Below are 72,089 nucleotides of genomic sequence, written 5' to 3' on the forward strand. Positions count from 1 at the left end.
CAAACAACAAAAGAAATTAAAGTATCTTTATTTGAAGATATTCTATACATAAAAGACTTTAAAGACTGCTCTAAAAAACTCTTAGAACAGATAAATATCTTCTGTAAAGTGCCAGGATACAAACTAAGCATCACAAAAGCCAGTAGCCTTGCTATAGCCAAATAGCAACCATACTAAGGAATAATGATGACAATAATACAAATTCACAATTGTCACCAAAAATAATACATTAGAAGTAACCTAACAAAGGGTGCTTTTAAGGCCTGTTCTTCAAATTATGAGTCCTTTCTGCTTTCCTGACTTATATTGGTTGTTAAGGTTATGTGTTCAAACTGAAATATTCAGAGCCAGGATCTACAAATAAGAAAAAATAGGTAGCATTTGTTCTTCTGGGTCTTGGGTAACAACACTGTAATATTTTCCAGTTCCATCCATTTATCTACATCACATCCTTTCCAGAGATTCATACATGCCCATGTTTATTGATGCTCTGTCTCTCATAGCAAAGAAATTGAATCATCTTAGATGTGTATAGCTGATGAATAAAAAGTGAGAAATGGACCAATATACAGTGAAATTTTATTCATGTATAGAGTTGTATTGTAGATGTATTTGTGGTGTCAACTACCCAGGGCATGTGAAGTCATAGATCTTGGAGAAGAACCTGTAACCACCATTTTTCTAAGCCAGTATAGTTCAAATTACTGGTTCAAAAAAGATTTTAGTTTTATTTCATGCATGCAAGTGGTTTGGTCTAAATATATGTAAACAGTGCAGCACACACATGCCTGGTGCACACAGAGGTAAGAAGGGAGTATGGATCTCTGGAATTGGAATTATAAATGGTTGTGAGCTGCCCCATTGGTGCTGGGAAAGGAATCTGTATTCTCTGCAGGGACAGGAAGTACTTTTAACAACTGAGCCATCTCTCCAGCCCCATTAATAATTTTTAAAAAGATTATTTATTTATTATGTGCACAGTATTCTGCCTTTTTGTATGCCTATAGGCCAGAAGAAGGCATAAGATCTCATTACAGATGGTTGTGAGTTACCATGTGGTTGTTGGGAATTGAACTCAAGACCTTTGGAAGAGCAGTCAGTGCTCTTAACCACTGAGCCATTTCTCCAGTCCCATTAATAATTTTTATACATTTACATTTGTATAGGATTATGTATAAATAACAGAACACTAAAAACATGAGACGGGGGAAATGGAGGCCTTAGGGGAGAGATGTAGAAGGAAAACAGAATACATGTAATATGAAAATGCATGAGAGAATACTGAATTGTAGTAAGCTTAAAGCAGAGATGGAGGGCAGAAAGATGGGATAAAGAAGGCACTGAGTGGATAATTAACAAAACTACATACAATGAAAATGCCACAAGGAATCCAATTACCTTGTCAGTTAACTCAAATAACAATAGTTGTTAATTTAAAATAAGCTAAAAGTTAAAAGGGCATAAAATCTTTTAATGTAGAATTATTATATAATAAAGTATATAACCAAATGATTGTACACTAACATTCACATAAGTGTTATTTATCATTGTTCCAAAGCAGAAAGACCTGTTAACCAATGATTAAGTAAATAACCTATACATATCTGTACAATGATGTATTATTTGTCAACTAAAAATCAATTATTGGCACATACAACTACACAAACATACCTTGAGAAAATGATAATAGGAAGAATCCAACCATGGAGAGCTTATATTCACATGAAATATGAAAAATAGGGCATCTGTAAGAACATAAAGTGGAGTGGAAGTGCATGTGGCTGGTTGAAGGTGAAGAGTTTGTGTGAATGGGCACAGCACTTCTTTGGGTTATTATGGGTTCTAAAATATATTGTAGATTGCTTTAAATGAATTGAAAAGACTAATGCTATTTAATTATACTTATATAAGTGAACATCACAGTCCTTAGGGATGATCAGATTAGAACTTGAGCTCATCATCCAACCAATTTGACTTCTCAGGTCAACCAAAATACAGAGAGTAGACACATCATTCTTCTTGGAGTAACTGAAGCCAACTGATTAGCAAGCAAAATGTGATTGCTACCAGAGTAGGTAGGATTGTATTTAAAATCCTAGATATGTGTTTCTATCTCAGGCACTATTTCCACATTCTAAACAAAAGTTTATAATCTCTAAGAACCCAGCAAATATTAGACTAATAAGGATCAAGATTCTCTGTGGTAGAAAGTTTGTGTTTCATGATTATGTACAGAACTTCATTCAACCAATGATTGCCAAGTTTAAGGCTATCCTGAAGGAAGGAATTATAAATGCCACCTATGTCCTCATGATCAATGGTGAATTCAGAGAACATGGCATTAGGAAAGTGATCTCAGATATATGGAGCAGGATTGGGGTAATGGTGGTAATAGGCACAATTAAGGTTTTCATAGAGAGGTAAAATCTAAAATGAGTGAACATTCGTATGAATGTAGATTGCTTTTTTATTGGCTTAAGGAAGCATTAAGCATGCCATCTGCCTGCCTTAGGCCCACCCTTTCACATATTGGCTCATATAAAAGTTGACTGATGAAATTTAAATTTACCTAGAAGATTTTGTATATAAGTCTTTTATACAAGTACTCAGTCATGTTGAATTGTGGTGCTGTTCTTGAAGCCTTCCCAGTATGCATGGTCTTATATAGTCTTATTCTGCTTAAAATATACTATTGGGTAGGTTAGAGAGATGGCTTTGCCAGTAAAGCCTAGGACATAACCAACAACATAAAAACTATTGATAGTTTCTTCTGTAAATTTTTTTATTTTTTGAGGCACTTTAAGTCATTAGCAATCAGAATACTTCACGATAATTTGGAGTGGTTTTCAGGTCACCATTCCTCACTTTCTGCACTAACAAAGTTGTCTTACCATTACGTAGAAGCCCCTGTTCATTACCTGAGAGGGCAATGAGTATGTATCTTTACATGCTTTTTGGCTCTGTTGTTGCTATGTCTTTGTGTTATTTGTTGTTCTTTAAATTCTACCTTCCCCTATGTGTAGAAGAGAGTATGACTATAATTTGTCTCCACTAGAGGGACCTGAGGTAAATTGGTCTTAGAAAGGTTCTAGGTAATTATTATGTCTTTAATGAGTTATACAGGATCTGGACTCCTCTGGGGTACTGAGCCCCTAAGGCTCAGGGATGGTAGCAGAGGGATATGAATACGGATGGTGAAGGTAGATGGTGAGTAGAGAGCTAAATAGATAGTTCTTGTGCCTGCAAACAAAATAAAAGTGGGAAGAATTTTGGACCAGAAACTTTGACTCAGCCTTAGTAGAACTGGGTATGTTCAGAAAAAATAAGTTGATTTCTTGTTGTCATTTTAAGTGAATTTCTGATGTTATGTAGGATAACTTTCAAGGTATTATAACCTTTTTATTTTCTCTTTTCTACAAGACTTTACCACACTATGCAAGTATTTGCTTCATGATCATAATATAAATATTTTCATTCTGACAAGCTAATTACAATTGTTCATTATATAATTTTCTCTCAATTTCACACCATTTCAACACAAGAACAGCACAGTAAGATAGAGTTCACTGCTGTAGTGTTGAACAGTTGTTTTCTATACTTTCCCCTGTGGGGTCTTAGTGAACTATGAATAATGCCCTACCCAAGATGATGATCAATTTTATTTATACAAATTCACAAATCTGTGTTTTCGTGGTAACATCTGTGATTGCTTCTAAGTTCAGCCTATCAAGGAAAACATTAATATCATATAGGTATTCATGTAAAATGTGCAATAAAAGCTACTCAATCAAAATTATTACTTCTAAGAATCCAATGTGATATGCAGGTGTACCAAATGCTAGAAACATATCTCTTGGTATTTCTATGAACAATTTAATTTGAGAACTGTGAACTTAACATCTAAAGAAGGTATGAAGTCCATTGGTGAATCAGTGGTAATAGTTGATGATGGTTTCTCTGGATTCTGATCTTTGTACACATGCTTATATAACACTAAGGTTTTGTTCATTTCATTTACAGAAGAAGAGAATCATGGTAGCACATGCCTGTAATCCCAGTGCTCTGGAAGCAAAGCCGGGAGTGTCACATGTTTGAGGCTGGACTTGAGATTTTTTTGTACTATTAAAGCTGAAGAAATCTGTATCAGTTTGAGCAGCAGGTAACAAATCTTTTCTGACACAATTTGTGCATATGACAGTTTCTCTACCTGGATATTAAGAGAGATTGCAAACAACCACACAGAACAAAAGCATATATGATATTTTTGCATGTAATTTACAATTGATGGAAGATAGCTTAAAGCAGTGATCAAAGAAGTAAGTGTTTGGGATATGTATAGGATGCTAGAGAACAAGGCCGAATGTCTGACTTAATATACAGAGGTAGAGTAAGTTGAGCTGTGTATGTGATAAGCAATATCCCTTACATAAAGGATGAACCAGAAGAAGAGGAAACAGAAGGGAGGAAGTGATAGGAAAGTGAAAGAGAAACACTAAAATGTGGGAGGCGAAGAGTTTTAACCATGGCATTGTTGAAGAGAGAGTGCAAGTGGCACACGTGAGATAACAAAACAACTTTTGTGTCCCTAATATGATCTGTGTCCTTATCCTCACAGAAACAGTGATAATATGAAAAATAAATTAGACAAGAGATAATGGAATAACTCTGTTATGAAGCATGTTGGAGAAGAGAAGCGTCAGGAGACGTGAGAGCATAGACATGAACTGAATCTGCTTCTGTATTCCAGTAAAGACAAGATGTGATCCTGATACCTGGATATATTCTCACAGAAAGGGATAGATAAAATAAGACAATAAAGGGGATATTATATATAATTTATGACAGCATTTCAAGGTAAGAAAAAGGTGAATAGATCAGCATTCACTGATATCTGACTCAAACCTGAATTCCATTTAATATACTATGGGATACTGGAGAAGTAAGAGAATGAGGAATGCTTTGGGAGAAAACAAAGTGAAGACATGGATTTCATTTGGGGGTGTTTGAGCTTTTGATGCCTGTTGCACATGCAATGGAGGGAAGATGATTAGTGAATAGTGGAGCAGAAACATGTTTGTTAAAGAAACTTCCATGTCTGTGTTTGAAATGGTAATGTAGGCTTTGGAGTGTATGAGGTTTCCCTGAAATTTATGTAAAATTATGATGAGAAAGCTTATCCAAACTCTTCAAGAATATCAACATACAAAATAACAAAGAGAAAATCACAAATGAACAAACAACAGTTGAGCAGGCAACAGGAGAAAGAAGTAATGCATTTTTAAAAATCTCTGGAGAAATGCGTAGATCTCTCTATGTTAGGATGGGAGATAAAAATCTGTTAAGGAGAAGTTGAGAGAAATCATAAATTTCTGTAATGATTACAGACACTTGGAGTTTGAGATTAAAACTACTATGATGACGGTAAGATTCATTGTGGTAGGTCATATGTATCTTTAATTCTACAGGGTCCTTATATTTTCTCATTAGGATACTGGAGAAGAAAAATGATAACGAGCAACCAAACTGCTGTCTCCAAGTTCTTCCTCCTGGGCCTGCCCATTTCTGCAGAGTACCAGAACCTGTTCTATGCCCTGTTTCTGACCATGTACCTCATCACCATCCTGGGAAACTTCATCATTATCATCCTCATTCTACTGGACTCCCATCTGCACACACCCATGTACTTTTTTCTTAGCAACTTGTCCTTCTCTGACCTCTGCTATTCCTCTGTCACAATGCCCAAATTGCTACAAAACATGCAGGGCCAGGACCCATCCATCACCTATGCAGGTTGTCTGGCACAAATGTACTTTTTAATGGTTTTTGCAGACATGGAGAACTTCCTTCTTCTGGTCATGGCTTATGACCGCTATGTAGCCATCTGCTTCCCCCTTCATTATACCAACATCATGAGCCCTAAGCTCTGTGTGTGTCTGGTAGTGCTGTCCTGGGTATTTACCATGCTGTATTCCATGCTACACACTGTACTCTTTGCTAGATTGTCATTTTGTGGGGAAAACATGATCCCTCAGTTTTTCTGTGACATATCTGCCTTGTTCAAGTTGGCCTGCTCTGACACTTATATTAATGAACTATTGATAATTATCTTGGGAGGGCTCATTATTGGCATCCCATTCTCACTCATCATTGTGTCCTATGTACAAATTGTCTGCTCCATCCTCAAGATTTCATCTGTTCGAGTTATCCACAAGATCTTCTCAACTTGTGGCTCCCACCTTTCTGTGGTCTCACTGTTCTATGGAACAATTATTGGTCTATACATATGTCCATCAGGTAATAACTCCACTGTGAAGGAGACTGCCATGGCCATGATGTATACAGTGGTGACTCCCATGCTGAATCCCTTTATCTACAGCCTGAGAAACAGAGATATGAAAGATGCCCTGAGGAGGGTTATTTACAAAAAGAAAACCTCTTTATAAGGCAATGCTGGGATTTTTACTTAAATTTATCTGGTAAATATATTGATATTAATATTAAAAATGTATCCCTACAATGGAACACACATTCATGAACATACTATATAGTATTTCCTTTTGCAAAGTGCAGTTTTGCAAAGTAGTTCAGTTAGAGAAAGGGAACTTATGTACTCAGTTATGCCATCCACTGCCTTGTAAGTGTGATTCTAGTAAAGCATTAGGTAAAAGCCACTTTTTAAAAATCAAATGTCCACTCCTACATTCCTCTTTAAAATTGAAAATAGATTCTTCTCTCATTCAATAAATCCTAATCATCATTTCCCCTCCCTCCACTTCTCATAGCTTTTAGATCCCTCTGATCCATTCCCCCTCCATTTCTTCTTCAGAAAAGAGCAGGCCTCTGAGAGAAAATAGTGAAACATTACAAAACAAGATACAATAATACAAGTCAAAAACTCTCATATCAAGGCAATCCAATAAGAGCAATGGAGTCTCAAGAGCAGTCTAAACGGTTAGAGATAGGCTTGTTCTCAAGGCAGCAACCCTAATGTATAATTAGAGGACTTGGTACAGACCAAAGCAGCCACTGTACTTGCTATTTCAATCCCTGTGATCCCATATGAGCCCTGCTTAGCTGATTCAATAGACCTTGTTTTTTTGGGAGTCCTCCATCCCCTCTGATGCTTACAATCTTCCCTCCTGTTCTTCCTCAGCATTTCCAGATCTCCAAAAGAAGGGACTTGATAGAGACCTTCAGTTTAGACTCTCTCTCTCTGTCTAATATCTGACTATGAACCTTTGCACCTGTTCATATCAGCTGCCAGAGGAACCCTATCTGATGACAAATAGACAAGGCACTGATCTATGAGTATAGCAGAATTTCAATAGGAATCATTGATTTGTTTTTGACCAGTCATGCTTGGTTCTACCCTTGGTTTCTGGGATATGCTCTCTCGCATTCCTGGCCACCCAGGCAGTGTAGCGTATGGGCTCCCTTTCATGGAGTGAGCCTCAAGTTAAGCCAAATTATGATTGGTTACTCCCACAAGTTCTACACCACCATTGACCCAGCACATTTTGCAGGCAGGACAGATGGTAGGTGGAAGTTTCTGTGACTGGGTTGATGTTCAGGTTTCTCTATTTGCAGCTGGCAGAGTACTTTCCCATGTAAAAGAGCCCAGAATGTAGGGGTGAAGGTTCCAAGCACACGCCTGTTCGACCTCTGTAATTTCAATGAGAGGTATGAATGTTGTCCTCAGCAATGGTACCCCACTGTCAGTTGTCAGAGAGATTACTTCTGTCCCGGTGTCAGCCTGGATTGTTCAGGGATTGTCAAGATGTCCTTGGCCAAATGCCCAACCAAATATAACCCAGTTCCACCACTAAAAACCTTACCTGGCTACAAATGATGACCTTTTAAGACTCTGTATCTTCCAGTACTAGGAGTCATCATTAGGGTCACCCTCATAGATTACAGGATGTCTCCACTCTACTAGGTTCCCACACTGCACCCAATTTCCAACTGTCTATCCCAGTACTCTTTCCCTCCATTCTTCCCTGCACTCGCCTGCTCCCATCTCACCAAACACAGTATACCTGCAGAATCTATTTTATTCCCTCTTCCAAGGGAGATCTTCCACCCTCAGAACACTCCTCTTTACCTACCTCATCTGGGCTTTTGTATTGTAGCTTGATTATCACTTACATAACAGTTAATATCCACTTATAGGTAAATAATGCTATATTTGTCTTTCTGGTTCTGGATTATCTCACCTGGGATGACAGTTTCTAGTTGCATCCATTTACATGCAAATTTCATGTAATTTTTTTAACAGCTGAGTAATACTCTACTGTGTAAAGGTAGCTTATTTTCTTTTTACAGTCTTCAGTTTAGGGACATCTATGTTGTTTCTACTTCCTGTTGAATAAAACCATAATAAACATAGTTGAACAAGTGTCCTTGTGGTAGAGTGGAACATTCTTTGGGTATTTGCCCCAGAGTGGTATATCTGGGTCCTGAGGTTGATTGATTTCCCCATTTCCCAAGATATTACTACTTTATTGAATTTAGATATTGACAGAAGTATAATATTTAAATATGAATAAATGATATATCATGATCCAAGACAAATGCTCCATAGGATTCAAATATCTCAGACACAACCTTTGTCTGATATCTTCTGTTCTTTCTACTGCTGCTGCTGAGTCAACTAGGGTACTTGGAGGGGGCCTTGAGGATTGAGGAAAGTTCAGAGGAAAGAAACTGAGACAGAGACACAGCAAAGATTCAGGAGGTCTGTTGGCCAATGCCAAACAACCCAGAGTTTATTTCAGGGATACTTATATACAAAAGTAGAACAAAGCAGAACATAGACAGTCAGACAGTATCTAAAACTACAAGACTATTTCTGTTCTTGATCTAGCAGTTTTCTTTCTATCGTGTTCCTGTAGCTCCCATGCAGTTTCAGTTTTCATCTTAATGTCCCTAAGGCTTGGTGTCAGCAGTTTGCAGACTCCTAGATAATATGTTCTTTCTCATGGACAAAGTGATCTTTCCCATGAACTTCAGCAGAACATTCTCACAGCCCTCAATGAGACTGAAGCAAGCAAGGTTGAACTCAAATGGCTTATAAGTCAGAATGGACTCCAGATAGAAACAGAGGGCTTCCACATTTCCCTTTTTTCATTTTAGTTTTTTAAGACTTCACAGAGTCCCTCATGACTGTGCCTGACTGAAGTTCTTCTTTATCACACTCTAAACTTACCTGTCATGGGAACATGAATTCCATCATTCATGTTCTCTCTTAGATTGAAAGGTGGTAAAGAAAACTTACTCATCTTTGACTACCAGTCTCTGGTATAAGTTTGTGGAACTGTGCAAAGTTTTATTCTATGTTGTTCCAAGCCCACTTTCCATTACAATTTCATAGTCAATATGAAAACTATAGGTAAACAAATTATGCCCAATAGAACAAAAGCTCAATAACTGCAATGCTACTAAGAAGTGAAGGAAATGCTTACTATGATGGGACAGCCTTTTTATTTATTTATTTATTTATTTATTTTTATTTATTTATTAAAAATTTCCACCTCTTCCCCGCCTCCCTTCCCCTCCTTACCTCCCCCTCCCTCTCTAGTCCTAAGAGCAATCAGGATTCCCTGCCCTGTGGGAAGTCCAGGGTCCTCCCCACTCCATCCAGGTATATAAAGGTGAGCATCTAAACAAACCAGGCTTCCACAAAGTCAGTCCATGCAGTAGAATCAAAACCCAGTGCCATTGTCCTTGGATTCTCAGTCAGTGCTCATTGCCAGCCACATTCAGAGTGTCCAGTTTGATCACAAGCTCCATCACTCCCAGTCCAGCTGGCCTTGGTGAGCTCCCATTAGATCAATCCCACCGTCTCAGTGGGTAGACGCACCACTTGTGGTCCTGACTTCCTTGCTCATGTCCCTGGAGTTGTCCCCAAATTGTTCCTTGGGCAGCAGAGGAGAGGGTGCCTGAACTGGCCTTGTCCCATAGCCACACTGATGAAGATCTTGCATATCACCGTAGAACCTTCATCTGTCGATGGATGGAGATAGAGACAGAGACCCACATTGGAGCACTGGACTGAGCCCCCAAGGTCCAAATGAGGAGCAGAAGGAGGGAGAACATGGGACAGCCTTTTAAAATTGTTTTGGAATAACTTTAACTGGTTTTGCTACATTAAAATATAATTTTGCCTTTTTTATTTCCATAATCCCTTCATATAATTTAGCCAAATTTAAGGCTTTATTGGAATCATACCAAATTCCTTTAATGTGTGCTTTAACTTTTTTCCATCCAACAGTGCTTTCATTATACACACAATGTATACACAAATCAGTTTAGAGTTAGCATGACATTTCAATTGTATTTCTGTTTTTAGGTTCTGTGACCCATTTCCCAAAGATTTTGCTACATCAAGCAGGGCATTCAATTTATGTTTCATTTTTACATATATATCTTCTTGTGTCTTTAATGACATAGAAACATTCTTAGATAATTGATTAACAAACCCTATATTTTGAATAGATTGAGACAAAGCCACTGACACAACCACAGTAGAAGTAAGCATAAAGAGAAGAGCTGAAATTTCTGCTATAACTAATCCAACACAACATTTCTGTCTATTTAAAGTTTTACTAATTTCTCCAGTTACTTGCAACCCTTTGCCATCAAACCATGGGTTATTTACATGTACTGGAAACATTACAAAAGAAGGTTGTTGTAATACCAATATATGGGTATGGTCATCCACTTGAGAAATACAAATAGTCATAATGCAATTAAGACATGATACATTAAACACAAAACCATTTATTGCTGTAAGGAGACTGCTTTTTGGTTCCCAGCTGCTCAGCCCTGAAATAATCTCACAGAAACCATATTATTTAAATCATTGCTTGGCCCATTAGCTCTAGCTTCTTATTGGCTCTTACACCTTAATTTAACTCATCTCCCTTAATCTGTGTATCACCACAGTTCTTGGCCTACCAACAAAGTTTTAGCATGTCTGTCTCCAGTGGGAGCTTCAGGGCTTCTCACTTTGACTCCATCTCCTTTCTCCCAGCATTCAGTTTAGTTTTCCCCACCTAGCTCTCCTTTACCCTATCAACAGGCCAAGGCAGTTTCTTTATTTACCAATGGTATTCACAGCATACAGAGGGAAATCCCACATTCATTTATAGAAATTTTTATCTTTCCCACCAAAAGAACAAAAGGCACTTTTACACAAGTTAAGACAGTTCTTTTTAGGGAGCAGACAGGTTTTGAAGAACTGGGTTGTCCTGTCAATGTTCCCATGGCAGCAGTAAATTTCCAAACATGTCTATCAAAATCTCATACTCGAGTATCAAATTCCAGTTGATAGTCCTTGGTTCCAAGATTTTGTAGTAGACAAAAGATAAGAGTCACAAATGATCTTGGTTTCCAGACCAGTCAAGCATGCCCTGTGATGTCCCTAGGATGTTGTACTTTAATGAGACAATGCCCGTACATTATCTCCATAACAAAATTCTGTTAGGCTCTCACAATTCTTTCATGTATGGAGGAAATCATTGAGGGGGTGAAGTATTATTTACCCAATTACCTTGAGGACGCAACAACTTGGTATGAGTTGTACACTGTTTATCAAGTCCCAGTATTTGTTTTGGAAACACTCTAAGACATCCCTCCAAACCAATGTTCTTTGCAAATCATACAGGAATTCTTTGCCATACCCAATATAAGAAAAATTTTCAAGCAATTAGGAACCATTGAGTGACAGGCCAATCTAAAAGTTGTGTATCATTGACTGTGACCACAAATTCTTTCCCTTCTCAAACAGTAAGATGTTAAATTGATGGATCAGGAATATATGCCCAATAGGTCTCACTCTGACGTTTTTGGATTATCATCAGCAACAACAGGGTCAGCATATTTCTGCTCCACATATTGTACCAATCATTCAGGCAACCAATGATCTTCATTTTCATCATGTGAAAAAATACAAACATGCCCTTGTCCCCATACTAAATCAGTGTAGGGATCCTACCATATATCAGTAGATGGATCTTTCCATTTAACTTAAGCAAATTTCGTAGAAGTACCTTCATGCCAAAATTGGTAAGTTGCAGATTTTTCATCAGCACACACTTTTAAAAATTTAAACAAATAAGGCATGCTTTAAGGTATTATGTGGTGACTGAAGGTATAAGCTCCCAATTTTTAACTTTTTAAATTGCACTTTGAAACTGTCATGAACTCTTTCAATAATGCCTTGTCCTTGAGGATTATAAGAAATGCATGTTTTATGTTCATTCTTCCATTGAGTACAAATTGTTGAAATGAATTACTAATATATCTGGAACCATTATTATTTTTCAATATCTATGGTATCCCATATAAGAGAAACATTTTAAGCAGTGAGTTTGACAATGAGAAACTGTATGTTTGGTAGCTTCTCCAGGTTGCACACTAGCCATTAAGAAGCCTGAATAAGTATCAATTGTTATGTGCACATATTTTAATTTTCCAAATTGTACAGTATGAATAACAGCCATTTGTCATAAATTATTAGGAAGAAGGCCTTGGGGATTTATTACAAAATGAGATATGAGCAAATATTGTGTACATACAGGACCATGCTTGACAATTTGATGAACAGTTTCTCTTGCTAATCCAAATTGTTTGATTAAACTTTTACTATTTTGATGATGTAAAGCATGTGATTATTAAGCAAGCTCAACTTGAGATAAAGCAATCAACTGAGCAAATTTATCAGCTAAGGCATTTACTCTCCAACAATGGACAAGAAAGATTTAAATGTGCTCTCATGTGACCCACAAAGCATGACAATTTTCTTTAAAGAATTGCATCTTGGATTTGTTGAAACAAAATTCTAACAGGGAACATTTGCTAAAACTTGAAGAAATCTAAAAATACAATGACCACCAGTATACAAATTAAATGAGTTATTTACAAAAAGCTGAAAAACTATAGCAACAGTTTGTAACTCAACTATTTGAGTCAAAGCTGTGGTTTTTTGAATTACATATCCTTTACCATTAATAACATAAGCTGCTTTCCATTAGAAAAACTATCAGTAAAAATTAACATAGCATTTTCTACAGAATTTTTCATAATAATTTTAGGAAAAATAAAGAAATACATTGTGCAAATTGTTGTAATATATCATTAGGAAAATGATTATTAATCAGTCCTGTAAACTACATGCAAGCAATTGCCCCAGAATCTTTATTTTGAAATAACCTATTGACTTGTTTCTTAGTAAAAGGTGCCTTAATAGTACAGGGTTCTTTACCAAATTATTTCTGACATTCTACCCTGCAAAGCAGCAGCTGCAGCCAGTCCTTGATTATAAAAAGGACTGGCATCTGAACACAGTCAAATATAACCAGAAATGTTACCCTTCTTCCTAAATGACCTTACCGCAGCTTGTCAAGCAGAGTTAACATTCTCATATGCCAACTGATTTACAAGTAAAGGTCCAGCTTCAGAGTCCCCTAATGCCTTCCTGCTGTTGTCATTAGTTGGAAAACAAAATCTTGGAATAACTTATCAGGTTCCTGAACTATTTTGTATAATTCTTCTATTTTCTTTCCAGGGCCAGGCAATTTAATCCAGGTCTTCTTTGATGCAAAACTAAGTTGAGTATACACTACCACATTAAATTTTAACTGATTTTCTGTATCTTTATAATCACTCTCTCCTGATAACATGTTCAAAGTAATAGGAATATGTTGAGATCTATTAGTATTAGCTGTAGTTTCACATTGCCCATGGAATTCTGTTTTTCTTTTTTTCTTTTTTTTTTTTTTTGGTTTTTTGAGACAGGGTTTCTCTGTGGTTTTGGAGTCCGACCTGGAACTAGCTCTTGTAGACCAGGTTGGCCTTGAACTCACCTAGATCCGCCTGCCTCTGCCTCCCGAGTGCTGGGATTAAAAGCGTGCACCACCACCGCCCGGCTCTGTTTTTCATAATAAATTATCTCCTCCAGATAAACAAGCTCTAGCCAGTTGTTTCCAATCTCCAAAAGGCAAAGTTTCAATTTCCATTGTTTCTAAAACTGCTTGAGTAAAACGAACCATTGGCTCTTATTGGGAACAGGCAGATTTTAATTCTTTAAGTTGTTTAAAAGGCATAGTTTTATGAACTCTGACTACATTTCCTTGAGTATCCTGCTGTTCTCTTACTGGGAATACCTTAAATCTTCTTCTCTACTGCTGTGCAGGAAGCAGAGGTGGATCAATCACACTAGGAGAATTCTGGGAAGAGAAAAGGCAGAGAGTCAATCACCCAGCAGGAGTAGAGGAAGCAAGATGAGAATTTCTTAATGAAAAAAGTCATACGGCTAAGCACAGATTAAGAATTATGGATTAATTTAAGTTGTAAGACCTAGTTAGCAATAAGCCTGAAAAATAGGCAAACAGTACATAATTAATATTAGCCTCTGTGTGCTTATTTGGGACTGAATGGCTGTGGGTATGGGTTGGACAGAAACTTCTGTCTACATATTTGAAGAAAATATTTGTGTGGTAACTGTATACCTGAACACACAAAACTGCAATTATACATTTCATAGCAGTGAATAATAGAATTCTCAGGGATTGTTCCATCATGAAATATAATACAAAGTTTTATTAAATTGGACGTTGAAATAACTACCAGTAATTTTGGGTTTTTTCTTAAATCAGTATACAGAGATGTCATTGTTCCTGGGGTTCTTGATGCTTATGGCCAAGGAAAGACTTTGCTGCTATGCAAAACTAAAACATATAAGATTATATTTTTTACCTAGGACATTCTTTAGGAAATAGCATTTTTATGTCCAAAAGTAAATGTGATTATTGTCTATATTGGTTCACTTAACATAAAAATAATGGAGATGCAGATGCCCTCAGAATGAAAAATAGATTAAAATTCAACATCATGAATTTTATTCAACTAAAGTTTGCCATGTACAATAAAGTATTAGTGAAAAATGTAAAATGTGACTATGGATCTCAGATATTTCCTCAAAGAACAGGGACATAGATGTTGGCATTAGGCTGTAATATAACATAGGGAGAATGGCTAGGAAGATGGTGGTGATAGGTGACATTAAGATTTTTTCTTAAAGCTAATGAGTCAAAAGTAATCCATTGAATGGAAATGTGCACTTTATTTTCTTTCTTAGCAATTAAACATAATGTGGGGAAGTGTAATTTTCACACATTCCTATCCTTAACATATATTAGTAGGTGTAGTAATTTGGGTCATAGAATTCTGATTTATGCCAGTAACACACCCATTCCTCAAAGGTTTGTTTACAGGGAATTGTAAAGTATTCACAGACTGTCAGGTGGCAATCTTTCCACATAGTGTGCATTTAAAAACTACTTACTAAAAAATTTATGTTCTAAAAAATATTATTTTTTGGCATGTATTTTCTGGTTATTTTTAGAAACTGTTCAAACTCTTCTCTTCGCCCCGCAATGGACATGAGCATTCACAGGCAACATGAAGCAAACAAGGTACCCACCTATGAGATTATCTCTAACTCACCTACCCCCAAAGTGTAGTCACAAGTTATCAGTGACTACTATCAGTTACCTCTCCTACAGTGGTCCCAGAATTACTGCCTGTAATGAGTTACTGCATCACCCGGACTCCTCTGGAACACAGAGTCTCTTTTGTATGGATGCATAGCAGGGGAGGTGTGTGAAATATAGTGTAGACACTGGAGAGCACTCAGATCTGGTGACATCCAGTGCCCATAGTGAATAAGAAAAATAGGATCTCTTATCAGGATTTAGGAGTCACCCTTGCCCATCCAAGACCAATTATCAGAATGAGCTATTCCCTTGTTCTTCCATGCACAGAAGATAGCAAATGCATCTCCCACCTCCAGCCTCTTCTCTCCTTTTACAATCTCCTTTGGTTTCTCATATCAGAAAGGGAATCCATGATCAAAGCAAAAATCTAAGCTTTTGTTTTTCATTCATTCATTTTCCGGTCTCACAACACCCCATTTCTATCTATACCCAATTTATTAATTCCTAAGTACCCTAAACTTCATTTTTCCTTTAATCCGTATACATCCTAGCTATTAATACCCTGATGGGTATCATGGGTATCATCCCACTTGGGCTAGGTGGATTGGAGTTCTTTTTCTGCATGTGGAGATTTTTTGAACACTTTAATAGAAGACTGTGCATTTGTACTATATGTTTTTAGAAATCTATAACCTTGTCTTGACAATGGCCTGGGTTGTTTGTGTGTTTTCTTGTATTTTGTGCCTATTACTTTGGCCTATTACTCAGTTAGATGTAACTCATTTTAGGCACTGAGGTTACACAACAACCTGATAGTAAGACCCTATTGCTAAAGCTGACATGTACATGTATCATTAAATATGAAGAATGGAGCTGGTACCTAATTAGTGTCTAATAAAAGCAAACTTCCTCTCACCTCTAAACCCTTTATCTACAATGGTGACCTGCCCACATGATACTCTGATGCAAGAGTGGTGCAAAATTTTGGGAGTAAGGAACTGTTATTCGATTGGTTTTAAGGTCCACTTTGTGGTGTGGTTCCCATTCCTGAAACTCTTTGGGTGACCAAGAACCTGGGACTAGATAGGCCAGAGGCCCATGGGAAAATCAGATACTATTGTTTTGCTAGTGAAATGTAGCAATATAATGGTTCTTCATTCCATTATATTATATCCATAGATTAGTGTCTTTCTCAGCCATCATCATATAATCCTCCTCCTGCAGTCAATGGAAACAAACACAGAAGCCCAAAACTGGGCAGAGAGATCTTGAATCACCTAGTCCTAAATGGAATGATTCCACCAAACCCCTCTTCTCATGACTCAGGGAAATTTTTGGAAGAGGAGGAGGAAAGATTGTAAGAGTCAGTGAGGTTGGAAGACACCAAGGAAACAATGCTTTCTAGACACAACAGGGCTGTTATGAATATGTGCACATATGAATTCCCAGAGACTGTGACTGCTTGCACAGAGCCTACATAAGTCCATACTTTGGTCCAAGCACTGAGTTGGGGAAGTGGACATGAAATTCCATTCACAACATAGACCAATTGACCACTCACAAAAAAATATTCATTTTATTCAATAGAGTCTTACCGAGTATACAAACACTTAAGAGCAGTCCCCATTTCCAGCAGTAAATAGCCAACTCAAACTCTAATATTTATTGCAGATTTTTTTTGCATAATGATTTGTCTGGCTTTTTAAAAGCCTGATTTGTCTTTTGCTTTATGGCTAATGTTGGGTATTATGTATGTGCTTGGGTATGTGATTCTTGTACTTTTTCTTTGGTTTTCTTTCTAAAACTTTTTTCGTTGTTTTCTAAAGAAATGGAGAAAGAAGCATGGAGTTGAATATATGAGGAGGATCTGAAAAAGATGGAGGAGAAATCATCATAATAAGAATATATTGTATGAAAGACTTTTTTACAATAAAAGAATAAAAAAAACCTGAAAAGTTACATTTTTAGTTGCTGTATGTGTGAATTTTAGAATCACACAATCAATTTGTATACAATAATTCTTGTTTCAGTTATAAAGGTAATTTAATTGACTATTGAAATCAGTGTTTGAAGAGATGAAATCTTGACAAATTTTAAAATTAACACAAAGGAAAATGGTATATCAAAATATGTCTTAAGTATTTTATGTCTTTAATTTGTATATTACAGTTTTGAAATATTGATTTTTACACACACAGTACTAGATTTTTACACACACAGCATTCACCACTGTCCACTGTGTTTCCTTGCTGTGGATACAATGTGACCATTGTCTGATATTTCTGCTGTCATGCCATAATGCTGTGGTGAACCTAAACCCTCTAATCATAATGCAAAGCAAACTCTTTCCTTGACAGTTTCAGATATGTATTTATTCCATTTAACAGAGTTCCACATCTGATTCTTCTTTAATAAAGACTTACAGTTTCAGCTCCCTCCACTCAGTAGCAGTCTGACTGTATTAAATGTTAAATGCCAGAGATTAACAGCCACAATTTTAAAAGATATGCTGCCCTATGTAGTGTGATGAAAACTGAATACACTAAGTCTCCATCCACTAAGAGATCTGAATAATCCCTTTGTCTAGCATTTCCATATTGTAGGAGATCTGAGTAATCCCTTTGCTAGCATTTCCATATTGTATCTGCTGCCCTCCTTGTGAGGGGCTCTTCAACCATCTTTATTACCGATTCAGCTCTCATGCTTTGATGCCTTATACAGGGGCGTTCAGGTAAATCTTCCAGTGAGGTTTACAGAGCAGCCTAAAGCTAAATCACATTGCCTGTGTCATTCAACTTACTTGCTGTTACATAGGCACTGTAATAGTTCACATAATCAAAAGTAGAAGGGAAGTGTAATCTGTATCACCATGGGATACTTTTGAGATAAACATAGAACCACCAGACATATTCAATTATTGCAACTAAATTCTTGTTATAGTTACTGTTAGCCTTTTTTGTGCCTAATATGGAGATGAAACTTTACCATACACAAACATTTGTAGAAGAAAATCTGACAACACAGAATTTCTGTACTCCAGTGATTTTCAATCATTTTTTTGAGGTATTGGACTGTATTCAGTCCCCTGTGAGACGAAGAGGCTGATGTACTTTTAAAAGTTAATAGCAAACTATTTTGGGCAATATTTTAATATGTACTTTAGGTTTCTATCCTGTGATGTGCAATTGATAGTTCTAGAACCCTTTTCAGGTTCTCTGGAATTTTTTATGAACTACTATGTTATTGAATGGTTTAATTACTTATTCCCCAATATATAAATAGTTTAGTTCTTTTAGTTTTTTTCTTGCTCTTCTTTGTTACACTATGATAAAAGTGTTCAATTTTCAAGACTTAGGTATACTTTGAACTTGGTATAGAAAAATATACAACTATCATAATAGTTGGGAAAACAGTATATGTACTATTTAGATGGAGATTCATGACACAGAACACAATCATTGGGAAAGAAAAAAAAACTAAAGTTAGTTGTGTTAGGAACTCAAAGGAATCAGAGAATAAGAAAACACACACACACACACACACACACACACACACACACACACAGTCAATTGAAAGTGAAAACCAAATATCAAAAGGAGTCAATTAAGTCAACAACCAGTCATTTTAGGAGAGTTATTTTTTGGAGTAACTCTAACCAAACAAGTTTAAGATTTTTATGAGAAAAACTTTAAACTTTGAAGAAAGAAATTGAAGAAGACACCAGAAAGTGGAAAGACCTTCCATGTTCATGGGTAGGCAGAATTAACATAGTAAAAATGACAATCTTACCAAAAGCAATATACAGATTCAATGCAACACCCATCAAAAACCCAGCAAAATTCTTCACAGACCTCGAAAGAACAATACTCAACGTCTATGGAAAACAAAAAAATCCTGTACAATAAAAGAACTTTTGGAGGCATCACAATCCCTGACTTCAAACTCTACTACAGAGCTACAGTACTGATTGTACTTATTGTACTTATTGTCATAAGAATAGACAGGAGGACCAACAGAACCGAATCGAAAACTGGGATATTAATCTACCGTCGAACACCTGATATTTGACTAAGAACCAAAAAATATCAAATGGAAAAAAAAGCATATTTAACAAATGGTTCTGGTATAACTAGATATCAACATGTAGAAGAATGAAAACAGACCCATATCTATCACCATGCATAAAATTCTAGTCCAAATGGATCAAAGACCTCAACATAAAGCCAGCCACACTGAAGAGAAATTGGGAAGTACACTTGAATGCATTGGCACAGGAGACCACTTCCTAAATATAACCCTAGCAACACAGATACTGAGAGAAAAAAATTAATAAATGGGACCTCCTGAAACTGAAAAGCATCTTTAAAGCAAAGGATATGGTTGACAAGACAAAATGACAGCCTACAGAATGAGAAAATATCTTCACAAACCCCACAGCAGACAGAGGTCTGATCGCCAAAATATACAAATAACTCAAGAAACTGGTCATAAAAAGAACAAATAATCCAATAAAAATGGAATACAGACCTAAACAGAGAACTCTCAACAGAGGAATCTAAAATGACTGAAAGACACTTAAGGAAATCTTCAACATCCTTAGTCATCAGTGAAATGCAAGTGAAAAACAACTCTTAGATTTCATCTTAAACCTGTAAGAATGGTCAAGATCAAAAACACTGATGACAATTTATGCTGGAGAGATTGTGGGAAAAGAGAACACTTCTGCATTGCTGGTGGGAAGGCAAACTGGTACAGCCCCTTCGGATGTCAGTGTGCCTATTTCTCAGAAAATTAGGAAACAACCTTCCTCAATAACCAGTAATAGCACTTTTGGGTATACATCCAAAGGATGCTCAATCGTACCACAGAACATGTGCTCACTTATGTTCATAGCAGCACTGTTTGTCATAGTCAGAACCTGGAAACAACCTAAATGCCCCTCTACTGAAGAATGGATAATGAAAATGTGGTACACTTACACAATGGAGTACTACACAGCAAATAAATATAATGACATCTTGAATTTTGCAGGAAAATGGATGGAGCTAGAAAACCTTATTTTGAGTATGGTAACCCAGACACAAAAAGAGAATTATCACATGTACTCACTCATAGGTGGTTTTTAAACATAAAGCAAAGAAAACCAGCCTACAAAACACAACCCCTGAGAACTTAGACAACAATGAGGACCCTAAGAGAGATTTACATAGATCTAATCTACATGGGAAGTAGAAAAAGATAAGATATCCTCAGTAAATTGGGAACATGGGGAGCTTGGGGGAGGGCTGAAGGGGCGAGGGGACAAGTAGGGAGGGGAGGAGAGAAAAATGTAGAGCTCAATAAAACTCAATAAAAAATTAAAAGAACAAAACAACAAAAAACCACAAAAATTAATTTCTTCCCAAAAAATGGAGAGTGATTATTTAAAAAAGGCATTAGCCAAGCTCAAAAATGAAGAAAGGGAGCACAAATCACAAGGATGAGAAAGGAAAGGGAGGTATGCTTTATGTTTCAATAAAATTTAGAGTAACAAAAGCACAACTTAATCCCCACACATTGATAGTCTCAATCAAAGCAGCAAGTTTCTTTAAACTCAAAGAATTTACAATTACTTCAATGGTTTTCACATAGTCTACCCTCAGCTGACTCACAAAAATATAAGCTGAGGTTACATATAAATCCTGAACATTCCATGAAGAGGCAAAATGCAGGTGTCCTTCTGACTTTCTCTTCATTTCCTCCTTCCCCTTAAGTGAATTCAGGAGTGATCAATGACTATGATAAACCCCTATCTCGGGGTTCTGAAAGAATTGATTCTAGAATGATCCTTGGCAATTAACTGTATCATTAATGAGTGAAGCAGTATCTGACCACCTCTGGGATGCTGAGTCCCTTGGGTCCAGAGATGGTAGAAGGGGACATGTTAGAAGTGTTGATTACAGAAACTATTCTTTCCTGTGCTTTTATGGAATAAATGTGACCAGATTCTGAAACCGGGCCCTAAATATACTTTTAGTCATCCTAGAAAAATTGTCAGGAGTTGCCTTACTGTCTTCCAACCTATGGATCTTGCATTTTCTATTTTATGAAAGTGTTTGTGGCAGTTTTTAGGTATGATAACATTCTTTGTCATTTCCATACTTTGCAATGCTTTGTAATACTGTAAGAATACCTTGTTACACAGTTGCATTGATAATCATTTTGGTAATGATGGGGTTTATTACAATTGCACACTAGAAAAGTCTCTTTTCATTTCAACCTAATTAAAGCTCCTTAGAGTAGGGGAAATGCTGGTGTTCTTAAGTTTTATTTTAGTACATCTTTAGATTTTAAACATTAATACACTTTGACCATATCTTCTATCCCAAACAACTTGATCTTTACTGTAGTCCATCCACCGGAGTATTGACATAACCTGTGTGTCCATTTATTAAGTTGAATATCAACTTCAAAGAAGAACCAGTGTTTTCAGAAAAATACAGGTGAGTTGCATATATATTACATGAGGAAACCATTTTACTGGGAGATTCTCATCTGTTATTCAGGTCAGGAATTGTGAGTTTTAAAATTGAAGAAGTGAAGTTAATTAGGTCATTAGCAGCAAGCTTCACAGGTGACCTCTGCTCTTCAATCTCTGCACGTAAATCTCCATACGATACGGACTCCACTTATTAACAGATTATGAGTATTCTGAGAAATTAGGTGCATTATTTCACCTATATTTCTCTTCCATGTGTAAACAAACAGCATCCAAGTGTAAAACTGTTAGTGCAGTGGCAATAATAACCGTTTTCAGGATGGGGTCCCCAACAGCTGTATTCAAGCAGACAATGTCATTGGAAGGAATTCACAACTCTCTGTATGTGTCTTTCATTTTCTTTTACTATTTTTGTTTTTAGTTACAGGTGGAACTCTGGGATATGGTCATGCCAGATAGCTACAGTACCACTAGGACAAATGCCCAGGCCCTGTCACCACATGTCTTTGTGCTTCTCAGGACTTTTTTTTTGCCAGTTTGATATGGACTAGTATTCATTAGACAGAGTTATCTGGAAAAACCCTAACAGGAGAAGGAACTGTGTTAAGATACAATCCACACAATTGAGAATTGATGAGGCCAATAGGAGTAGACTGGAGCAGAGTGGAGGTTACAGTCTCAAATCCAAGGCAGTCTGAATGCAGTTTCTCAAGAGCCTGTACTTTTTCTGTTTCTTCTGCCAACTGCTCACATGAGGCTCATCATATTATGAATAGTTATAATTACTTTGTTCTAATAATATTACTTTCTAATTTAAATGTTAGTAATATTGTAAAACACCTTCATATAAATATCTAAAACTATATTTTGATCACAGTTACTACCAAGACATATACCTACAATGATTATCATTGCTAGGTATGGATATCTAAAGCTGAATTTATGTGAAGGATTAAATATACCTATTGGTTCTTATTTGTTTCTCTGGAAGTTCATGAAATATTTATCATAATTGCTTCCCTTCATCACTATCAGTGGAATTATGTGTATTGAGGAATAAAAGTTTTGAGTCATTAATTTTATTTAGAAAAGCCAAACATATTCCCCACCCTAATACTTTCTATGAATACAATCACACCCCTGAAGCTAATCTCAGAGTACCAAATTTTTATGCTAAAATGTCAAGTTTAGTCATTTAATATACAAGGTGGATTGAAAAAAAGCAATTATTTTAATTTAATGTGACTTTTTGCCTTAAATTTGAATGTATTTTTGTCTCATACTACTGCACATTCTGGAAATCTTCATGAACACTGGGTTACTTCTAGGAAGGCTGGCCTTGTCATAGTATGTGTGAAAGGCATGGTCTTTCATGCATGAAGTTACATTTTTCCACAATATCTGTAAACCAGTAATCAAGGCCATTATTAGCTGTGAGATGAGTATAAGATGCTGTGTGCTCATGGGAGAAGGTCTTACTGTGTGTTGGAACACAAGGAAGGTTTGACTTAGTATATGGCATGCCTTATTGTGGAAAAATAAGTGGGGCAATCCAGACCACAGAGGAGAGTATGTGATTGGCAAGGGAAGTATCAAATCAGAAATGATAAAGGCACAAACTCAATTTGGAGTAGGGAATAGTTGAAAAACAATATCGGCTCTCTGTTGAATTTGACACAGTCAGATAAGAGGTATTTATTGTGCACATGTTAGGAATTTTGTCTTTTTGAACAAGATGGTCATCTGAGCAATGAATCAGGAATGGGAGGTTTGTATTTCCATCTCTGAATGCCAGTGTATCTTAAACATAACATACTGAAGTAATAGCATTGAGACATAGGACATGAATTGGAATTGAATTTTCAGGAGTATTTCAGATAAGGAATGATAGTATCCATTTTAAGAACGTGATTACATGGTTTTACAGCGTGGAGAAAGGAAGATAAAGATGGCACTCTGTATAATGTGCTTGGTTTGAGTTTAAGGGAAGAAAAGAAAAGCAAAAATGCAATGAAACATATATAGTGTCTTAAATTCTATTTTCATGTTATGAGAAAGCAAAGATTTAAGAAAAAGAAGTTGGGAGAGATAACTGAATTTCTCTTGGGATCCATGGAGCCTCTCATGCTTGCTGAGGCAGGGGTCGGGGAGATCAGGAAGGTAGTTAGCAGTGAAGTACTGAATAATCTAGGTTATAGAGACAACTACATCTGACTTTTAAATGGTATTACTATACACCATAGTGTACATGTTTTTGGGGGGCTCATATAAGAATTATGAATATCTGGTTGCAAAAATACTTAGAGCTCACAGAAATAAACTGTAGAATGAGGTGAACTACAATTGCCTAGAATAAGTAGGCAGACAGAAAGAGATACGCCAATACAGTCTGCATACCAGAAGCAATGAAGTGTGATTAGGCAGTCCTAGTACATGCTAAAGCAACATTAAGAAAACTCAATCATTGACTATAATGACTGAATACACTTGAATGTAAAGAGACAATTACTTTCATGATAGTATGATTAATTACTGTAGAGCATACAACATGCCACGTGTGTCACAAACCACATCTGTTTTACACTGGGATATGGAGATGGATGTGTGGGAATAGTTGTTGAGAGAGTGAAGGGACTGATATGGAATCCAGTAACTTACCAAGGACATCTTAGGGAATAAATGGACTGAGATTATTCCATGTCAAAGAATATAAAAATTAAAAACTATGAAAAATAAAGTTCTTTTTTTCTAATGTAAACAAATGAGACAAAATAGTCAAATTGATCTATGATCTCATACAGGCTCAACCATTGGGAGTTTAAACTGCTCAGTCTACATGTAGTAGGGAGGGCCTTGGGCTTGCCACAGTACAGGGTGCCTTGTCCTCTCTTAGGATTGGAGGGCAGAGTGTTGCAAGGGTATGTGGAAGGAGTGGAAAGAGGGAAGGGAGTGGGAAGAGAGGAGGGAGTGGGAATTTGGATTGGTACTTTTTAAAGTAATAAAATAATAATAAAAAGAAAGTATTTATTTTTTCTAAGAGCCATGGTAGGCATATCATGACTAGAAACAACGAAACTTTCTTCTCAGAGTTCCTACTACTGGGCCTGTCCATCCCCCCAGCGTACCAGCACCTGTTCTATGCACTGTTCCTGGCCATGTACCTCACCACCATCCTGGGGAACCTGCTAATCATTGTCCTTGTTCTACTGGACCCCCATCTCCACACACCCATGTACTTGTTCCTCAGCAATTTGTCCTTTACTGACCTGTGCTTTTCCTCTGTCACAACGCCCAAATTGCTGCAGAACATGCAGAGTCAAATACCATCCATCACCTTTGGAGGCTGCCTGACACAGCTATACTTCTATATGTTTTTTGGAAACATGGAGATCTTCCTTCTTGTGGTCATGGCCTATGACCGCTATGTGGCCATCTGCTTCCCCCTTCATTACACCAGCATCATGAGCCCCAAGCTTTGTGTTTGTCTGTTGCTGCCTCTGTTGATGGTGACTACATTCCATGCAATGGTGCACACCCTGCTCATGGCTAGATTGTCTTTTTGTGAGAACAATGTGATTCTCCACTTTTTCTGTGACATATCTGCACTGCTGAAGCTGGCTTGCTCAGACACTTCTGTTAATGAATTGATGATATTTATCACAGGAGGGTCCTTCACTATTGTACCATTCCTACTCATTGTTATATCCTATGCAAGGATTGTCTCCTCCATATTCAAGCTTTCTTCAACCCAGGGTATCTACAAGGTCTTCTCCACCTGTGGTTCCCATTTGTCTGTGGTGTCTCTGTTCTATGGGACAATTTTTGGTCTCTATTTGTGTCCATCTGCTAATTATTCTCCTGTGAAAGAAACTACCATGACCATGATGTACACTGTGGTGACTCCCATGCTAAATCCGTTTATCTACAGCCTGAGGAACAGAGATATGAAGAGGGCCCTGCAAATAGTTATCTGCAATAAGAAAATCTCCTTGTAATGGTAGTACTTGAGATTTTTACCTGATTTTATATAATAAATGTGTTGATGTTAATGTATTTTCTACATTCTTTATACCCCTCTTCTATTTTTATTGAGGACTAGATTTTTCTCTACTCCCCTCCCTGCCTCTCCCCTGCCCTTCATCCCTCCCCCAAGATCCTTATGTTCAAAGTTTACTCAGGAGATCTTGTCTTTTTCTACTTCCCATGTATGTCTCTCTTAGTGTCCTCATTATTTTATGTCATATGTTAGTCATCATCACAGGACATACTTGAAAGTGAAAAGATATAGTCAAAGTTGGAAAGATTGTCTTTGAGATCCGGCTACATCTCCTTCATTACTTTGCATAAATATTTCTTTACATGCATAGTGGAGAATGTTTTGTCTAATATGTCTCTGTTCTTTACATTATTAATTCACTGAAACATTTTATCATTTACCCTGAGTTCCGCATTCATTGATACATCAGTCAAATAGTGTAAATAAGAGATTCAAGACACTCAATTACAATGAAAACTCTCCACCACACAAGTTTCTTCTAATACATCATATAGGTTCTCCCACATGGTTTTGAATTTTTTTCTCCTATTTTCCCCTTTTCTTTCCATAACCGTGTTTCCTGTCTGACGCTTATTGATTCTGAAACAATTTGGGATAACCATTTTGTACAACCATGCCAGTTATGCAATTTTTCTCTTAATTTGACATAGACTAATAACGATAATCCATTTAATTTACTTACCCAAGATGAGAAAAAGAAGAAAGAAATGTAGAAGCTGGTAGAGTCTCTTCTATGTTTCATATTTTACTTTGTCAATCTTCTGTTTATAGTGGATTGATTTATTTTACCCATATGACAGTATCAAATAGATACAGAAGGTTCTGTTTCATAGACTGAAGTATATGAGTCTCAGTGACTTCCCATCTCACATGGAGTGGTAATGATAGAGCATGCACTAAATCACAGGTCAATTTGACCCTTTTGTATCATTTATTTACTTTACAAAGAACTTTATTTTTTATAGTCTTTGCCTCACTATGGCATTCAACTATGGCATAAAATAACATTGGTTCATATTATTTCCTCAGCAGTCCTTGTTAGGTGATGACATGCAAACCCAGTTCTTCATACTTTGTTGACCTCCATGAATCCAACTCCAGATGAAACATATCCTGCTGTTAGAGCTTCTCACTCACTCAGCATCTCCACTTGAGCCTCTGTATAAACTTCAATAAGAACATGCAGACTTTGAAGTCTTTTGTTCCCACATAGGCTTCTCTTTGTTCTTTAGCTTGTTTCTTGCATTATGATGTCATCTCCTACACAGTGATCTGCATAACCACTTATTTTTACATACATTTATTTATGAAAGTACATAGTTGCTCATAGAATTTTGAATTGTTCCTTTTCTTGAATATTGTTCAAAGATATTTATTAGTGTTTACCCATATGATGTAGGTATCACCCAGCTGTTGTAGTTAAACTCTGAATCCCATTGTCATTGTATCACAAAATTAACAGGGACAAGACAGACAATATATACATTAACTCCTTTTCTTCCACATGTGAAAAACAGAGTTTAAAAGACATAAGTGGATTTTATATTCAATAGCAACGACATTAGGTGTAAATGTTGTAGGAAAGAAACAGAAGCTCTACTGAGCAATATAAAAGACACAGCCTAGAATGCATATCTAGTAAAACATATTTAAAAATTTTTAAGTGTGGGGGTTGGTGAGATGGATCAGAAGTTAAGAGCATCGGCTGTTCTTCCAGAGGTCCTGATTTCAATTCCCAGCAACCACATGGTGGCTCACAACCATCTGTAATGAGCTCTGGTGCCTGCGTCTGAGCTTCTGGCCTATAGGCATATACGCAGTGAGAACACTGTATATATAATAAATAATTTTTAAAAAAGGGACTGGAGATATGGCTCAGTGGTTAAGAGCATTGCCTGCTCATCCAAAGGTCCTGAGCTCAATTCCCGGCAACCACATGGTGGCTCACAACCATCTGTAATGAGGTCTGGTGTCCTCTTCTGGCCTGCAGAATGCACACAGACATAATACTGTATACATAATAAATAAATAAATATTAAAAATTTAATTGTTACATGCAATTATATAATTATTTTACCATAATACTATGTGTAGAATACAATATACAATGTAGAAGATGATTTGTGTCAGAGTGCAAGTGGTCTAAAGAGAGAGTTGCATAACAAGAGAGGTTAACTGAACAACTGAACATAAAAAAAATCCATCCTTGTGTGATGGATCATGCCAGTGATACCAGTACTGCTGAGGTTTAGGTAAAAACATCAGGTAAATGTAAGATCGGGCTTGCTACATAGTGAGACCTTGTGAGGTCAACGCAGGCTAAAGTGTGAACCTGTGAGGTCAGCCCATGCACAGTGTGATCCTGTGAGGTCAGCACATGCTTCACAGTGAGACCCTGTGAGATCAGCCTCACTGCACAGTGGCACCTGTGGGCTCAGCCTAGCTGAACAGTATGGCCCTGTGCTGTCAGCTGGCTGCACAATGAGACCACATAAAGGAAATGGAACTCCCACACATCAGTGATGGGCCTTTGAAATATTGTAGCTGCTCTAGTAAAAAAGATATTAGACATTTCCTCAAAAATCTTGATCATAGAGTTACAATATGAAAGGGAAATTGTGCACCTGAGCACATAGCTACTGCAGTTATGGGATTCCATCAAATGGTATGACTATATTCCTCATGCAAGTACATTTTATTTATTTATTTTTATTCTCTCGTACATTACATCCCAACCACAGTTTCCCTCCCTCATATCCTCAAACCCTCTCCTACTCCCCTCTCCCCAAGATTCACTCCTTCTTTGTTTCCCTAAAATGAGCAGGTCCCCTAGGAATATTAACTGAACATGGCACAAGTTACAATAAGACTAGGCACAAACCCTCATAGCAAGACAACCCAGTAGGAGGAAAATGGTTCCAAGCTCAGGTAGGAATCAAAGACATCCACACTCTCACAGCTAGGAATCCCTTAAGAACACCAAGCTGCATACCATAATGTATAACCAGAAGATCTATTTCGGAGCAGTCTAGACTCTGTGATTGCTGCTTCAATCTTTGTGAGTCTCTATGAGCCCAGCTTAGTTAATTCTGTGGATCATGTTCTTGAAGTGTCCTTGACACCGCTGCCTTTTATAATCCTTTATGCCAGTCTTCTTCTGGGATCCTCTGGCTCTGTCTATTGTGTCTGGCTGTCGGTCTCTGCATTTGCTTCCATCATTAGCTGTATGATCCCTGTCTGATGACAATTGGTATAGCCACCAATCTATGAGTATAGTAGAATATCATTAGGAAACAATTCATTGACCTTTCCGGGGGGTATAAGGATCCTTGCTTGCTTGTAGAAGATGGTCAGTTTGGGCCCTGTTTCTCCCATTACTAGGAGACTTTGCTAGGATCTCTTTCGTGATTCTAGGAATTTCCACTGCACCAGGTTTCTACATCATCACACAGAAGTCCCCAATTTCAGTCATCTCTCCCAGTATGGTTCTTCCTCTGCCCCTTACACACTTGGTCTTATCTCTCCTGTTCTGATCCCTACAGGCCCCCAGTACACCTGAAAAATCCATAGTATTTTCCCTTTCCAATGAGATCTATGGATCGTTCCTTGAGACTACCTTATTACTTAACCTCTCTGGATCTTTGGATTTTCTCATGATTATACTTTATTTAACAGCTAATATCCAATTATAAGTGAGTACATACCTTGCTTGTCTTTCTGGATCTGTGTTGCCTCATTTAGCATGATTTTTTTCTAGTTCTTACTATTTGCCTGCAAATTTCATGATGTTATGTTTTTTGACAGCTGAGTAGATACTCCATTGTATGGATATACCACATTTTAAAAATCCATTCTTTGGGTAAGGGACATCTAGGTTATTTCCAGTTTCTCACTATTATTAATAAATCTGCTATCAACATAGTTGAACAATTTCCCTTATGGTAGGATGGAGCATTGTTGGGGATATGCCCAAGAGGCTCCAAAGTGAAGAGGAAGAAAAAAAGATTTCTTGATTGAGGGAGCCCTTATGGGGCTAGCAAGAAAATTGGTATTAAAGAAATTCCAAGAAATCCACAAGAATGACCCCAACTAAGACCCTAAGCTATTTTGGAGAGCGTGCCCGAATTGGTCTATCCTTGTAACCTGATTGATGACTACCTTAGGTGTCATCACTGAGCCTTCATCCAGCAACTGATGGAATCAGATGCAGAGTTCCACAGTGGAGCACTGGTCTAAGCTTCCAAAGTATAGTTTTAGAGAAAGAGTAGCAATAGCATGAGCACTGGGGTCAAGACCATTATGGGGATACCCACTGAGACAGCTTACCTGAATTAATGGGAACTGACAAACTCTGGCCTGACAGGAGAGGAACCAGCATAGTACCTAATTAGGCCCTGTGAATGTGGGTGACAGTTGTATGACTGGGGCAGACTGTGGGACCACCAGCAGTGGACCCGGGATTTATCCCTATTGCTTCAACTGGCTTTTTGGAGCTCATTCTCTTTGGAGGGATACCTTGATCAGCATAGATTAAGTGTGGAGTGCCTTGTTCCTGCCTCAAAGCAATGTGCTAGGATTTGTTGACTCCCCATGTTAAGCTTTACCCTCTCTGAGGAGGGATGTGGTTGGGTGGTAGACAAGGTGAAGGGAGTAGGAGGAGGAGAGGGAGTTAGAACTGGAATTGGTATGTAAAATGAGAAAAGACTGATTTTTAAAAAATAAATATATAAATTTTAAAAAAGTTTTCACAGCTGCTAACAATCAAAGAATCCTTCCTTCGCTGCATATCCTCACTAGCATGAGTTGTCAGTTGTGTTTTCCATCTTTGTCATTTTGGAAGGTCTAAGATGGAATCTTGAAGTAGTTTTGATTTGTATTTCCTTGATGTCTAAGGATGCTAAACATTTCCCTAATAATTTCTCATCCATTTCTGAGTCCTCTGTTGATAATTTGTTGTTGTTTAGATCTGCACCCCTTTTTCAGATTGGATTATTTGGTTTATGCATATATAAATTCTTGAGTTCTTTATATATTTTGGATAGTAGCATATGTTGGGTGGAGAGTTAGAAAATTTTTTTTTTTCTGTATGTTACTGTTTTGCCCTTTTGACGGTATATTTTGCTGTGCAGAAGCTTTTCAGTTGCATGAGGTACCGTTTTTTTTTTTTGAAGTTCATTCTTTTTTTTTTATTAAATTATAAAAGTTTCCATTTCAGCCCCTCCTTCCAACACCCTCCCACTCCCCCCACTCCCTCTCCTCCTCCCTCTCTATCCCCTAGAGCAGTCAGGGTTTCCTGCCCTGTGGGAAGTTCAAGTTCCTCCCCCCTCCCTCCAGGTCCAGGAAAGGTGAGAGTCCAAACAGACTGGAGCGCCAAAATCCAGTATATGCAGAGGAAGCAAGTCCCAGTGTCATTGTCAATGGCTTTTCAAAAAGGCTCCGGGCCAGCCACATTCAGAGAATCTGGTTGGATCACGTCCTCGTTCAGTCCCAGTCCAACAGGCCTTGGTGAACTCTCATTATATCAGTTCCCTTGTATCAGTGGGTGCTCGCATCCCTTGCAGTCCTGATTACTTTTTTAATTTTCTTCATCTTTCTGTTCCTCATTTGGACCGTGGAGTGCTCAGTTCGGTGTTCCAATATGGGTCTCCATCTGTATCGCCATCCATTGTCGGATGAAGGTTTCCTCTGCCCTTGCCTTCTTTGCTCACGTTCTCTTTCCTTCTGCCTCTTATTTGGACCTAGGGAGCTAGGTCCAGTGTTCCAACGTGGTTCTCCGCCTCCATCTCCATCCATCGCCAGATGAGGGTTCTATGGTGACATGCAAAATATTCATCAGTATGGTTGTGGGCCAAGGCCGGTTCAGGCACCCTCTCCTCTGTCCAGAGAACCATCTGGGGATCTCTCCTTGGACCGGGGATCCCCTTTATAATCAAGTCTCTTGTAAACCCTAAAATGATTCCCTTAGTTGAGGTATATACTTGCCTGATCCCATATCCATCCTCCCTCCCTCCCCCCCATCCCAGTCCCCCGATCTTTCCCCAATCCTCCCCTACTCCCTTCTCTCTAACCCTCTCCCTTTCCGACAACCCTCCCACCCCCCCATGCACCCGAGGTTACCTGGGACTCTTGTGTGTTTCCTACCTCCTGGCGGATAGCTAAATAATCTTCATCAGGTTCATCTTCTTATTTAGCTTCTCTAGGATCACGAATAATAGGCTCAAAGACCTTTAATTATGGTTAGAATCCACTTATGAGTGAATACATACCATGTTCCTCTTTTTGGGTCTGGCTTACCTCACTCAGTAAAGCGTTTTCTATTTCCATCCATTTGCATGCAAAATTCAAGATGTCATTGTTTTTTACTGCTGAGTAAAACTCTAATGTGTATATGTTCCACACCTTTTTTAACCATTCTTCTATTGAGGGGCACCTAGGCTGTTTCCAGGTTCTGGCTATTACAAATAGTGCTGCTATGAACATAGTCGAACAAATGCTTTTGTAGTATGTTAAGGAATCTCTAGGGTATATTCCCAAGAGTGGAATTGCTGGGTCCTGAGGGAGGTTGACTCCCAGTTTCCTGAGAAACCGCCACACTGATTTCCACAGTGGCTGCACAAGTTTGCATTCCCACCAACAATGGATGAGTGTTCCCCTCATTCCACATCCTCTCCAGCATAGGCTATCATTGGTGTTTTTGAGTTTGGCTATTCTGACAGGTGTAAGATGATATCTCAAAGTTGTTTTGATTTGCATTTCCCTGATCGCTAAGGAGGTTGAGCATGACCTTAAGTGCTTTTTAGCCCTTCGAAGTTCATCTGTAGTGAATTCTCTGTTCAGATCAGTACCCCATTTTTTAATTGGGTTAATTAGAGTTTTAGTGTCTAGTTTCTTGAGTTCTTTGTATATTTTGGAGATCAGACCTTTATCTGTTGCAGGGTTTGTGAAGATCTTTTCCCAGTCAGAAGGTAGCCTTTTTGTCTTACTGACAGTGTCCTTTGCTTTACAGAAGCTTCTCAGTTTCAGTAGGTCTCATTTATTTATTGTTTCTCTTATTGTCTGCGCTCCTGGGGTTCTGCTTAGGAAGTGGTCTCCTGTGCCTATATCTTGTAGACTACTTCCCACTTTCTCTTCTATCAGGTTCAAAGTGGTCGGATTAATGTTGATGTCTTTTATCCATTTGGACCTGAGTTTTGTGCATGGTGATAGATATGGATCTATTTTCATTCTTCTACAGGTTGACATCCAGTTATGCCAGCACCATTTGTTAAAGATGCTATCTTTCTTCCATTGTATAGCTTTAGCTCCCTTGTCAAAAATCAGGTGTTCATAAGTTTGTGGGTTAATACCCGGGTCTTCTATTCGATTCCATAGGTCGACTTCTCTGTTGTTATGCCAATACCAAGCTGTTTTCAATACTGTTGCTCTGTAATACAGTTTGAAGTCAGGGATGGTAATGCCTCCAGAGGTTCCTTTATTGTATAAGATTGTTTTGGCTATCCTGGGTTTTTTGTTTTTCCATATAAACTTGATTATTGTTCTCTCAAGGTCTGTAAAGAAGTTTGATGGGATTTTAATGGGAATTGCATTGAATCTATAGATTGCTTTTGGTAGAATTGCCATTTTTACTATGTTGATTCTCCCTATCCAAGAGCAGGGAAGGTCTTTCCATTTTCTGGTATCCTCCTCAATGTCTTTCTTCAAAGACTTAAAGTTTTTGTCAAATAGGTCTTTCACTTCCTTGGTTAGAGTTACCCCAAGATATTTTATGCTATTTGTGGCTATCATGAAAGGTGATGTTTCTCTGATTTCCCTCTCTGCTTCTTTATCCTTTGTATATAGGAGGGCAACCGATTTTTTGGAGTTGATCTTGTATTCTGCCACATTATTAAAGGTGTTTATCAACTGTAGGAGTTCTTTGGAAGAGTTTATGGGGTCGCTGATGTACACTATCATATTGTCTGCAAATAACGAAAGTTTAACTTCATCTTTTCCAATTCGAATCCCCTTGATCTCCTTATGTTGTCTTATTGCTATTGCTAGAACTTCAAGCACTATATTGAAGAGGAATGGTGAGAGTGGACAGCCTTGTCGTGTTCCTGATTTTAGTGGAAAGGCTTTGAGTTTCTCTCCGTTCAATTTGATGTTAGCTGACGGTTTGCTGTATATTGCTTTTATTATATTTAGGTATGATCCTTGTATCCCCAGTCTCTCCAACACCTTTATCATAAATGGGTGTTGAATTTTGTCAAATGCTTTTTCAGCATCCAATGAAATGATCATATGGTTTTTTTCTTTCAGTTTATTTATATGATGGATTACATTGATAGATTTGCGTATGTTGAACCAGCCCTGCATCTCTGGGATGAAGCCCACTTGATCATAATGGATAATTTTTCTAATGTATTCTTGGATTCGGTTTGCCAGTATTTTATTGAGTATTTTTGCGTCAATGTTCATGAGTGATATTGGTCTGTAATTCTCTTTCCTGGTTGTGTCTTTGTGTGGTTTTGGTATCAGGGTTACTGTAGCTTCATAAAAAAGAGTTTGGCAGTGATTCTTCTGTTTCTATATTGTGAAATACATTAAGGAGTATAGGTATTAGCTCTTCCTGGAAGTTCCGGTAGAATTCTGCATTGAAACCATCTGGCCCTGGGCTTTTTTTGGTAGGGAGATTTTTAATAACAGCTTCTAATTCTTCACGACTGACAGGTCTATTTAGATTGTTCACCTGTTCTTGGTTCAACTTTGGTATATGGTACTTATCTAAAAAACTGTCCATTTCTTTTACATTTTCCAACTTTGTGGCATATAAACTTTCGTAGTAAGATCTAATGATTCTCTGAATTTCCTCTGTGTCTGTGGTTATGTCCCCCTTTTCATTTCTGATCTTATTAATTTGCATGTTCTCTCTCTGCCGTTTGATTAATTTGGATAGGGGTTTGTCGATCTTGTTGATTTTCTCCAAGAACCAGCTTTTTGATTCATTGATTCTTTGGATTGTTTTCTGTGTTTCTATTTTGTTGATTTCAGCCCTCAGTTTGATTATTTCCAGTCTTCTACTCCTCCTGGGTGAATCAGCTTCTTTTTTTTCTAGAGCTTTCAAGTGTGCTGTTAAGTCTCCAATGTGTGCTTTCTCCGTTTTCTTTAATTGGGCACTTAGTGCTATGAACTTTCCTCTTAGCACTGCTTTCATAGTGTCCCATAGGTTTGAGTATGTTGTGTCTTTATTTTCATTAAATTCAAGGAAGACTTTAATTTCTTTCTTTATTTCTTCCTTGACCCAGGGGTGATTCAGTAGTTGACTGTTCAACTTCCATGAATTTGTTGGCTTCCTGGGGGTAGCACTGTTCTTGAATTCTAACTTTAATCCATGGTGGTCTGACAAGACACAAGTGGTTACTAATATTTTTTTGTATCTGTGGAAGTTTGCTTTGTTACCCAGTATGTGGTCAATTTTCGAGAAGGTTCCATGAGCTGCAGAGAAGAAGGTATATTCTTTCCTATTTGGGTGGAATATTCTATAGATGTCTGTTAAGTCCATTTGATTCAATACCTCCAGTAATTCTCTTAATTCTCTGTTAGGTTTCTGTCTGATTGACCTATCCATTGGAGAGAGAGGAGTGTTGAAGTCTCCTACTATTAGTGTGTGTGGTTTGATGACTGCCTTGAGTTCTAGAAGTGTTTCTTTTACATAAGTAGGAGGCTTTATATTAGGGGTGTAGATATTCAGGATTGAGACTTCCTCCTGATGAATTGTTCCTGTTATGAGTATAAAATGTCCATCTCCATCTCTTCTGATTGATTTTAGTTTGAAGTCAATTTTGTTGGAGATTAGAATGGCCACGCCTGCTTGTTTCTTAGGTCCGTTTGCTTGAAAAACCTTTTCCCAACCCTTTACTCTGAGTAAATGTCTGTCTTTGTGGTTGAGGTGTGTTTCTTGTAAACAGCAGAATGTTGGATCCTGTTTTCGTATCCAGTCTCTTAGTCTGTGCCTTTTTATAGGTGAATTGAGTCCATTAACATTAAGTGATATTAATGACCAGTGGTTGTTGACTCCGGTTATTATTATTTTTTGTTTGATTAATAGAGTTTGTATGTGTCCCTTCTTTGAGTCAAGCTCTTGAAGGGTCGCTAGATGTCTGAGTTATTGTAAGCAGTGCTGGCAATGTTGGACTCCTTTGGTTGCAATTTTCCTTCTATTAATTTCTGTAAGGCTGGGTTTGTGGCTGCAAATTGTTTAAATTTGTTCTTATCCTGGAATATTTTGTTTTCTCCATCGATAGTGAATGATAGCTTGGCTGGGTATATTAGTCTGGGCTTGCATCCATGGACTCTTAGTTTCTGCAGTACCTCTATCCAGGACCTTCTGGCTTTCCTGGTTTACATAGAGAAGTCCGGTGTGAGTCTGATAGGTTTACCTTTATAAGTTACTTGCCCTTTTTCCCTTGCATCTCTTTATATTCTTTCTTTAATCTGTATGTTTTGTGTTTTGATTATTATATGGCAAGGGGATGTTTTTTTTTGATCAAGCCTATTCGGTGTTCTGTATGCTTCTTGAACCTTCATAGGAATATCATTCTTTAGATTGGGAAAGTTTTCTTCTATAATTTTGTTGAATATATTTTCTGGTCCTTTGATCTGCAGTTCTTCTCCTTCTTCAATCCCTATTGTTCTTAGATTTGGTTTTTTTATTGTGTCCCAGATTTCTTGAATGTTTTGTGATGAGAATTTATTGGATTTGCTGTTTTCTTTGATCAGAGCATTTATTTTCTCTATGGTATCTTCAGACTCTGAGATTCGTTCTTCCATCTCTTGTATCCTATTGGTTATGCTTGATTCTGTAGTCTCTGTTCGTTTACCTAGATTTTCCATATCCAGCCGGCCCTCGTTTTGTGTTTTCTTCATTGCCTCCATTTCAGTTTTCAATTCTTGAACTGTTTCCATTACCTGTTTGATTGTTTTTTCTTGGTTTCCCAATATATCATTCATGGATTTACTCATTTCTTCGATGTTTTTTTTATATTTTTCATCCATTTCTTTACTCATTTCTTCAATCTTTTTGTTATACTTCTCATCCAGTTCTTTAAGGGAGTTATTCATATCCTGTTTAAGGGACTCTATTGCTTTCATAATGGCATTTTTTCCTGCTTCTTCTGAATTAAGAGGTTCAAGTCCTTCTATTGTAGGGTCATTGGGTTCTGGTGTTTTCATGTTGTTTTTTAGATTGTTGGAGGAGTTCTTGCCTTGGCGTCTGCCCATCTCTTCCTTCAAATGCTCTCTACTGGATCTTCTGTTACCGGGTCAGGTTCCCTTGTTGGGCAGGGAATTCACTGACAGAAGGCCTACCTTTCCTCAGGCAGTCTATTGACACACAGGCACTCCCTACTACCGGGTTGTACTCACAACCCAGGTCCAGCGAGCAAGGGAGTTGCTCTGGAGAGATTTTGTGGCCCCAGAGGGAAGTGGGGAAGAGAGGAAGGTGTACCTGGATAAAGGCTGGGAGGGGATTCAGGAGAGCTCCGCAGGGAGGAGTCGCCTCTGCCTGGTGACCAGATAGTCGAGGGGGGCGGGGAAAGGCTGAATTCCTCCTAGAGGGAGCCCTCTGGCCAGGGGAAAACTCACCCCACCTCCAATGGAAGTCTGCTAGAAGTTCACTCTCTCTTGCTGGCCAGGAATGTGATTGAGCTGAGACAGGGCTTGCCTGTCCTCAGACAGGCTCTCAAAGCACCTGAGCTGCCCCTGCCGGACCGAGCCCACAGACCAGGCCCAGCGTGCAAGGGAGCAGCTCTGGGGAGATCTTGTGTCTCCAGAGGGGAGGGGGGGGAAGAGAGCGAGGTCCCGTTTTTTGACTACTGTTTTTAGTGCCTATGCTATTGCTGTTCTGTCCAGGAAGCTGTCTCCTCTGGTAATGTAATTTATGTGAAAGTTTTTTTTCTCACTTTCTCTTCTATTAGGCTCTGTGTATCTGGCTTCAAGTTGAGATATTCAACCACTTGGACTTGAGTTTTGTGCATGGTGATAGATATGAATCTCCTTGCATTCGTCTACCTCCTGACATCTGGAAGATCAACACCATTTGTAGAAGATGCGTTCTGTTTTCCATTGTGTATTTCTGAGTTTTTAAAAAAATATCAGGTGTACATAGGTGTGTAGATTTATGTATGAGTTTTCAGTTGAATTTTACTGAGCAACTTGTCTGTTTTTATGTAACTACCATGGCCACATCTGATATAAAATATTAACATTAATACATTTATTACATAAAATCAGGTAAAAATCTCAACTACTACCATTACAAGGAAATTTTCTTATTGTAGATAACTCTTTGTAGGGCCTTCTTTATATCTCTATTCCTCAGGCTGTAGATAAAGGGATTTAACATGGGAGTCACCACAGTGTACATCATGGTCATGGTAGTTTCTTTCACAGGAGAATAATTAGTTGATGGACACAAGTAGAGACCAAAAAGTGTTCCATAGAACAGAGACACCACAGACAGATGGGAACCACAGGTGGAGAAGACCTTGTAGATACCCTGGGTAGATGATATCTTGAATATGGAGGAGACAATCTTTGAATAGGATATAACAATGAGTAGAAAAGGTACAATAATAAAGGACCCTCCTGTGATAAATATCATCAATTCATTAACAGAAGTGTCTGAGCAGGCCAGATTTAGAAGAGGAGATAGATCACATAAAAAGTGGAGAATTACATTGTTCTCACAAAAAGACAATCTAGCCATTAGCAGGGTGTGCATCATTGCATGCAATGTAGTCAACATCCACAGAGGCAGCAATAAACAAACACAAAGCTTGGGGCTCATGATGCTGGTGTAATGAAGGGGGAAGCAGATGGCCACATAGCGGTCATAGGCCATGACCACAAGAAGGAAGATCTCCATGTTTCCAAAAAACATATAGAAGTATAGCTGTGTCAGGCAGCCTCCAAAGGTGATGGATGGTATTTGACTCTGCATGTTCTGCAGCAATTTGGGCGTTGTGACAGAGGAAAAGCACAGGTCAGTAAAGGACAAATTGCTGAGGAACAAGTACATGGGTGTGTGGAGATGGGGGTCCAGTAGAACAAGGACAATGATTAGCAGGTTCCCCAGGATGATGGTGAGGTACATGGCCAGGAACAGTGCATAGAACAGGTGCTGGTACGCTGGGGGGATGGACAGGCCCAGTAGTAGGAACTCTGAGAAGAAAGTTTCGTTGTTTCTAGTCATGATATGCTTCCAATGGCTTTAAGAAAAATAAAACTTTCTTAAACTCCCAATGGTTTAGTGTGTAGGAGATCTTAGATCAATTTGACTATTTTGTGTCATTTGTTTACATTAGAAAAAAAGAACTTTATTTTTCATATTCTTTAAAATTTCTATTCGCTGGGCATATATTCAGTTCATTTATTTCCTCAGATGTCCTTGGTAAGTTACAGCATGCCACCCTGGTCCCTTAACTCACTCCCACACATCCATCTCCATGTCCCAATGTAAATCAGACAATGTTTGTGATACACATGGCATGTTGCATACTCTACAGTAATTAGTCAAACTCCAATCAAAGTACTTGTATTTCTACATTCAAATGTGTTCAGTCATTATAGTCAATGAACATCTTCTTTTAATGTTGCTTTAGCATGTACTAGGTAGGACTGCCTAATGACACCTAATTGCTTCTGGTATGCAAAAGGTATTGCCATATCTCTTTTCTGCAGCCTACTTATTCTAGGCAACCGTAGTTTACCCCATTCTACAGTTTCTTTCTGTGAGTTTTCTCCAACTCCGTCTTCATAATTCTTATATGAACCCCTAGAAAAACACATATGCTTTGGTGTATTAGATTACCATTTAAAAGTCAGACATAGTTGTTTTATAACCTAGAGTATTTTGTCTTTCACTGGTTTCTTCCTAATCTCCCCCACCCCTGCCTCATCAGGCATAAGAGGCTCAATGGGTGCCAAGACAAATTCATTTCTCTCCAAACTTCTTTTTATTTTTCATTATTTTTATTGAGCTCTACATTATTCTCCGTTCTGCTCCACACCTCCCCCCTTCTTCAATCCTCTCCCAAAGTCCCCATACTCCCAAAGTACTCAAGAGATCTTATCTTTTTATACTTCCCATGTAGATTAGATCTATGTATGTCTCTCTTAGGGTCCTTATTGTTGTCAAGGTTCTCTAGGATTGTGATTTGTGGGCTGGTTTTCTTTGCTTTATGTTTAAAAACCAATTATGAGTGAGTACATGTGGTAATTGTCTTTCTGTATCTTGGTTACCTCATTCAAAATGAAGTTTTCTAGCTCCATCCATTTGCCTGCAAAATTCAAGGTGTTGTTATTTTTTTCTGCTGTGTAGTATTCCATTGTGTAAATGGACCACATTTTTCTTATTCATTCTTCAATCGAAGGGCATTTAGGTTGTTTCCAGTTTCTGGCTATGACAAACAATGCTGCTGTGAACATAGTTGACCAACTTCTCTTTCTTAAATTTTTTGCTTTTTTCTCATAACATGAAAAAAGAATTCAAGACCCTGTATAAGAGTTTTATTACATTTTTTTCCTTCCCTTAATCTCGAACAAAGCACATTATACAGAGTCCCATATTTATCTTTTTTTCCAGGGTTTAAAACCATGCAGCCATGTTCTTGAAATGGATACTATCATCCCTTGTCTGAAATACTAGTGAAAATTCAATTCCAATACATGTCACATGTCTCAACACTGTATTCCTTAGTATGTTTAAGACACACTGGCATTCAGAGATGGAAATAAAGTCCTCTTCTTCCTAGTTCATTCCTCAGATGACCATCTTGTTCAAAAGGACAAAATTCCTAACATGTGCACAATAATTACCTCTTATGTGACTTGTGTCAAATTCTACACAGAGCTTATATTGCTTTTCAACAATTCTGCACTCCAAATTGAGTTTGTGCCTCTATCATTTCTGATTTGATACTCTCCTTGCCTATCACATACTCTCCTCTGTTGTGTGGATTGTCCCATTTATGTTTCCACAATAAGGCATGTCATATACTACTTTAAACCTTTTTGTGTTCCTACATACAGTAAGACCTTTTCCCACGATTACACAGCATCTTGTACTCATCTCACAGTGGTCCTGATCACTGGTTTACAGCTATTGTGGCCAGACTGTAACTTCATGCAAGAAAGGCCATGCCTTTGCACATACTATGACAAGGCTAGAACTGCTTGGATGTAACCCAGTGTCCAGGAAGATTTCCAGAATGTGGTATGGCATGAGCAAAAATTAATTCAAATTTAAGATAAAAAGTCACATTAAATTAAAATAATTGCTCTTCAATCTACTTGAATTTTAAATGACTAAACTTTACATTTTAGTATAAAAATTTAGTACTCTGTGATTAACTTCACAGGCGTAATTGTATTTATGGAAAGTATTAGGATGGGGAATATGTTTGGCTTTTCTAAATAAAATTAACGACTCAAAACTTTTATTCTGCAATACAGACAATCCCACTGATAGTGATGTAGGGAAGCAATTATAATGAATAATTCATGAATTACCAGAGGAAAAAAAGAAGCTGTAGGTATATTTAATCTTTCACATAAATTCAGCTTCATATATCCATACCTAATGTGATAATTATTGGAGGAAGTTGTATATTTCTTGGTAGTAACTGTGATCAAAATATAGTTCTAGATATTTCTATGAAGGTGTTTTACAATATTATTAACACTTAAATTAGTAACTAACATTATTAGAACAAAGTAATTACTACTCTTCATAATGTGATGAACCTCATGTGAGCAGTTGGCAGAAGAAACAGAAAAACTACAGACTCTTGAGAAACTGCATCCAAATTGCCTTGGATTTGAGACTGTAACCTCCACTCTTCCCAGGGACTCCAGTCTGCACCTATTGGCCTCATCAATTCTCAATTGTGTGGATTGTATCTTAACACAGTTCCTTCTCCTGTTAGGGTTTTTCCAGATAACTCTGTCTAATGAACACTAGTCTATATCAAAGCTGGCAAAAAAATTCCTGAGAAGCACAAAGACATGTGGGGACAGGGCCTGGGCTTTTGTCCTAGTGGCCCTGTAGCTATCTGGCATGACCATATCCCAGAGTTCCACCTGTAACTAAAAAAGAAAAATAGTAAAAGAAAATGATGGGCACACAGAGAGATGTGAAATCCTTCCACTGACACTATCCGCTTGAGCTCTTGGTGTCTCCATCCTGCTAACGGTTACTAGTGCCACTGCACTAATAGTTTAACACTTGAATGCTGTTTGTTTACACATGGAAGAGTAATATAGGTGAAATGATGCACCTAGCTTCTCAAAATTACTCGTAATCTGTTAATGAGTGGAGCCCATGTCTTATGAAGATTTACATGCAGAGATTGTAGAACAGAGGTCACCTGTGAAGCTTGCTGTTAATGACCTAATTAACTTCACTTCTTCAATTTTAAAACTCACAATTTCTGACCTGAATAGCAGATGAGAATCTTCCAGGAAAATGGTTTCATCATGTAATATATATGCAACTCACCTGTAATTTTCTGAAACTACTGGTTCTTCTTTGAAGTTGATATTCAACTTAAAAAATGGACGCTCAGATTATGTCAATACTCTGGTGGATGGACTACAGTAAGGATCAAGTTGTTTGGGATAGAAGATATGGTCAAAGTGTATTGATGTTTAAAATCTAAAGATGTACTAAAATAAAACTTAAGAACACCATCATTTCACCTAATCTAAGGAGCTGTAATTAGGTTGAAATGAAAAGAGACCTGCATAGTACTCAGTTGTATTAAACATCATTACTACCAAAATGATAATCAATGTAACAGTGGAACAAGAAATTTCTATAGTATGGCAAAGCATTGCAAATTATGGAAATGACAAAGAATGTTATCAAATCTAAAAACTGCCACAAGTACTTTTATAAAACAGAAAACGCAAGATCCATAGGTTGGAAGACAGTAAGTTACCTCCTCACAATTTATCTAGGATGACTGAAAGTATATTACGGGCTCTGTTTCAGAATCTGGTCACATTTATTCCATAAAAGCACAGGAAAGAACAGTTTCTGTAGTGAACACTTATTACATGTCCCCTACTAACCATCTCTGGACCCAAGGGGCTCAGCATCCCAGAGGAGGTCAGATACTGCTTCACTCATTAATGATACAGATAATTGCCCAACATCAGTCTAGGACCAATTCTTCCAGAACCCTGAGATAGGGGTTTATCATAGTCATTGATCACTCCTGAATACACTTAAGGGGAAGGTGGAAATGAAGAGAAAGTCAGAAGGACACCTGCCTTTTGCCTCTTCGTGGAATGTTCAGGATTTATGTAAAACCCAAGCTTAGAATTTTTTGAGTCAGCTGAGGATGGACTATGTGAAAACCACTGAAATAATTATAAATGCCTTGTGTTTAACGAAACTTACTGTTTCAATCAAGATTATCAATGTGTAAGGATTAAGTTGTGCTTTTGTTACTCTCTAAATTTTATTGGATCATAAACTTTCCTCCTTTTTCATTTCTCATCCATGTGATTTATTTCCCCTTTCTTCATTTTTTAAGCTAGGTTAATGAGGTTTTTTTTTTTTTTTTTAATCACTCTCTTAAAAGGAGTAATTTTTGGCTTTATTGACTTCTTTTGACATTTGGTTTTCAATTTCAATTTCAATTGTGTGTGTGTGTGTGTGGTGTGTAATTCCTTGTTCTCTGTTTTCTCTGAGTTCCTAACACAATTAACTTTAGTTCTTTTTTTCTATTCCATTGTTTGTGTTCTGTGTCATGAATTTCTCTCTAAATAATATTTTTACTGTTTTCCCCAAAATTTTGATAATTTTATTTTTTTCTGTACCAAGTTCAAAGTATAAGTAATCTTGGAAACTGAACACTTTTACCATGGTGTGACAAGGAAGAACAAGAAAAAGAACTAAAAGTACTAAACTATTTACATATTGGGGAGGAAGTGATTAAGCTATTCCTAAACAACATAGTAGTTTATAAAGAATTCCAGAGAACCTGGAAAGGGTTCTAGAACTATCAACTGCATATGGCAGGATAAATATCTGAAAGTACACATTAAAATATTTCCCAATTGCTAAATAGTTTGTTATTAACTTTAAATATCAGCTTCTTGTCCAACAGAGGACTGAATACATTCCAACACCTCAAAAGATGACTGAAAATCACTAGAGCACAGGAATTCTGTGTTGTGAGGTTTTCTTCCTCAAATGCTTGTGTATGGTAAAGTTTCACCTACATATTAGGCACAAAAAAGGCTAACAGTAACTATAACAAGAATTTAGTTTCAATAACTGAATCTGTCTGATGGTTCTTATTTTTCTGTCAAAAGTATTCTGTGGTGGTACATACTACACTCACCTTCTACTTTTGGTTTTGAGAACTATTATAGTGCCGGTGTAACAGCAAGGAAGTTGAATGACATAGACAATGTGATTTAGCTTTAGGCTGCTCTGTAAACCTCTCTGGAAGATTTACCTGAATCCCCCTCACAAGGAGGGCAGCAGATACAATATGGAATTGCTAGATGAAGTGATTATTTAGATCTCTTACTGGATGGAAACTGAGTGTATTCAGTTTTCATCTTACTGTATAGGGCAGACTATCCTTTAAAATTGTGACCTGTCAGTCTCCGGCATTTTTCACTTACTACAGTCAGACTGCTACGGAGTGGAGGGAGCTGAAACTATAAGTCTTTATTAAGGAAGAATCAGGTGTGGAACTCTGTTAAATGCACTAAATACATATCTGAAAGTGTCAAGGAAAGAGTTTGCTTTAGCTTATGATTAGTGGGTATAGGTTCACCACAGCATTAAGGCATGCATGACAGCAGAAATATCAGACAATGGTCACATTACATCCACAGCAAGGAAGCACAGTGGGCAGTGGTGAATGCTGGTGCTCCATTATCTAGTACTGTGTGTGTAAAAATCAATATTTCAAAACTGTAATATACAAATTAAAGACATAAAATACTTAAGACATATTTTAATATATAGTTTTCCTGGGTGATAGTTTAAATTTTGTCAAGATTTCATCTCTTCAAACACTGATTTCAATAGTCAATTAAATTACCTGAATAAATGAAAAAAGAATTTTTGTGTGCAAATTAATTGTGTGATTCTAAAATACATTGATAAAAAAACTAAAAATGTAACTTTTCATGTTGTTACTCTTTTATTGAAAATATGGTCTTTTACAAAATATATTCTTATGTTTTTTCTCTCATCTCCTTCGGATCCTCCTCATATATTCAACTCCATGCTTCTTTCTCCATTTTTTTAGAAAACAAAGAAAAATGTTTTAGAAATAAAACCAAAGAAAAAGTACAAGAATCATATACCCAAATACATACATAACACTCAAACAGTAGCCACAATTTATAAAGAAAAAGACAAAAAAGGTTTTTAAAAAAACAGACAAGAGTTGGAAGCAAAAAATATATTAGAGTTTGAGTTGGCTATCTATTGCAGGGAATGGGGACTGTTCTTAAGTGTGGTTTGTATACAGAGTAAATGTGGTTTGTATACACAGTAAGGCTCTATTGAACAAAATGAATATTTCCTTTTTTTAGTGGTCAGTTGGAGGTAGCTTCTGGATTAAGAAAGGGAGATCATGCCCACTTCTTCTTCTGAGTGCTGGACCCAAGCATGGACTTGTGCAGGCCCTGAGAGTTCACATGTGCACCAGTCCTGTTGTGTCTGGAAGGCATTGCTTCTTTGGTGTCTTCCATCCTCACCAACTCCGACAATCTTTCCTCCTCCTCTTCCACAAATTTACCTGAGCCACAAGGAAAGGTTTTTTATCAATCCTTCCATTTATGACTGGGTGTTTCAAGATCTCTCAACCCATGTACATTGTCCAGTTGTGGACCTCTGTGTTTGTTTCCATTGACTGCAGGAGGAAGCTTCTACAATGATGGCTGATAAAGACTTTGATCAATGCATATAATGTAATGTAATGAAGAACCATTATATTGCTACGTTTTACTAGCAAAATATTAGTATTTGATTTTCTCATGGGCCTTTGGCCTATCTAGTCCCAGGTTCTTGGTCACCCAAAGAGTTTCAGGCTTGGGAGCTACCCCATGAAGTGTACCTTAAAACCAATCAGATAACAGTTCCTTATTTCCAAAATTTTGCACCACTCTTGCACCAGAGTATCATATGGGCAGATCACCATTGTAGACAAAGGATTTAGAGGTGAGAGGATGTTTGCTCTTATTAGACGCTAATTAGGTACCAGCTCTAGTCTTCATATTCAATGAGATACATACTTGTCAACTTTCAATATGATCTCATCATCAGTTTGTAGAGAAATCTCAGTGCCTGAAATGGGTTACATCTAACTGATTCGCTACAGGCCAAAAGGCACAAAAGAAAACACACAAACAACCCAGGCCATTGTCAAGACAAGGCTATTGATTTTTAAAAACATATTTTACAAAAGCACAGTCTTCTATTAAAGTGTTCAAAAGTTTCCACATGCAAGAAAAGAACTGCAGTCCTCCTAGCCCAGGTGAGATGATACCCATGTCTTAGGGAATTAACAGTTAAGATGTATACAAATAAAAGAAAAAAATGAAGTTTACGGTATATAGGAATTAATAAATTGGATATAGATAGAAACGGGCTATTGTGAGATCAGTAAATGAATGAAACACATGAGCATAGATTTCTGCTTTTTATCATGGATTCCCTTTCTGATATGAGGACCAAAGGAGATTGGAAAAGGAGAGAAGAGGCTGGATGTGGGAGATTAATGTTATCTTCTGTGCATGGAAGAAGAACAAGAAAATAGCTCATTCTGATAATTGATCTTGGATGGGCAAGTGTGACTCCTATATCCTGATAAGAGACCCTATTCTTTTTATTCACTATGGGTACCAGATGTCACCAGATCTGCTGTGCTCTCCAGTGTCTACACCACATTTCACACACCTCTCTTGGTTTGATTCCATACAAAAGAGGCTCCGTGTCCCAGAGGACTCCAGGTACTGCAGTAGCTCTTTACAGGAAGTAATCATCCGAGACCTCTGTAGGAGAGATGACTGACAGTAGTCAATGATCACATGTGACTACAGTTACGGGGAGAGATGGGTTGGGAGATAATATCATGGGTGGATGTATCTTTTTTTGTTTTGTTGTCTGTTCATTGTGGGTGAAGAGAAACATTTGAACAGTTGCTAAATGTAACCTGAAGTACATGTTAAAAATATTATTTCTTTAAAATACTGGCAAACCGAATCCAAGAATACATTAGAAAAATTATCCATTATGATCAAGTGGGCTTCATCCCAGAGATGCAGGGCTGGTTCAACATACACAAATCTATCAATGTAATCCATCATATAAATAAACTGAAAGAAAAAACCATATGATCATTTCATTGGATGCTGAAAAAGCATTTGACAAAATTCAACACCCCTTTATGATAAAGGTGTTGGAGAGATTGTGTATACGAGGATCATACCTAAATATAATAAAAGCAATATATAGCAAGCCGACAGCTAACATCAAATTGAATGGAGAGAAGCTCAAAGCCTTTCCACTAAAATCAGGAACACGACAAGGCTGTCCACTCTCTCCATACCTCTTCAATATAGTGCTTGAAGTTCTAGCAATAGCAATAAGACAACATAAGGAGATCAAGGGGATTTGCATTGGAAAGGATGAAGTTAAACTTTAGTTATTTTCAGACAATATGATAGTGTACATAAGCGACCCCAAAAACTCTACCAAAGAACTCCTACAGTTGATAAACACCTTTAGTAATGTGGCAGGATACAAGATCAACTCCAAAAAATCGGTTGCCCTCCTATACACAAAGGATAAAGAAGCAGAGAGGAAAATCAGAGAAACATCACCTTTCATGATAGCCACAAATAGCATAAAATATCTTGGGGTAACTCTAATCAAGGAAGCGAAAGACCTATTTGACAAAGACTTTAAGTCCTTGAAGAAAGAAACTGAGGAGGATACCAGAAAATGGAAAGACCTCCCCTGCTCTTGGATTGGGAGAATCAACATAGTAAAAATGGCAATTCTACCAAAAGCAATCTATAGATTCAATGCAATTCTCATCAAAATCCCATCAAACTTCTTCACAGACCTTGAGAGAACAATAATCAAGTTTATATGGAAAAACAAAAAACCCAGGATAGCCAAAACAATCTTATACAATAAAGGAACTTCTGGAGGCATTACCATCCCTGACTTCAAACTCTATTACAGAGCAACAGTATTGAAAACAGCTTGGTATTGGCATAAGAACAGAGAAGTCGACCTATGGAATCGAATAGAAGACCCGGGTATTAACCCACAAACCTATGAACACCTGATTTTTGACAAGGAAGCTAAAGCTATACAATGGAAGAAGGATAGCATCTTTAACAAATGGTGCTGGCATAACTGGATGTCAACCTGTAGAAGAATGAAAATAGATCCATATCTATCACCATGCACAAAACTCAGGTCCAAATGGATTGAAGACATCAACATTAATCCGACCACTTTGAACCTGATAGAAGAGAAAGTGGGAAGTAGTCTACAAGATATAGGCACAGGAGACCACTTCCTAAGCAGAACCCCAGGAGCGCAGACAATAAGAGAAACAATGAATAAATGGGACCTACTGAAACTGAGAAGCTTCTGTAAAGCAAAGGACACTGTCAGTAAGACAAAAAGGCTACCTTCCAACTGGGAGAAGATCTTCACCAACCCCTCATCAGACAAAGGTCTGATTTCCAAAATATACAAAGAACTCAAGAAACTAGACACTAAAACTCTAATTAACCCAATTAAAAAATGGGGTACTGAACTGAACAGAGAATTCACAACAGATGAACTTCGAAGGGCTAAAAAGCACTTAAGGTCATGCTCAACCTCCTTAGTGATCAGGGAAATGCAAATCAAAACAACTTTGAGATATCATCTTACACCTGTCAGAATAGCCAAACTCAAAAACACCAATGATAGCCTATGCTGGAGAGGATGTGGAATGAGGGGAACACTCATCCATTGTTGGTGGGAATGCAAACTTGTGCAGCCACTGTGGAAATCAGTGTGGCGGTTTCTTAGGAAACTGGGAGTCAACTTCCCTCAGGACCCAGCAATTCCACTCTTGGGAATATACCCAAGAGATGCCCTAACATACTAAAAAAGTATTTGTTCAACTATGTTCATAGCAGCACTATTTGTAATAGCCAGAACTTGGAAACAACCTAGGTACCCCTCAATAGAAGAATGGTTAAAAAAGGTGTGGAACATATACACATTAGAGTTTTACTCAGCGGTAAAAAACAATGACATCTTGAATTTTGCATGCAAATGGATGGAAATAGAAAATGCTTTACTGAGTGAGGTAAGCCAGACCCAAAAAGAGGAATATGGTATGTATTCACTCATATGTGGATTCTAACCATAATTAAAGGTCTTTGAGCCTATTATTCATGATCCCAGAGAAGCTAAATAAGAAGGTGAACCTGAAGAAAATCATGTAGCTATCTGCCTGGAGATTGGAAATAGACAAGAGTCCTAGGTAACCTCGGGTGCATGGGGGTGTGGGAGGGTTGTTGGAAGGGGAGAGGGTTAGAGAGAAGGGAGTAGGGGAGGAAAGGGGAAAGCTCGGTGGACTGGGATGGGTGGAGGTGGGAAGGATGGATATGGGATCAGGAAAGAATATATTTCAACTAAGGGAGTCATTTTATGGTTTACAGGAGACTTGATTATACATGGGATCCCAGGTCCATGGAGAGATCCCCAGATTGTTCTCTGGACAGAAGAGAGGGTGCCTGAAATGGCCTTGGCCCATAACCATACTGATGAATATTTTGCTTATCACCATAGAACCTTCATCTGGCGATGGATGGAGATAGAGACAGAGACCCACATCAGAACACTGGACTTAACTCCCTAGGTCCAAACGAGAAGCAGAAGGAAACAGAATGTGAGCAAAGAAGGCAAGACCAGAGGGAACCTTCATCCGACGATGGATGGCGATACAGATGGACACCCACATTGGAGCACCGGACTGAGCCCCCCCCAAGGTCCAAATGAGGAGCAGAAGGATGAAGAAAATGAAAAAGGAAATAAAGACTGCGAGGGATGTGATCACCCACTGATACAAGGGGACGGATCTAATGAGAGTTTACCAAGGCCAGTTGGACTGGGATTGAAGGAGGACGCGATCCAACCAGATTCTCTGAATGTGGCCGGATTCTCTGAAGGTACTGGCCCGGAGTCTTTCTGAAAAGCCATTGACAATGACACTGGGACTTTTTTCCTCTGCATATACTGGATTTTGCGGATCCAGTCTGTCTGGACACTCACCTTCCTGGACCTGGAGGGAGGGGGGAGGAACTTGAACTTTCCACAGGGCAGGAAACCCTGACTGCTCTTAGGGATGGAGAGGGAGGAGGAGTGAGAGTGGGGGGAGTGGGAGGGTGGTGGGAGGAGGGGCGGAAATGGAAACTTTTATAATTTAATAAAATTACTTTCAAAAAAAATATATCTTAGAACATATTCTTTTTGGTGAATGGCTTACAATGACACACCATTTTGAAAGACTGTTGACTGACAGTTTGTGGATACTTTGCAATTCCCTGTGAACAATCCTTTGAGGAATGGGTGTGTTATTGGCATAGATCAGACTTCTAAGACCCAACTTTCTACACCTACTGATATATGTTAAGGCTAAGAATGTTGAAAATGACACCTCCCCACATCATGTTTAATTATTACAGAAGAAAATGAAACATACATTTCCACTGGTTAGAAACTTTTGGCTCCTTGCCTTCAAGAAATATCTTAATATAATCCATCTCTACCATATTCCTTGCCACTCTCTCTATTTGTTTTATTACAGCCTAATACCAATATATCCCTATTTTTTTAGGAAATAGCTGAGATTCATAATTCTGTTTCTCACTAATACTTTATTGCACATGGCAATCATCAGTTGACCGAAATTCATGATGTGTTGTAATAAATTTTTCATTCTGAGGGAATCTGCTTCACCATTATCCATATGTAAATTGGGCCAATATCTGCATTATTAACATTTACTTTCAGACATGCAACTAATATTATTTCTTAAAGAATGCCCCAGGATGAGACACAATATTACTTGTTTTAGTTTTCAATATCAACAGTATTTTCCCTTGGTTATAAGCATATAGAAGCCCAAACACAATGATACCTCTATTCTCTGTATATTGATTTGTGTAAGAACCAAGTTACTGGTAGTTGTTTCAACTTGCAATTTAGTAAAAGTTTGTGTTATATCTCATTATGGGATAATCCCTGAGAATTTCACTATTCATTGCTATGAAATGTGTAGTTAAAGTTTGGCACATTTTTGTACACAGTTACCAGACAGCTATTTTCTTCAAACTTCTGCTCAAATAATTGCTGTTGTCCATTGTTCCCAGCCTAACCACATGAAGCCAGGGGAATCCCTTTTTTCTCTATGTATTTTTTATCATTAATATTTTACGTGAATGAAACCACATAATATACAGTCTCTACCCTCTATTGATTACTATGCTATTTTTCAAGGTACATGCATATAGGAATACATGTCAATGTTTCAGATATTTTTATCACTGATTAGTATTTCACTCTAATGTATTCAATATGTGTCCCTAGTCATCAGTTAATGGTTCTTTCAGCTTTGTTAAAATTATAAATATAATTGCTCTAGATGTTCACACTCAACTACCTCTTGGATATTATAGTAATAATAGGTAGACAATTAGGAGTAGACACTCTGTCTCCTGTGGCAGCAATTATATGTTGAACTTCCTAAAATTTGTTTTCTCTTATTCTTTCTTAATTTCATACAGTGTATTTTATCACATTTTATCACATTATCCCCCCAACTCTTTATGTGAAGTCCAGGTCACCAAGGCTGAAGTGCAAGAGCCCAGTTTTCTTCCACATAGTCCAACCTGACACTGTTGCTAGGTAGTATGGAGGTTTGATCAATTTTCATTATTGTTTTTGTTGCTGTTATTTGAGAAAGGATTTCACTGTATAGTCCTGGCTGTCCTGGTATTTACTATGTAGACCAGGTTGACATAAAACTCACAGAGATCCACCTGTCTCTGCCTCCTGAGTGCTGGGATTAAAGGCGTGCACCACTGCATGCAGCCAGATGTAGCTTCTCAAAGGCTATTGGTGTTAGTTGTCTCTACCCATATTTCCTCCTGTACCCTGCCCTCTCTTCTCTCCCTGCATTTAGTCCTACTGCTCTAGTTTCATCTTTATCCCTTTATAACACTATACAATATTTCACTTTCCCTGGGATACTCCCCTCTTCCCCTGTGGTGAGACTTTATTTTTTTCTATAATATCCATTCTTTTGTTTAGGTTTATTTATTTTATGAGTGTTTTGCTAGCATCTATGTATGTGCACCAAATGAATGCCCAGTACTCACAGAAGTCAGAAAAGGGCATCAAGCCTTGAGTTTTGGGTGGTTATGAGCCACCATGTGGGTGCTTTAATTCAGCAAGCAGGATATAAAGAAGAAAAAGGACTCTCAAGCTTTGCCAAGACAGTGTAAGATGGTTTTTAAAATTTCTATCTCTTAAATGTTCTCTTAAAATATTCTATCAGTTTCTCTAAGACTTAGTCAACGTTGGTTGCTCCAACGTTGGAAATGAGACTTTGGATGTTTTCTTAGTGTTTTATGTCATCTGCTGCACATTTTAGAATCTGCTTGATTGCACTTCTTGCTTATTCAAGAAATATTATCTCCCTTTTGATGTCTTTGATGGGTTTGAAGAATAGATAGCCATACTTTGACTTTCTTGATATGATATAGTCAAGCCATTTCTAATACAAGACAGACTCCTCAGGATAAAATAATATTTAAAATGTTTAGTATATGTTTCTTGCTTAATATTGTTTATGCTGGTTACAATTCTCATTTTTATACTTGATATCTGTTCTTATTGTATATAGTTTTGTATTGGGTTTGGAACTCTCATATTTAGACAAAAGAGGGAAGTGATGGGGAACCTCTTTCAGTTAATGGTCTTTGAGAGGCTGGACCTGTTTGGGCTTTGCCTTTCCCATCCACTTGCTCTCTCTCTCTCTCTCTCTCTCTCTCTCTCTCTCTCTCTCTCTCTCTCTCTCTCTCTCCTCACACCTGGATTCTGGATTCCATTACTGTTCTCTGTTGAGATCTGTGAGTTCCCACTTAGAGAAATAACCCCATTATCATATTCTGAACTAATGTGGGATTACTTGATTTGTGTTTCCTTTCATGTGGTGCCTTACCCTTCATAATAGTTAACCAGGAATATTACATTTGTCATTCTGGGTCTGGGTTACCTCACTCAATATGGATTTTTATAGATCCATCCATGTGCTTGCAAATTTCAAGATGTCATTTTTTTTCTGTTGTAGTTAGTACTCCATTCTGTAAATGTATCACATCTTCTTTATCCATTCTTCAATTGAGGGGCATTTAGGTCATTTCAAAATTCTGACTATGACAAATAATGTTGCTATGAACATAGTTGAGCACATGTCCCTGTGGTATGACTGAGCATGTTTTGGGTTTATACCCAGAAGTGGTATTTCTGGGTCTTGAGATAGGTTGGTGTAGGAGTTCCTTCTGTTTTTGTGTTGCTTTCATTGGATAATGAATAAAGAAACTGACTTGGCCTAGTTGATAGGGCAGAACTTAGGTAGGCGGAGAAGACAGAACTGAATTCTGGGAGAAAGAAAGCAGAGTTGGAGAACCACCATGGAACCACCAGAATCAGACGTGCTGAATCTTTCCCGGTAAGCCACAACTTAGTGGTGATATACAGATTTGTAGAAATGAGTTAAAACAAGATGTGAGAGTTAGCCAATAAGAGGCTAAAGATAATGGACCAGGTAGTGATATAATTAATACAATTTCTGTGTGGTTATTTTGGATGTAAGCTAGCTGGGTGGCCAGGACAAACAAAGGGCCGCTCTCCTCGTGCAACCATGTGTTGTATCTTAATTTTCTCAGAAATCAACATACTGAGTTTCAAAGCAGCTGAACCAGTTTTCACTCTCACTAGCAATGGAGGAGTGTTCCCTTTACCACGTCCTCTCCAGTATAAACTGTCATCTGAGTTTTTGATCTTGGTCATTCTTCCAGGTATAAGATGAAATCTCAGAGTTGATTTGATTTGCATATCTCTGATGCCTAAGAATGTTAATTAAACATTTCCTTAAGTGTCTTTCATCCATTTTAGGTTCATCTGTTGAGAGTTCTCTGTTTAGATCTGTATTCTATCTTTTACTGGATTATTTGTTCTTTTGATTACCAATTTCTTATTTTTTTGTACATTTTGGAGATTAGCCTTCTGTCCAATGTGGGGTTGGTGAAATTCTTTTCTCATTCAGTCGGCTGTTGTTTTTCCTTATTGACTATGTCCTTTGATTTACAGAAGCATCTTAGTTTTAGGAGGTCCCATATATTAATTGTTGCTTTCAGAATCTGTGCTACTGGGGTTATATTTCGGAATTGGTCTCTTGTGCAATGTTTCAAGTGTACTTACCACTTTCTCTTCCATGAGGTACACTGTGGCTGGTTTTATGTTAGTCTTTGATCAATTTGGACTTGAGTTTTGTACATAGCAATAGATTTGGATCTATTTTCATTCTTTTACATGTTGATGTCCAGTTATGCCAGCACCATTTGTTGCATATACTTTCTTTTCTCCATTTTATATTTCTTTTGCTTCTTTATCAAAAACAGGTGTTCATAGATGTGTGAATTGATATCCAGGTCTTTGATTCAGTTCCATTTGTCCTCCTGTCTGTTTTTATGCCATTATCAGGATTTTTCAGTACTATAGTTCTGTAGTTGATTTTGAAGTCCAAGATTTGATACCTCCAGTCTTTCCTTTTGTACAGGATTCTTTTTTTGCTGTCATTGGTTTTCGCTTTTCCATATGAAGTGGAGTATTGTTCTCTCAAGGTCTGTCAAGAATTTTGCTGGGCCTTGCATTGAACCTGTAGATTGTTTTTCTTAAGATTATTATTTTTACTATATTAATTCTATCTACCCAAGAGCATGGGAGATCTTTCCAATATCTGGAATCTTCTTAAATTTATTCTTTCAAAGACTTAAAGCTTTTGTTATACAGGTCTTCTGCTCGTTTGGTTAGAGTTACTCCAAGATATTTTATGTTATTTGTGGCTCTTGTGAAGTGTGATGTTTCTCTGATTTATTTCTCATACCATTTATCATCTGTATAAAGGAGAGCCACAGATTTTTTTGAGTTAATCTTGTAGTGAAGGTTTTTATGAGTTGTAGAAAATCTTTGGTGAAATTTTTAGGGTCACTTATGTATAACTATCATATCATAACAAATAGTAAGAGTTTGACTTCTTCTTTTCTGATTTATATTCCCTTGATCTCCTTTGGTTGTCTTATTGTGCTAACTAGAACCTCAAATATTATATTGAAGAAGTATAGAGAGAACTGAAAACTTCATCTTGTTCCTGATTTCAGTGGGATCCCTTTGAATTTCTCTCCATTTAGTTTGATGTTGATTTTTGGGTTGCTGTATATTGCCTTTATTATGTTTAGGTATCTTCCTTGTATCCCTGCTCTCTCCAAGACCTTTATCATTAAAGGAGATTGTATTTTGTCAAAGGCTTTTTCAGCATCTAAAGAGATAATCATGTATTTTTTCTTTTCAGCTTGTTTACATGGTGAATTACATTGACAGAATTTCTTATGCTGAACCATCCCTGCGTCCCTGGGATGAAGCCTACTTGGTCATGGTGGATGATTTTTCTGATGTGTTCTTTGATTCTGCTTGACAGTATTTTATTGAGTATTTTTGCATCAATGTTCATGATTGAGAATGGTCTGTAAGTCTTTTTCTTAGTAATATCTTTGTGTGGTTTGGGTATCAGCATAATTGTAGATTTGTAAAAAGAGTTTGACAATGTTTGTTCTGCTTCTCTTGTGTGGAGCAATTTGAGGAGTATTGGTAATAGTTTTTCTTTGAAAATCTCATGGAATTCTGCACTGAAACCATCTGGTCACGGGCTTTTCTTTTAATTTTGAGACTTTTGATGACTGTTTTTATTTCTTTAGCAGTTTTATGTCTATTTAATTTGCTTATCTGGTCTAAGTTTAATTTTGATAAGTGATATTTATCCAGAAAATTGTCCATTTCCTTAATGTTTTCTAATTTTGTGGAGTGTAGGTTTTCAAAATATGACCTGATGATTCTCCCAATTTCCTCTGTGTCTTTTGTTACATCCCCCCTTTTGTTTCTGACTTTGTTAATTAGGATTTTCTCTCTTCTTTTTTGGTTAGTTTGGATAAAGATTTGTATATTTTGTTGATTTTCATAAGGAACCAACACTTTGTCTCATTGATAATTTATATTGTTTTCTTTGTTTCTATTTTGTTGACTTCAACTCCCAATTTGATTATTTCTTTCTGGTTAGACCTCTTTAGTAAGTTTGCTTTTTTTGTTGTTGTTCTAGAGTTTTCAAGTGTTGTTAACTCACTAGTATGGGATTTTTTCCAGCTTTTTTATATATAGGCATTTAGTGCTATGAACTTTTCTCTTAACCCTGTTTCATTGTGTCTCATAAATTTGGGTATTCTGTGTGATCGTTTTCATTGAATTTTAGAAAGCCTTTAATTTATTCCATGATCTATTGGTGATTCAGCTGAGCATTGTTTATTTTCCATGTGTTTGTGGACTTTCTGAAACTAGTGTTACTATTGAATTCTTATTTTAAGCTATGGTAATCCAATAAGAAACATGGAGTTATTCCAATTTTTTTGTATATGTTGAATTTTACTTTGTTACCTAGTATGTGGTCAATTTTTGAGAAGGTTCCATAAGGTGATGAGAAGAATGTATATTCTTTTATGTTTGAGTGGAGTCTTGTATAGATGTCCCTGAAGTCCATTTGTGTCATAACATCAGTTAGTTCCCTTATTTCTCTGTTAAACTTCTGTCTGGCAGACCTGTCCAGTGGTGAGAATGGTGAGTTGACGTCTTCCACTATTAGTGTGTGGGGGTTAATGTGTTATTTAAGCTTTTGTTGTGTTTCTTACATATGAGGTGCCCTTATATTTGGGGCAATGATGTTCAATACTGAGATTTCCTCCTGATGGATTTTTCCAGTGACAAATATGAAATGTCCTTCTCTGTCTCTTTTGATTGATTTTAGTTTGGAGTCTGTTTTGTTAGATATTAGAATAGCTATACCAGCTTGTTTCTCTAGGCCCATTTGATTGGAAAAAATATTACTCAATCCTTTACTCTGAAGTAATGTCTGTCTTTGATGTTGAGGTGTGTTTCTTGTATGTAGCAGAAGGATGGATTCTGTTTTCATAACCAATCTTTTAGCTTATGTCTTTTAACAGGTGAGCTGAGTCCATTTATATTAATGTATTTAAATGACCACTGATTGCTAGTTTTCATTGTCGGTGATGTTATCGTGTATATTTTTCACTTCTTTGTAATTTGCTGCTGTGAGATAATCTGTTGTCTGTTTTTATGAATGTAGCTAATTTCCTTGGGTTGAAGTGTTCCTTCTAGTACTTTGTGTAGAACTGGGTTTATGGCTAGGTATTGGTTAAATCTGGTTCAGTCATGGAATATCTTGTTTTGTCCATCTATGGTGATTGATGTTTTTGATGCTTTTAGTAGTCTGGACTGGCATCTGTGGTCTCTTAAGGTCTGCATAACACTTGACTAGGACCTTCTGACTGCCATTGCTTCCATTGAGAATTAAAGTAAAGTGTAATTCTGATAGATATGGCTTTATATGTTACTTGGCCTTTTTATTTTTCAGCTCTTAATATTTTCTATTCTGTATGTTTAACATTTTGATTATTATGCAGTGAAGGGATTTTTTCATCCAGTATATTTGGTGTTCTGTAAACTTCTATTATCTTCATATGCATGAGTTTCTTTAGGTTGGAAAAGTTTTCTTCCATAATTTTGTTGAATATATTTTCTGTACTTTCGGGATGGACTTTTCCTGCTTCACTCTCTATTATTTTTAGGTTTGGTATTTTCATAGTGCCCCATATTTTCTAGATATTTTGTGTTATGCTTTGTTCGATTTATTATTTTCTTTGACTGATGAGTCTATTTCCTCTATTATACCCTCAGTGCTTAAGATTCTCTTTTCCTTCTCTTGTAGTCTGCTGTTTATGCTTGCCTTGGCCATTCCTTGCCTTTTCCCCATAGTTTCTGTTTCCACAATTTCTTCAGTTTGTGTTTTCTTTATTGTGTCTATTTCAGTTTTCAAGTCTTGAATCATTTCTTTTACTTGCTTGATTGCTTTTTCTTCGTTTGCTTTAAGGGATTTGCTGATTTCTTCCAATATTTTTGTTTGTCCTTTTCTTCATTTCTTTGGGAGAATTTTTTTGTTTTCTCTATAACGACTTCAAACATTCTCCTAAAGTTGTTTTTTTTTAGGTCATTTTCTTCTGCTTCATCTGTATTCAGGTGTTCAAGTATTGCTGTTTTAGACTCACAAGTTTTGTTGGTGTCATATTGCTCTTTATTGTTTTGAATGTGTTTTGACCTTGTCTATCCATTACCTGGGATTGGTGTAGTTGGAGTTATGTTTCTGGTAATCATCTTCAAAGTGGCAGTGGATCCAAGGTTCAGTTGACTGCTTCTTGTGATGGAGCTGGGGTCATGATTCCAGTCAACTCTTAGGTCACTCAACATTCCTGAGGTTTCTTGATGCTCCCAGAGGTCGCTCTGCAATCCTGGAGGTCGTTTGGACTTGCTCCCGTGGAGGTTGCTTGCTTGGGCCTGCTCCTATGGCAGTTGCTTGTTTGGCCCGCTTCTGCAGAGGTTGCTAACTCAGACTTGCTTCCCCAGAGATCACTGGCTCAGGCCTGGTTTTGCAGAGATGGTTGGTTCAGACCTGCTCCTGTGGCGGTTACTGGCTTCGACCTGTGCTGGTGGAGGTCCCTGGCTCAGACCTGCTCCTATGGAAGCCACTGGCTCAGGCTTACTTCTGCAGTGGTCACTGGTTCAGGCCTGCTCACACAGAGATTGTTCACTCGGACCTGATCTGGCTGAGGCTGTTTGCTTGGGCCTGCTCCCGCAGGTGTTCCTGTCTTGGACTTGCTCCCGCAGAGGTTTTTGGCCTGGGTCTTGTCCTGTGGAGGTCGCTGGTTTGGGCCTGGTCCTGTGGAGGTAGCTCGGGATCAGGAAAATTGCAATAAACTAAACCAGAAAATAAGCACTCCATGCTCTCTTTGATATAGAGAACCTAGCTTCAAATCTCTAGATTTGTATATTTAATTTGTAATATCTGTAGAAAATGACCTTTGGGTTGGGGAAGAAGCTTAATGAAGGAGATTAGCAGGACACAAGTGGTCTAAAGAGGGAAGGGGATAATATGGGGGAGGCATTAAATGCAGAAAGGGGTGGTAGCATAGCCATAGGGATGGTGGCAAGATGGATAACTAATACTAAGGATATACAAAAAATATGGTGAAGTATTATTTTTAAGCGTCCTAATATATATAAATATAACATATTTATATAATTTTTATTATATGTATGAGATATACAGAATTATTGGAATTACTCAACACATGAGGATGATGCTACTCCCAGAAGCCATAAACTATTAAACTGTAAGTCCTTCCTTACAGTTAATAGGGACACCTTTCTTTCAGTTGTTGGTCAGAAGTTCACTGAGGCTCTCTAAAACAAACACATTATTATTATTACTCTTTGTTCCCACCAAAAATTGATTCATAGACCTAATTCTGAAGACACTATATTCTCTGATCATATAAAATAGAGAAATAAAACTGGTTATGACCTGAAACATCTCTCCCTGAAGGCTAGCTTTCATCATGACAAAAGGTGACATGTTGACTTTTAGGAATAAAAATCATCTACAATCATACCCACATATGAACCCTGAAAGCTACATTAGTGATCCATATAGCAAATATGACATTGGTGCAATAGTGACTAGAAGGTTATGAAAGCAAACAACTGCATTCTGGGTGCATTTAAGGCCCATCCTACAGGAAAGGATTCAAACATAATACTATAATTCTGGCCAAGAACACAGGGCTGTGGTATCATAGGCTTAGGGCAGAATCTACCACTTTTATTTTGCTAAATGGACATAAAACCAAATTGTCTTATAAATACATCCCATTATACTCATAGATTAGTAAATCTTCCCATCCTTAACAGTGACACTTCTTTTTTCAATGGTCAGAGGTTTATATAGAGACTTATGATTGTCACTGTATATGGAATAAGTGATTGTGGTGTGTTTAGCATTACTTTAAATATCTGTATCATACTCTCATCTTTCAAGGATAAAGAAGCATCACAGGAGAGGGGGTAGAAAGATTGTAGGAACCGAAAATTTTATAGAACTGAAGCAAAAGAATGTATTTGGGGTGTAAAAGGGCCAATATAGCCATGAACTCAGAACTGATATGGTTGTGTGGGCAAGGTCAAGCCAATTAAGATTTTAGCATGGAAATGGGAGAGGATCATGAAACACCAATTCTCCCTGAGGAGCTATTGGCAACTGGTTGCTGTTAGGTAAGAATCAGTTTTCTTCTGGTGTGTTAACTCTGTTGAGTTGCCATGGTGCAGTGGATAACCCTATACCCATGCACATGTGAGCAGCAATGGATTCAGTGGATACAAAAAGAAAGAGGACATGAAGTTGGGGGTATTGAGAGGTGGGTATAACCAAATACATTTCACATATATGTAAAATTCTCTAAATTTGAGTAATTAATTTGAATTAATAATGATAAATTCAACAATTAAATGCCTCTATAATTGAATGGAAATTTCAAATCAAGACATACTAATAAATAATATATAACACATGTTAAACATATTTTGCTATAAAGGTAATATAAACTAATCAACTTTGAAATTCTAGGTTACCCGAGTAAGAATGGGGCTACTGGTGGTTGGAAGGTGGCTGGTTCAGTAGTATGGAACATTTGCTGCTCTTGCAACGGAAATGGATCAATTTAGAACATCTACATGGTGGCTCATAACCACCCAAAACTCAAGGCTTGATGCCCTTTTCTGACTTCTGTGAGTACTGGGCATTCATTTGGTGCACATACATAGATGCTAGCAAAACACTCATAAAATAAATAAACCTAAACAAAAGAATGGATATTATGAAAATATATTCTCAGCACAGGGGAAGAGAAATATTGTATAGTGTTATAAAGGGATAAAGATGAAACTAGAGCAGTAGGACTAAATGCAGGGAGAGAAGAGAGGGCAGGGTACAGGAGGAAATATGGGTAGAGACAACTAACACCAGTAGCCTTTGAGAAGTTACATCAGGCTGGATGCAGTGGTGCACGCCTTTAATCCCAGCACTCAGGAGGCAGAGGCAGGTGGATCTCTGTGTGTTGTACGCCAACCTGGTCTACACAATGAATGCCAGGACAGCCAGGACAGCACAGTGAAATCATTTCTCAAACAACAGCAACAAAAACAATAGCAAAATTTGGTCAAGCCCCTATACTATCTAGCAGGAGTGTCAGGATGGGCCATGTTATTGGAAAACTGGGCTCTTGCACTTCAGCCTGGGTGACCTGGACTTCACATAAAGAGTTGAGCGGAAGGGAAATGTGATAAAATACACTGTATGAAATTAAGAAAGAATTAGTGAAAACAATTTTTGGGAAGTTCAACATATAATTGCTGTCACAGGAGACTTATGAAAAGGGGCGTGCTTTATGTTCCAATAAAATTTAGACAGTAACCAAAGCACAGCTTCATCCCCACACATTGATAGTCTCGATCAAAGCAGCAAGTTTCTTTAAACTCAAAGCATTTACAATTACTTCAGTAGTTTTCACACATTGCACCCTCGGCTGACTCAAAAATCTAAACTGGAGTTACACATAAATAATGAACATTCCCTAAACAGGAAAGGGTAATTATGTATTTGACTTCTCTTCATTTCCACCTCCCCCTTACGTGTATTCAGGAGAAATCAGTGACCATCATGAGCCCCCATCTCAGGGCTTTGAAGAAATTGGTCCTCGATTGATACTGGGCAATTAACTGCTTCATTAATGAGTGAGGTAGTATTTGCCCTCCTTTGGGATGCTTAGCCCTTTGGGTTTAGAGATAGCTATAAGGGGACATGTAGGAATTGTTGATTACAGAAACTGTTCTTTCCCGTGCTTTTATAGAATAAATGTGACAACATTCTGAAACAGGGCCCTTAATATACTTTCAGTCATCCTAGATAAATTGTCAGCAGGGACCTTACTGCCTTCCAACCAATGGATCTTGCATTTTCAGTTTATGAAAGATTTGTGGCAGTTTTCAGGTATTATAACATTCTTTGTCATTTTCATACTTTGCAACACAGCCATACTGTATAAATACCTGTTCCACAGCTGCACTGATAATAATTTTGGTAATGATGGGGTTTATTACAATTTCATAAAAGGCAAGTCTCTTTTTATTTCAAACTAATAGCAGCTCTTTAGATTAGGAAAAATGCTGGTGTTCTTAAGTCTTCAGTTAGTACTTCTTTAGATTTAGAACATCAGTTTATTGAGGTCTTCAATTAAAGCAAGTTGATCCTTACTGTAATCTATCGACGAGGGTATTGACATAACCTGCATGTCCATTTATTAAATTGAATATCAACTTCAAAGAAGAACCAGTGTTTTCAGAAAATTACAGGTGAGTCACATATATATTAACTGGTAGGACTATTTCCATGTGAGATTTTCATCTATTATTCAGGTCAATAATTGTGAGTTTAAAAATCAAGAAAGTGAAGCCAATTAGGTCATTAGCAGCAAGCTTTACAGTTGAACTCTGCTTTGTAATCTCTGCATGTACTTCTCCATAAGACACGGACTCCACTCATTAACAGATTATGAATAATTCTGAAAAGCTAGGTGCATGATTTCACCTATATCTCTTCCATAGGTAAACAAACATAGCATCCAAGTGCTAAAGTGTTAATGCAGTGCCACTAATAACCGTTAGCAGGATGGAGTACCCAACAGCTGTACTCAAGCCGACAGTGTCAGTGGAAGGATTGCCCAGACCCTGTCCCCACATGCCTTTGTGCTTCTCATGTTTTTTTTTGCCAGCTTTGATATAGACTAGTTCTCATTAGAGAGAGTTATCTAGAAAAACCCTAACAGGAAAAGGAACTGTTTTAGAATACAATCCACACAATTGAGAATTGATGAGGACAATAGGAACAGACTGGAGTCCCTGGGAAAAGTGGAGGTTACAGTCTCAAATACAAGGCAATCTGGATGCAGTTTCTCAAGAGCCTGTAGTTTTTCTATTTCTTCTGCCAACTACTCTTGTGAGGCTCATCACATTATGAAGAGTTATAATTACTTTGTTCTAATAATGCTAATTACTAACTTAAGTGTTAATAATTTTGTAAAACACATTCATAGAAATATCTAGAACTATATTATGACCACAATTACTACCAAGATATATACCACTTCTTACAATAATGATCACGTTAGGTATGGATATCTGAAGCTGAATTTATGTGAAGGATTAAAAATGCCTATGGCTTCTTATTTGTTTCTCTGGTACTTCATAAATCATTCATCATAATTGTTTCCCTACATCACTATCATTGGGATTATATGTACTGAAGAATAAAAGTTTTGAGTCATTAATGTTATTAAAAAGAACAAAATATCTTCCCCTCCTTAATACTTTTCATAATTACAATCACATCCGTGAAGCTAATCACAGAGTACCTAATTTTTTTGCTAAAATGTCAAGTTAACCATTCAATATTCAGGTTAGATTGAAGAACAGCAATTATTTTAAATTAATGTGACTTTTTGCCTTAAATTTGAAAGAATTTTATCTTTGTCCCATGCTACTGCACATTCTGGAAATCTCCATGGACACTGGGTTACATCCAGACAGGCTGGCCTAGTTGTATTATATGTGAAGGTATGGCCTTTCATGCAAGAAGTTACATCCTGGTGACAATAGCTGTAAACCAGTGATTAGGGCTGTTGTTGGCTGTGAGATGAATACAAGATATTGTGTGATCATGGAAGAAGGTCTTACTGTATGTAGGAACACAAGGAAGGTTTAACTTGGTATATGGCAGGCCATATTGTGAAAACATAAGTGGGACAATCCGCACCACAGAGGAGAGTATGTGATAGGCAAGGAGAGTATCAAATCAGGAATGATAGAGGCACAAACTGAATTTGGAGTGCAGAAATTTTGGGAGAGAATACAGGCAATGTGTGAGGCCATACTGGACTTTAGAAGTTGGGACTAGTCAGATAAGCAGGTATTGATTGTGCACAGTTTTGGAAATTTGTCCTTTTGAACAAAATGGCCACCTGAGGAATGAATCAGGAAGGAGAGGACTGTATTTCCATCTCAGAATGCCAGTGTATCTTAAACATACTGAGAAAAATAGCATTGAGACATAGGACATGGATTGGAATTGAATTTTTACCTGTATTTCAGATAAGGAATAATAGTATCCATTTCATGAACATGGGTTGTATGTTTTTAAAACCTGAAAATAGGAAGATGAAGATGGGACTCTGTATAAAGTGCTTGGTTTGTGTTTAAGGGAAGAAAGAAAAAGGCAATAAGACTCATACTCAGTGTCTTAAATTTCTTTTTTTTTTCATGTTATGAGAAAGCAGAGACTTAGGAAAAAGAAGCTGGGAAAGAGAACTGAATTTCTCTTGGGATCCATTGAGACTCTTATGCCTGCAGAGGTCGGGGAGGAGATAAGGAAGGTAGCAGCAAAGTACTGAGACAACTACATCTGACTTCTAAATGGTAATATAATACAACAAAAGCATACATGTTTTTCTTGGGGTTCATATAAAATTATGGTGATCAGGTTGCAAAAATACTTAAAGAGAGCTCACAGAAATAAACTGTAGAATGAGGTGAACTACTGTTGCCGAGAATAAATAGGCAAGCAATAGAGATATGCCAATACATTTTGCATACCAGAAGCAATTAAGTGTGATTAGGAATTCCTAGTACATGCTAAAGCAACATTAAGAGAAGTTATTCATTGACTATAATGATTGAACACATTTTAATGTAGAAATTCAATTACTTTGATTAGAGTTTGATTAATTACTGTAGAGCATGCAACATTCCATGTGTATTACAGCCCATGTCTATAAAACAAAGTTTTTTTCTAATGTAAACAAATGAGGCAAAATAGTCAAATTGATCTATGATCTCACACATATACAACCATTGAGAGTTTAAGAAAGTTTTTACTTTTTCTTAAAGCCATTGGAGGTATATCATGACTGGAAACAACGAAACTTTCTTCTCAGAGTTCCTACTACTGGGCCTGTCCATCCCCGCAGCGTACCAGCACCTGATCTATGCACTGTTCCTGGCCATGTACCTCACCACCATCCTGGGGAACCTGCTAATCATTGTCCTTGTTCTACTGGACCCCCATCTCCACACACCCATGTACTTGTTCCTCAGCAATTTGTCCTTTACTGACCTGTGCATTTCCTCTGTCACAACGCCCAAATTGCTGCAGAACATGCAGAGTCAAATACCATCCATCACCTTTGGAGGCTGCCTGACACAGCTGTACTTCTATATGTTTTTTGTAGACATGGAGATCTTCCTTCTTGTGGTCATGGCCTATGACCGCTATGTGGCCATCTGCTTCCCCCTTCATTACACCAGCATCATGAGCCCCAAGATCTGTGTTTGTTTATTGCTGCCTCTGTGGATGGTGACTACATTCCATTCCATGATGCACACCCTGCTCACAGCTAGATTGTCTTTTTGTGAGAACAATGTGATTCTCCACTTTTTCTGTGACCTATCTGCTCTTCTGGAGCTGGCCTGCTCAGACACTTATATTAACGAGTTGATGATATTTATCACAGGAGGTCTCACCATTATTGTACCATTCCTAATCATTGTAATATCCTATGCAAAGATTGTCTCCTCCGTATTCAAGATTTCATCTACCCATGGTATCTACAAGGTCTTCTCCACCTGTGGTTCCCATCTGTCTGTGGTGTCTCTGTTCTATGGAACACTTTTTGGCCTCTACTTGTGTCCATCAACTAATTACTCTTCTGTGAAAGAAACTACCATGGCCATGATGTACACTGTGGTGACTCCCATGTTAAATCCCTTTATCTACAGCCTGAGGAACAGAGATATGAAGATGGCCCTTAAAAGAGTTATCTGCAATAAGAAAATCTCCTTGTAGTGGTAACACTTCAGTTTTTTAACCTAATTTTATGCAATAAATGTATTGACATTAATAGTTTATGTCAGATGCTGACCCTCATCACAGGACCTACATGAAAGTTAAAAAGGTATAGTCAAAGTTTGAAAGAATGTCTTTGAGAGCTGGCTACATCTGCCTCCTTACTTTGCATAAATATTGCTAGAAATGCATAGTGGAGGAGGTTCTGTCTAATATGTTCTCTGTTCTTTAAATTATTAATTTACTAGAACATTTTATTATTTACCCTGAGTTCTGCATTCACTGATACATCAGTCAAAATAGTGAAAGTAATAGATTCAAGACACTCAATGACAATGAAATCTCCCTACCACCCAGGTTCCTCTTAACATTTCCTATAGGCTCTCCCACACTGACTTTGAAATATTTTTTCTCTTAACTTCCTCTTTTATTTTCATACCTGTGCTATCCTGTCTGTTTGTTCTTGATTCTGAAGCAATTTGGGATAACCATTTTGTACAACCATGCCAGTTATGTAATTTTTCCCTTAATTTGAAATAAACTAATAACCATGAACCTTTAAATTTACTTCTCAAAGATGAAAAAAAGAAGAAAGAAATCTATGAGCTGGTAGAGTCTCATCTATGTTTCATATTTTACTATGTCAATCCCTTGATTATACTGGATGGATTTATTTTACTCATGTGACAGTCTCAAGTAGGTACAGAAGGTTCTGTTCACAGACTGAAGTATATGAGTATTAGTTATTTCCCATCTCACCTGGAGGAGCAATGGTTGAGCATGTATTAAATCACAGACCAATTCAACTCTTTTGTCTCATTTATTTAGTTTAGGAAGAACTTTATTTTTTATACTCTTTACTTCACTATGGCATGGAATAACATTGGTTCATTTATTTCCTCAGCTGTTCGTGTTAGGTAGTGACATAAAAACCCAGTACTTCATACTCTGCTCACCTCCCTGACATCCAAATCCAGGTGAAACATATCCTGCTGTTAGGGCTTCTCACTTCCTGGTGAACATCTCCACTTGAGCCTCTGTATAAACTTCAATAAGAACATGCACACTTTGAGGTCTTTTGTTCCCACATTGGCTTCTCTTTGTTCTTTTTTTGAATTTCAAAGACTTTTAATAAACATAGCTACAGATGATGATTTTTTTCTAGCTATGCCTATAGTTATTTGAGTATTATTTGAGTTATTTGTGCTCTATTTTTTCTTTTTTTTATTTGTTTTTCTTTTTTTCACCTTTTGTTTTTTTAATTTTGGGGGGGGGGCGTTATCTTTTTTGAATTAATTTCTAAAAATTTTCACTTCCTCCCCTCCTCCTAATACCCTCCTACTCCCCCCACTCCCTCTTCTCCACCCTATTCAGTCCTAAGAGCTGTCAGGCTTTTCTGCCCTGTGGGAAGTTCAAGTTCCTCTCCCCTCCCTCCAGGTCTAGGAAGGTGAGCATCCAAACAGACTAGGATCCCAAAAAGCCAGTACATGCAGACGAAGCAAGTCCCAGTGCCATTATCAATGGCTTCTCAGACAGCCCCCTTGTCAGCCACATTCAGAGAATCCGGTTTGATCACGTGCTCGTTCAGTCTCAGTCCAGCTGGCCTTGGTGAGCTCTCATTAGATCAGCCCTCTTGTATCAGTGGGTGAACGCATCCTTCACGGTCCTGACTTCCTTGTTCATGTTCTCCCTCCTTCTGCTCCTCATTTGGACCTTGGGGGCTCAGTCCCGTGCTCCAATGTGGGTCTCTGTCTCTATCTCCATTCATCGACAGATGAAGGTTCTATAGTGATATGCAAAATATTCATCAGTATGGTTATGGGCCAAGGCCAGTTCAGGCACCCTCTCCTCTGCTGCCCAGGGAACAATCTGGGAACCTCTCTGTGGACCTGGGAACCCCTCTAGAATCAAGTCTCTTGCAAAACCTAAAATGGCTCCCTTAGTTGAGATATATATACTTCCCTGCTCCCATATCAATCCTTCCTCCCCCCATCCCATTCCCCCAAGCTATCCCCCATCCTCCCCTTCTCCCTTCTCTCTAACCATCTCCCCTTACTTCCACTCCCCCAACCCCTGTGCACCCAAGTTTGCCTGGCAATCTTTTCTACTTCCAATATCCCAGAGCATAACTATATGATTTTCTTTGGGTTCACCTTCTTATTTAGCTTCTCTAGGATCACAAATTATAGGCTCAAAGACTTTAATTATGGCTAGAATCCACTTATGAGTGAGTACATACCATATTCCTCTTTTGGGGTCTGGGTTACCTCACTCAGTAAAACATTTTATATTTCCATCCATTTGCATGCAAAATTCAAGATGTCATTGCTTTTTACCGCTGAGTAAAACTCTAATGTATATATGTTCTATACCTTCTTTAACCATTCTTCTATTGAGGGGCACCTAGATTGTTTCCATGTTCTGGCTATTACAAATAGTGCTGCTATGAACGTAGTTGAGCAAATGCTTTTGTAGTATGATAGGACATCTCTTGGGTATATTCCCAAGAGTGGAATTGCTGGGTCTTTAGGGAGGTTGATTCCCAGTTTCCTGAGAAACCGCCACACTGATTTCCACAGTGGCTGCACAAGTTTTCATTCCCACCAACAATGGATGAGTGTTCCCCTCACTCCACATCCTCTCCAGCATAGGCTATCATTGGTGTTTTTGAGTTTAGCTATTCTGACAGGTGTAAGATGATATCTCAAAGTAGTTTTGATTTGCATTTCCCTGATCACTAAGGAGGTTGAGCATGACCTTAATTGTCTTTTGGCCATTTGAAGTTCTTCTGTTGAGAATTCTCTGTTCAGTTCAGTATCCCATTTTTTAATTGGGTTAATTAGAGTTTTAGTATCTAGTTTCTTGAGTTCTTTGTATATTTTGGAGATCAGACCTTTGTCTGATGAGGGGTTGGTGAAGATCTTCTCCCAGTTAGAAGGTGGACAAGGTGAAGGGAGTGGGAGGAGGGGAGGGAGTTAGAACTGGAACTGGTATGTAAAATGATAAAAGATTGCTTTTTTAAAAAGAAATATATAAATTTTAAAAAAGCTTTCACCGCTGCTAGCAATGGAGGAGTGTTTTCCTTGCTGCATATTCTCACTAGCATGAGTTGTCAATTGTGTTTTACAACTTAGTCATTCTGAAAAGTGTAAGATGGAATCTGGAAGTAGTTTTGAACTGCATTTCCTTAATGGCTAAGGATGTTAAACATTTCCCTAAGAGTTTCTCATCCATTTCTGAATCCTCTGTTGAGAAAATATTATTTAGATCTGTACCCCGTTTTAAAATTGGATTTTTGGTTTGTTAATCTAAATTCTTGAGTTTTTTATATTTTGGATAATAGCAGAGTTGGCAAAAATCTTTTTTCCTTCTGTATGTTACTGTTTGGTCCTTTTGATGGTATCTTATGCTGTGCAGACACTTTTCAGTTACATAAGGTACCATTATTGACTGTTGTTCTTAGTTCCTTTGCTATTGGTGTTCTGTCAAGAAAGCTGTCTCTTGTGGTAATGTTAACATGAAAGGTTGTTTCTCACTTTCTCTTCTATTAGGCTCAGGATGTCTGGTTTCAAGTTGAGGTTTTTAACCACTTGGACTTGAGTTTTGTGCAGGGTGATAGATATGAATCTCTTTGCATTCGTCTATATATCCTGACATACAGAAAGACCAGCACCATTTGTTGAAGATGCTTTCTGTTTTCCATTGTGTATTTCTGAGTTCTGTATCAAAAGTCAGGTGTCCATATGTGTGTGGATTTATGTTTGGGTTTTCAATTGGATTCTATTGCCCAACTTGTCTGATTTTATGTAAGTGCCATGCACTTTTTATTACTGTAGTTCAGTAGTACAGCTAGAAATCAAGGATACTAATACCTCTAGATATCCTTTTACTGTGCAAGATTTTTTTTGTTTAGCTCTCCTAGGTTTTTGGTTTTCCATATATGAACTTGAGTATTGTCATTTTGAGACCTGTAAAGAATTGTACTGGCATTTTGATGGGGGATCACATTTCATCTGTAAGTCACTTTTGGTAGCATTGCCATTTTTACTTTATTAATTCTACCAATCCATGAACAAGGGAGTTATACCCATCTCCTATCATCCTCTTAAATTTATTTATTTTAAATAATTTTTTATAAAAACTATCTTTGCCCATTTTACATACCAATCCCTGTATCCACTCCCTCCCCTCCTTCCACTACTCCACCACACCACCCATTTGCTCTTCAGAGAGGTTAAGGCTTTCCACGGGGAGTCAACAAAATCCAGCACATTGCTTTGAGACAGGACCAAGGACTTCCTCACTATATCTAGGCTGAGTGAGGTATCCCTCCAAAGGTAATGGGTTCCAAAAAGCCAGTTCAACTAGTCGGTATAAATCTTGACCTCACTGCTAGTATCCCCACAGTCTTCTCCGGTCATATCATTGTTTCCCACATTCAGAGGGCCTAGTTTGGTACTATACTGGCTCCTTGCTGCCAGAGTGAGTAAGTTTCCATTAGCTCAGGTAAGCTGTTTTAGTGGGTATTCCCATCATGATCTTGACTCCTTTGGTCATATTATCACTCCTTCTCTTTGACCGGACTTCAGGAGCTTAGTCCAGTGCTCTGTTGTGGATCTTTGCATCGGCTTTCATTAGTTGCTGCAGGAATGTTCTGTGGTAACCTTTAAGATAGTCGTCAGTCTGTCTACAGGGAAAGACCATTTCAGACTCCCTCTCTATAATTGTTTAGGATCTTAGCTGGTGTCATCTTTTGGAAATTTCTTTAGTGCCATGTTTCTTGCTAGCTCATTAATAGCTCCCTCAATCAAGATATCTCTTTACTTGCTCTCCCTTTCTGTCCTTCTTCCATATGACTATCCTATTCCCTCAAGTTCTCCTTCCCCGTCCCCTTCTTTCCTCCTCCTCACCTTCCCCTCTCCCTTCTTTCCCTACACTCATGCTCCCAATCTTCTCAGGAGATCTTGCCTATTTCATCTTCACATGGAGATCCATATATGTTTCTCGTAGGGTTTTCCTTGTTACCTAGCTTTTCTGGGGTTGTGGACTATAGACTTGTTATCATTTGCTTTACATCTAATATCACCTTAGTGAATAAATATCGTGCTCATCTTTCTTTTTCTGGGTTGTCTCCCTCATGATGGTTTTTTTTCTAGTTCCATCAATTTGCATGTAAATTTCAAGATGTCATTTTTTATAGCTGAGTAATACTCCATTGAGTAAATATATCATATTTTCTTTATCTATTTATAAGTTGAGAAGCACCTAGGTTGTTTCCAGGTTCTGTCTATTACTAATAATTCTGCTATGGACACAGTTGAGCAAATGTCCTTATAGTATGATTGAGCATCCTTTGGGTATATGCCCAAGAGTGGTATTGCTGGGTCTTGAGATAGACTGATTTCCAATTGTCTGAGAAACCACCATACTTATTTCCAAAGTGGCTATATAAGTTTTCATCCTGAGCAGCAATGGAGGAGTGTTTGTTCCCATTACTCTACATCCTCTCTAACATAAGCTATTATTGGGGTTTTTGATTTTAGCCATTCTGACTGGTGTAAGATGTTATCTTAGAGTCATTTGATTTGCATTTCCCTGATGGCTAATGATGTTGGACATTTCCTTCAGTGTCTTTTGGCCATTTGAAATTCTTCGGTTGAAAATTATTTGTTTAGATTTATACTACATTTTTTTTTCTTTTAGTAATTTTATTAAATTATAAAAAGTTTCCATTTACGCCCCTCCTCCCAACGCCCTCCCACTCCCCCCCTCCC

At 37.6% G+C, this 72,089-nt stretch overlaps 4 protein-coding genes across 4 annotated transcripts; 3 read left to right on the forward strand and 1 right to left on the reverse strand.

The window, feature by feature from the left end:
• Window positions 1–5,504: 5,504 nt before the first annotated feature.
• LOC125403079 (olfactory receptor 1468-like) lies at window positions 5,505–6,443 on the forward strand. The gene has a single exon (XM_048438259.3). It carries the CDS (start codon window positions 5,505–5,507, stop codon window positions 6,441–6,443), a length of 939 nt encoding a protein of 312 aa, XP_048294216.3.
• Window positions 6,444–25,031: 18,588 nt separating this feature from the next.
• Window positions 25,032–25,970, forward strand: LOC148120896 (olfactory receptor 1496-like). The gene has a single exon (XM_087909557.1). It carries the CDS (start codon window positions 25,032–25,034, stop codon window positions 25,968–25,970), a length of 939 nt encoding a protein of 312 aa, XP_087765683.1.
• Window positions 25,971–38,324: 12,354 nt separating this feature from the next.
• On the reverse strand, window positions 38,325–39,263 carry LOC148120897 (olfactory receptor 1496-like). Its single transcript, XM_087909558.1, has one exon. It carries the CDS (start codon window positions 39,261–39,263, stop codon window positions 38,325–38,327), a length of 939 nt encoding a protein of 312 aa, XP_087765684.1.
• Window positions 39,264–65,376: 26,113 nt separating this feature from the next.
• LOC146893005 (olfactory receptor 1496-like) lies at window positions 65,377–66,315 on the forward strand. The gene has a single exon (XM_085694344.1). It carries the CDS (start codon window positions 65,377–65,379, stop codon window positions 66,313–66,315), a length of 939 nt encoding a protein of 312 aa, XP_085550470.1.
• The last annotated feature ends 5,774 nt before the right edge of the window (window positions 66,316–72,089 follow it).

Source organism: Myodes glareolus, chromosome 9 (assembly GCF_982192425.1).
Source record: "Myodes glareolus chromosome 9, mMyoGla1.1, whole genome shotgun sequence".
Taxonomy (NCBI): domain Eukaryota; kingdom Metazoa; phylum Chordata; class Mammalia; order Rodentia; family Cricetidae; genus Myodes; species Myodes glareolus.

Excerpts from the sequence above, each read along its gene's own strand:
- LOC125403079 (XM_048438259.3), top strand. The coding sequence starts at position 5,505 with ATGATAACGAGCAACCAAACTGCTGTCTCCAAGTTCTTCCTCCTGGGC.
- LOC148120896 (XM_087909557.1), top strand. The coding sequence starts at position 25,032 with ATGACTAGAAACAACGAAACTTTCTTCTCAGAGTTCCTACTACTGGGC.
- LOC148120897 (XM_087909558.1), bottom strand. The coding sequence starts at position 39,263 with ATGACTAGAAACAACGAAACTTTCTTCTCAGAGTTCCTACTACTGGGC.
- LOC146893005 (XM_085694344.1), top strand. The coding sequence starts at position 65,377 with ATGACTGGAAACAACGAAACTTTCTTCTCAGAGTTCCTACTACTGGGC.